This window comes from Salvelinus sp. IW2-2015, linkage group LG19, assembly GCF_002910315.2.
Source record: "Salvelinus sp. IW2-2015 linkage group LG19, ASM291031v2, whole genome shotgun sequence".
Classification (NCBI taxonomy): domain Eukaryota; kingdom Metazoa; phylum Chordata; class Actinopteri; order Salmoniformes; family Salmonidae; genus Salvelinus; species Salvelinus sp. IW2-2015.
In genome coordinates, this window is record NC_036859.1 from 20003299 (window position 1) to 20075387 (window position 72089).

Below are 72089 nucleotides of genomic sequence, written 5' to 3' on the forward strand. Positions count from 1 at the left end.
ATAAAAAAAGAACAAAGACAGAGGGTACCTACAGTTTGATGAATAGGTAGTAGTTATTATTGAACTAAATACATGTCTATAYATGCCAGAGCTTACCATCAGTGCCCTCCTCAAATTAATTGCATAAAGCCTCTGACATAAAGCCTCTGAGTATATTGCACCCACTTTCATTATTGATTTAAGTGAAGTCATCAGGTGTCGTGGCACATTTGTGTATGAGGGTACTGTACTATGGTCATTTTGCTAACTAACCACAACAAATGTTATTGGGTTGTTGCTGTATGTGTTCTGGAATGAAAAAAATGGTTTGGTTAGTATGACCTTACTGTAGTGTATGTGTGTGTTCAGGTTTCTTAGATGGGGTGACCCGTTGAAAATCATGAAAAACCGGCGTACTATGAAACCTTGCACTAGAATGATAAGGCTGTCATTCTGTCAATTATAATTTAACAATCTAGCTTTTGGTACTAGAATGAATAGTTGATAGTGTTTTAAAATATGATAACCATTCATGTAAACAGATTTTATATTTTATGAAATTTAGATTGATAGTACTGTCCCACTTCCCCTGAATGGTGTTAGAATAGTGGGACAGGGACCTTTCAAGCTATAAAAATTCACAAAATAAACTTTTAATCAATTTAAATGTAATTTCCTTCATTAGATATTCTAAAGTACTGTACATTAAATTATGTTGTTTTAATTGTTCATAACATTTCAAAATCGAGTCTAAGTAGCACATAAACCGTATAGGATGACAGTGGAAGGAAATAACAAGGGTAGGAAAGGAAGGACACTGATGTAAGAAACGTAGGATAGAAAAGATGCTCRATTTGTGAAAGGGGACAGCATTTTGGGAATAATAGAGGTGTTTCAGGTCAAGTAAAAGCTGTGCAGACTCCTKTAGTTATATTTTCACCAGGAGCTTGGAATGTCCCCAAATCAATTTCCCAATAGCACGAAGAGGGTCTAGTTATAAGGTCATTGACACAAAATTGTAAAAACACTATGTGTTATCTATAAACCTCTAAAAAATCTCATTGATGCTTTAATGTGCCAGGTGAAGTGGGACACTAATGTATTTCTAATGAGACAATAGTGCCCCACTTCATCTACTTAAGTGTCCCACTACAACTTAGTGTCACTTACTGTCACCCCCTCCAAATGATTATTTGTTTGCTCTCTGCAGTATTGGTGTTTAATCATTAGTCCAAACAGTTGTGTTTTGCAACTAAAACGARAGTTTATATTGGAAAAAYTTTCACGTTTGCTTCCATTTTAAGAAACGTCTTGCAAAAGTATCTGCATAATGAATACGCCCTTTAGCTACTAAACTTTGCTATGATAACCCATCTAAGGGCTCTATTTAATCTGCATCGCTTAAACCTTTCAGATTGTGCTATAGAAATCTATTTGTCATTTCCGATTGAGCCGAGATATGCACCGTTTACTGTGAATTCAGTCTCTGATAACGCGGGAGTATTGCCTTTAAATTTCAATCACGCTGTAATGCTGAACTTCCGCGATATGGATTGAATAAAGCTTTTTATACCAAAAAAGCCTGCACTTGATGCACTTTTATTGATTTAGGGAAACAGTGTTAAAAATGAAGACAATATATTTGAACACATTCTACGCTAATCTATTTCTAGCCACAACAATTGACTGTGACCGACCATCAGAAACATTTCTTTACACAGCACTGGTCACCAACACTTGTCCTGGGGAGCTACAAGGTCATGTGTAGACTTCTGTACCTGCCAAAGAGCAATACTTTAACACTTTCCTTCATTCAACTAATGGTCAAGCCCTTGATGATTGGAATTAAAGCCTGTACACTCCAGGACCAGAGTTGGTGACTACGGCTCTATGGTGTGATTTAATAGGCTAATTGACATTCTTGGTAGTACTGGATATGTTGGTATTTGTAAACACAAATCCTGGGTTAACATCTTGACTTCACCTCTATCATGCCTTGTACCATTGCTGAAGATCTAACAACATGGCAAACTCATTCACAATTCTAGTATTACAAGCCACTTTACTTACAGAAAACTACTTGACTAATTTGGCAAGCATACTAATTCACACCCTCATTACAGTAATTCCAATTAGAAATGCAAATTAGGGAGCCACATCTTTGATTAACTGACAGAAAGTTCCTTGTTGGTTTGTGGATGTCCTCCTAGACTTGTGCTGTTGATGTRGCWCTACCATAAAGCATTGGGAGAGATCATAATTAACCCTATGATGCTAAAATGAGTTATTTTTAATTACCAGCAATCCCTCCCTCTGAGTTGCATCTCACAATCTGGACTCTCTTCAACTTTCCTGTGTTAAATATGATGCAGAATGATGATATGCTAATTACCGTAGATGGGCATTGGGATTCATTATGTCTGGAATTTACATATGAGCTAATTATCATTTAATGAAACTAATTACTAATAATTTACTAATTAAAAGGATGAGATATCTCATTATGTTTCTTTCCCTCTGTGATAAATGTGTTAATGACATTCTCTCACAGATATTTGTAAAGTCTAAATGTGTTTTTATGTCATGTTTATTTCTTTGTCAGAGCAATATCCATGACCTAATCAGAGACCATATTTAAGATCTATTGTTTCAGCTCTTTTAGAATTTCACATATTTATTTTGGACTTGAAGCAAATTATTGCTTCAAAATCTGTTTGAAATCTGTATTACATTTACRTATAGTTATTTTATGTAAATGATTCTGAACATTTGAAAAATACTGTTAAGCAAACTAGAGTTTTGCTGTCTGGCCGCCCTCTTTCCTGTGTAAAATTGCATGTGTACATTGCCCTCTGTTGGGCAATAATAGGAAGTGCAAACATATTTTGCATCAATACCTACGCCAGTAAACATATTTTCATACAATTATACAAATGAATATAAMATGAACAAATAGAAGCATACAGCAAATCACTAACAGAAAGCCCTTTATTAGTTTTTCAACCTCACAAGTATTTCATTCCACAATACATTTTTACAACATGGTTTACAGCTTTACAAAATCAGAGAACACTAAATATGAGTTGTGCAAACACAATAGTTCTCTAATATGTCAAATCTCTAAAATGTACTTGTATGTAAACTTCTGTCACTAAGTATGAATGTAAACACCAGTTACTGATATGAATATAAGAGTATCACAGTAAGCTATTTGGGTAAAATAAGTAGGTGCCATCCCAAAGGAAAACATTACAACATCCACACAGTGCATGTCTTAGATACATGGTCTGTAAAACCAAATACATTGGCATTGTACCACATCTACTGCCATAAAAGTCCTCTAAACATCACTTTGATTGTACAGTAGCTATCTTGTTAGCTCAAAGGATTTGGCAGTGCATAGGAAGCTTAAGAAATCACCAAGCTCTTTTTTTCCTTAAAGTTCCACTCACACTCTACACATCTAAKATCATTGCATAGAAGAGATTCTCTGACAGATGACAAGTGAATGATTGATGCYAGATGAAATATACTATATCTATCCCCAAAATCATTTGATTTCTTTATATAATAAATTGTTATTTTAGATAAAATCTGTATATTAACTGTCACTCAAATTCTTATAAAATATACATTATATTCAACACCATCAATTAAACCAAAGATTTCTCACATCAATAAAAATAAAATCCAGATTTCCAGCACCACTAAACTGCATTAGCATTAACTCTAGAACGTCTGCACCTTTTTGTGTTGATCATTTGTAACGCAAAGTAGTTATCTTGTTAATATGGTTATCATCATACAAAAGCTGAGGCAGAAATAAAAAGGTCCTCTTGGTGAGAAAGTGAGTGTTGAATGAAAACCAGGTCAATGTATTTTCTTTTTCAAACTGTTCATTATCAAAAACGTATGGAAGGGATAGAGAGAAACAAGACTGCCCTGCAATTGTATTATGTTGCCATGAAAACAGCATTTCCCTCCACTGTAATTTATATAGATATAAAAAGATCATGATATGTCCTTGGATAAAGAAGCTGCTGGTGTTTGTGTGGTTTTGCTGCTGTGTCCACATTGCATCTTGTGACCGGTGAAGCTGGGTATATGTGCAATGCGGTGGATACTCCTTGCACCTTGACTCATGGCAGTCGGGGAGAGGAGGGAGGGGAGGATGAGGTGGAGGACGTGGATGTGGGGGACAAAGAGGATGAGTTGGAAGAGGGGGAGTTGGAGGAGGAAGATGAAGATGAGCAGTAAGAGAAATGGCTAGGTCGGCCGTTTTGGGTTTGAGACGAGAGGGAAAGATTTTGACGTCTGTCATTGAGAGACGGGCTAGGAGAGATGAGACGACTCAGATTAAGAGACGGGATGAAAGACTTGTGTGAGGAGGACGGGAAGGATGAAGGTGATTTAATAGGGTTAGGCACAGAGTTAGGATCTGGGGATGACGTGTTTTTTCCAGAGCTATGACAAAAGGCTGGGATYTTAGAAGCAGGTAAAGCAAGGAAAGAATGGTTACTATCCCCACCTGCTTTCTTAGTACTTCTGATGGCCTGCGAAACAAAGATGGCAGGAGACATGGAATGTCAAGAAATGCAAAAGAAGTGTTATTATACAAAGATAAATAAACATAATGTTACAAAGCAAACAGATGGCACTAAAATACACAAACAATAGATGATTAATTGAAAATATAAACAACCAGAGTAAAACAGATGAAGTCAAGAAATTATCTAAAGGGTTAATGATGCCCACTAAATAACCAATTCAATGCACTAACTCATCACGCACATGCAATGTTTATGACATAAATATCATGCTACTCAGGGTGAGATGAAGAGGGTTAAAGAATACTTGGACAGCTGACAGAGGGGGAATTTAGATGAATCATTTGAGTTGTTTAAGTTTAGAGAATCGCATTTGTCTGCAAAAAAGGAAAATGCTTAATTCAAGGAGATCTTCAAAAAGTGAAGTGAATATATCCTTGGCAATCTTCTATCCTTGTCTCCATCTCCAAGGGACTGAAAGTTACATGCTGAGCATGCTCATGGAGCATATAGAGGTGAAGATGGTAGATATGGTAAGTCAAAAGGTCTTGAAGACATAGGAGAACAAGACAGAGAACGCATGGATTCAACAAACATCCTATAATTGTACAGTTTCCAATGCTTTACATGAACGCACTTCTCTACATCATGAAAGTGGTTGCTCCAATACTTCCTGACACAGGCCATCTTATAGTAAAACTACCTGTCGAAACTGCTTCTGATTGCCCTGGAGCTTATGAGCTTTTCCTCCTGGTTTGTCAGCTGACCCGGCTGGTTGCTGCCAGGACTTTGCAGATGCAGAAAGTGACATCTGACTTGAAGAAGGAGAGCCACTGGTATTCTGTAAATATTCCAACAGACAAAAAGAAACACAAAAATGATACTGTATTTTAGGGACGGATTGTGAAAACACCTAAGAGCCGAAGCAACAACAAAGAAAAAGCTGTATCCAGAAATAAGACTCCAGCATGCTTACAGTAGGTTTGTGTTTCCCAAACTGGGGTACAAGCAGGGGTAGCTCTAGGGTGTAGCCTGAGACATTATCTGTAATGGTGGATTTTGTGTTCACCTGTATTTTATTTTGTATTTGTAGGGAGCTGGTGGGTCAAGTTATGGGTACACAACTTTTTTCCAAGTTTGGGAACCACTGACCAACCTGCACAAACTCTGAGAGCAGAGCATGCACAACGGAACCACAAGTACAGTATAAAGCCAGTCATTTTAAAGCCTGTCACTTTGATCCAGACAAAGTTAACTGTTCAAAGTCCACAAAAACACATCATAGCAACCCAGATCCCAAGGGACAACAATCATGTCAGCTGACACCACAAAGACAGCTTATAAGCAGCTTACAATCCAAGTTGTATCCCCAGCAACACCTGAAAAACATGTTAATCTTTATTGGTTAGAGGTTGGGAATCTACCAGGGACACAGCCACCAGCCCAGCCCTCAGAGGGACCCAGCCACCAGTGCAGTTAGAGGGAAGGAATTTTAAGAGAGACCTGTTTCTTGGAGCTGCTCGTAATGGACGGTCTGGGAAGCTGTGGAAGTTGTGGTTTGGACTTCTTACTCTGAGGATTAACGGACTTAGAGACCTGAGGAGGGGCAGACCTCTTGGAGGGACTGCCCTCCCTCTCTCGTTTGAGTTTCACAGTGGATGGAGACTCTTCACAGGAGTCTATCTTAAGTGCAGAGGGGCTTATATTCTCCACGGTGATCTCCCGCTTTTTAATGGTCTCATCTAAACTGTTTCTGGACTCGTAGGTGTTCTTACAGATCGCCTCTGTCCTGCGTTTAGAGTTTGAAAAGGGGAGAGTGCTTGATGACATTACGTTATTCACAGTGGTGAGGTGACTGGAGTCAGTTTGGGGTTTGCTGCTGCTGTTGATCTCAAACCTCTTGGTCTCCTKCATGTGTCCGTCCTCCCCGTCCTCATAGACCACCACCTGGAGCGTCTTCTTGCCTGTTTTGGTCCCAGTGCGAATCGCTTGGCTGATGGCCGCCAGCTTTTTTGTTGGGAACTTGAATTTGAACTTATTTCTGGACTCTGGTTTGCTGCCATTTGAGGACTCTGTTTTAGACTGTTCTGGCGATGAGCACTCTGATGTACTTGTCTGTTGCGCAACCACAGTAGGAGTATTACTGTGACCGCTTGCAGTGTTTTCTGTCACTGCTGTCTTGTTTGCCTGTTGGAGATCAGTGTTAGGCTTTACCTGAGGTACATTCTTCTCTGCTTCCTCGTTCTCCTCTTCGATGCTCTTCTGGTGCAGCATCACATCCAGCTCCTCCTCACACTCAAAGATGGTGGACATACGCTTGTAGGCCGACCGGATGTCCATGGGCTCGTCGAATATGATGATCACAGGCTTCCTGTCGAAGCCACAGTGCTCCTCCTGGCTGACGCTGGTGGTGGTGTCGTTCCCCACYTTGACGGTCTGAACCTCGAACCCGTTGGTACTACTTACTATCTCCTGGTACTGCCTGGTGGATAGAGCCTGCACTCTGTTATTGGTAATCATCATGAAGGAGATGTTCTCAGGGGGAGGAGAGCCCTCCTCGTCGGGGAGGTCAGGGTTCAGGCTGCTGCTCTCCTCTACATACCGTGGTGCTCTGCCTCTGGATGACCTAAATACTACCTGCTGGCTCTGGCTGTCATCCAGGTTCACACTCTCTACTGGTGGAGGAGACACTGGACTACCTGAACCCTCCTGAGCTATAATAGTCATAGGCTGGATTGCTGGTACTGGTGGAGATGATGGTATACTGTTAGCAGGATGAGTGCTCAATTCGGTAGGTGCAGGTAAGTCTTTCTTCTCTGCAGGTATTGTAGAACACACAGGTTCAGCCACCTCCTCTTTCTGACTCTCAACAGGATCCTTCAGGTCATTCTCATCTACGAGGCTCGCCTTCTCACTATCTTCTCCAACTGCTATCTTTTGTGTTTTAGGAGGACAATCCTGGCACTCCACCACTAGAGGTGAATCATCTGCTGTTAGTAACTCTGGCTGCTGGGAGTCAAGCATATTTGTGTTTGCCACCTGTGAGGGGGACACTGTTCCCTCTCTCCCTTCCGATTGGTCTGTTCTTCCCGATGGAGGCTTTTCATTGGATATCTGTCCCATAACATAATACATGACCTGGAAAAAAAGGAGGGAAATATCTATTAACATAAAAAAAATATATACAGGTAACTGCCAAAATATAGGAAACACTGAGTAATTTAGGAATACAACGTATATTGAAAGCAGGTGCTTCCACACATTCTTAGGGTCAGTTGACCATTATTTTGGCTAACATGGCTAGAAGAAGWGATCTCCGTGACTTTAAAAGAGGGGTCTCAAAGGAGCATAGAGGGTTTAAAGAGTGTCTGTGTGTCTCAGTCACCAGATCTCAACCCAATTGAACACTTATGGGAGATTTTGGAGCGGTTCCCGCGGCAATGTTTTCCACAACCACCATAAACAAAACACCAAATTATGGAATTTYTCATGGAAGAATGGTGTCGGATCCCTCCAATATAGTTCCAGACACTTGTAGAAACTATGCCAAGGCGCATTGAAGTTGTTCTGGCCACTCATGGTGGCCCAACGCCCTATTAAGACACTTGATGTTAGTGTTTCCTTTATTTTGGTAGTTACCTGTATATACTGTATTCAGACTGAGGAACATGGTTAATATGGGGATGAAAGACTTACCCTGGGACTCTTTGGTACAGTGTCAAATCTGTTTTCATTGGTGTTGAGCACACTTTTTTCTTTACCCTGGTTCTCCTGACTCTCCTAGGACAGTTTAGGGGATAACATCATCGCACAACAGCTCTTTGAATTCAGATTACACTTTAATTTACAGTGAAGAGACCAGCTATGGCAGCCAAGAGAGCATGCGTAGAACACTAAGGGAAATAGAGTCAAGCACAATGTGATACGAATGTGATAAGAGAACAAAATATCAGATGCAGATTCATTCACAAAGCCAGGCAAGAACACTGCACAGTATGAATGATTAGTYCGTAATCTCAGAGTGGAAGGGAACTGGAAATCAAGAGCAAATATTTTCCAACACCAAGAGACACCATACATMTTTTTTATGAGACATCAGCCAATTCTTTGAAAAGCAGAGATAACATGAAAGAGAGAAGAAAACATGAGAAACACCAAACCTCTGGTCCCCAGGCCATTCTAGCAGCAATAACAAAACACAGCACTGAGTGGCAGTCAGACCAGTATTCAGAAGCACATTCAATCAAAAGCAAGCTCTAGATCCAAGCTTAGACCAGATTCAGAGGCTGATGAAGCTGTAAGCACAGACAGCCAGGCCCCAGATCAAATTTGTGTTAGAGGCCTAGATAAGCAGTGAATTAAAAATACAACCTTATTTACATAAGTAYTCAGACCTTTTGCTATGACAATCGAAATTGAGCTCAGGTGCATCCCGTTTCAATTCAACATCCTTGAGATCTTTCTACAACTTGATTGGAGTCCACCTGTGGTCAATTCAATTGATTGGACATCATTTGGAAAGGCACACACCTGTCTATAAAAGGTCCCACAGTTGACAGTGCATGTCAGAGCAAAAACCAAGCCATGAGGTCGAAGGAATTATCCGTAGAGCTCCGAGACAGGATTGTGTCGAGGCACAGATCTGGGGAAGGGTACCAGAACAATTCTACAGCATTGAAAGTCCCCAATAACCCAGGGGGCTCCATCATTCTTAAATGGAAGAAGTTCGGAACCACCAAGACTCTTCCTAGAGCTGTCTGCCTGGCCAAATTGAGCAATCGGGGGAGAAGAGCCTTGGTCAGGGAGGTGACCAAAAACCCGATGGTCACTCTGATAGAGCTCCAGAATTCTTCTGTGGAGATGGGAGAATCTTCCAGAAGGACAACCATCTCTACATTACACCACCAATCAGGCCTTTATGGTAGAGTGGCCAGACGGAAGCCACTCCTCAGTACCCAAGAAGACTTGAGGTTGTAATCGCTGCCAAAGATGCTTCAACAAAGTGCTGAGTAAAGGGTCTGAATACTTAAGTAAATGTGATATTTCAGTTTATAATTTTTTATACATTTGCTCAAATAAAAAAATACAATGTTTTTGCTTTGTGATTATGGGGAATTGTGTGTAGATTGATGAGGAAAAATAACAATTGAATCAATTTTAGAATAAGGCTGTAGCGTAATCAAGAGCTCTGAATACTTTCCGAATGCACTATATAAGCAATGAGTGCAGGCCTCAGGTCAGACCATAGGCACACCACACACAGGGGGTTAGTAATAGGGCATCTGTTACCTTAGGGACTTTGGGTGAGAGGGGGAGCTCTGGTTCTATCTGTCTGACTTGGGATGCAGTGCTTGTGAGGTCTACAACGCACTTTGTGCCTACATCTCTAAGAGTGCACTTCTGAAACACCTGAGGAGGTCAAAGTGCACTGATTAGATCACAGATTCCAGATTGCATGACAAGGGCTCTGTGGCTGTACAACAAAGGCTGATATCACACAATCTGATGTTTTTGGCTGCACTTATTCTCGTTCACACAAACATTACTCCATTGAACAACAGAAGGCGACATACATGTAAAGTGTTGGTCCCATGTTTCATGAGYTGAAATTAAAGATCCCAGGAATTTTTCATATGCACAAAAAGCTTATTTCTCTCAAATTTTGTGCTCAAATTTGTTTACATCCCTGTTAGTGAGCATTTATCCTTCGCTAAAATAATACATCCACCTGACAGGTGTGGCATATCAAGAAGCTGATTAAACAGCATGATCATTACACAAGTGCACCTTGTGCTGAGGAAAATATAAGGCCACTTTTAAATGTGTAGTTTTGTCACACAACATAATGCCACAGATGTCTCAAGTCTTGAGGGAGCGTGCATTTGGCATGAATTTAGTGTTAATTTCTCTACTATAAGCCGCCTTCAACGTCGTTTTAGAAAATGTGGCTGTACGTCCAATCGGCCTCACAACCGCAGACCACATGTAACGACGCCAGCCCAGGACTTCCACATCCGGCTTCTTCACCTGCGGGATTGTCGCCAACCCAGACAGCTGATGAAACTGTGGGTTTGCACAACAGAATAATTTCTGCACAAACTGTCAGAAACCGGCTCAGGGAAGCTCATCTGTGTGCTCGTCATCCTCACCAGGGTTTTGACCTGACTGCAGTTCGGCGTAGTAACCAACTTCAGTGGGCAAATGCTCACCTTCGATGGCCATTAGCACGCTGGAGAAGTGTGCTCTTCACGGATGAATTGCGATTTCAACTGTACCTGGCAGATGGCAGACAGCATGTATGGCGTTGTGTGGGCGAGCGGTTTGCTGATATCAACATTGTGAACAGTGTCCCATGGTGGCRGTGGGGTTATGGTATGGGCAGTCATAAGCTACGGACCACGAACACAATTGCATTTTATCGATGGCAAATTGAATGCACAGATATACTGTGACGAGATCCTGAGGCCCATTGTCATGCCATTCCGCTGTCATCACCTCATGTTTCAGCATGATAATGCATGGCCCCATGTGGAAAGGATCTGTACACAATTCCAGGAAGCTGAAAATGTCCCAGTTGTTCCATGGCCCGCATACTCACCAGACATGTCACCCATTGAGCATGTTTGGGATGCTCTGGATCGACATGTATGACAGCGTGTTCCAGTTCCCACCAATATCCAGCAACTACGCACAGGGATTGAAGAGCAGTGGGACAATATTCCACAGGCCACAATCAACAGCCTGATCAACTWCATGCAAAGGAGATGTGTYGTTCTGCATGACGTATCTGTGAGCAACAGATACATATCTGTATTCCCAGTCATGTGAAATCCATAGGTCAGGGCCTAATGAATTTATTTCAATTGACTCAGTTCCTTATGTGAAGTGTAACTGGGGCGGCATGTAGCCTTGGGCGTTGGGCCAGTAACCGAAAAGTTGTTGGATCGAATCCCTGAGCTGACAAGAGAAAAATATGTTGTTCTGCCCCTGAACAAGGCAGTTAACCCACTGTTCCTAGGCCGTCATTGTAAATAAGAATTGGATCTGGACTGGCTTGCCTAGTTAAATAAAGGATWAAAAAATATATAAGGAAAGATTGCAACATGCAAATTGTTGCATTTCTATTTTTGTTCAGTGTATTAATGCATGTACACTAGTGTTAATGTTTATGTTAAAAAGGTCCAAAATGGAAAAATGCTTTGTACATTCATTATATAGACAAAAGTATGTGGACAACCCTTCAAATTAGTAGATTCGGCTATTTCAGCCACACCCATATCTGACAAGTGTATGAAATTGAACACACAGGCATGCAATCTCCATAGACAAGCATTGTCAGTAGAATGGCCCGTACTGAAGAGCTCAGTGACTTTCAACATGGAATCGTCATAGGATGCTACATTTCCAACAAGTCAGTTCGTTAAATTTCTGCCCTGCTAGAGCTGCCCCAGTCAACTGTAAGTGCTGTTATTATGACGTGGGAACATCTAGGAGCAACAATGGCTCAGCCCGAAAAGTGGTAGGCCACACAAACTCACAGAACGGGACCGTGCTGAAAAGTGTAGTGTGTAAAAATTGTCTGTCCTCGGTTACAACACTCACTACAGAGTTCCAAACTGCCTCTGGAAGCAACGTCAGAACAATAACTATTTGTCAGGAGGTTCATGAAATGGGTTTCCTTGGCCGGGCAGCCTAAGATCACCATGCGCAATACCAAGCGTCGGCTGGAGTGGTGTAAAGCTTGCCGCCATTGGACTCTGGAGCAGTGGAAACGTGTTCTCTGGAGTGATGAATCACGCTCACCATCTGGCAGTCCGACAGACAAATCTGGGTTTGGCGGATGCCAGGAGAACGCTACCTGTCCAAATGCATAGTGCCAACTGTAAAGTTGGGTGGAAGAGGAATAATGGTCTGGGGCTATTTTACATSGTTCGGGCTAGGCCCCTTAGTTCCAGTGAAGGGAAATCTTAATGCTACAGCATACAATGACATTCTAGACGATGCTGTGCTTCCAAGTTTTTGGCAACAGTTTGAGGAAGGCCCTTTCCTGTTTCAGCATGACAATGCCCCTTTGTTGAGATCAGTGTGGAAGAGCTAGACTGGCTTGCACAGAGCCCTGACCTCAAGCTCATCGAACACCTTTGGGATGAATTGGAACGCTGACTGCGAGCCAGGCCTAAATGCCCAACATCAGTGCCCAACCTCCCCAATGCTCTTGTGGCTGAATGGAAGCAAGTCCCTGCAGCAATGTTCCAACATCTAGTAGAAAGCCTTCCCAGAAGAGTGGAGGCTGTTATAGCAGCAAAGGAGGGACCAACTCCATATTAATGCCCATGATTTTGGAATATTCGACGAGCAGGTGTCCACATACTTTTGGTCATGTAGTGTATTTGTGGTATGTACAGTTGAAGTCGGAAGTTTACATACACTCAGGTTGGAGTCATTAAAACTTGTTTTTCAACCACTCCACACATTTCTTRTTAACAAAATATAGTTTTGGCAAGTCGGGTTAGGACATCTACTTTGTGCATGACACAAGTCATTTTTCCAACAATTGTTTACAGACAGATTATTTCACTTATAACTCACTGTTTCACAATTCCAGTGGGTAAGAAGTTTAATACACTAAGTTGACTGTGCCTTTAAACAGCTTGGAAAATTCCAGAAATTATGTTCATGGCTTTAGAAGCTTCTGATAGGCTAATTGACATCATTTGAGTCAATTGGAGGTGTACCTGTGGATGTATTTCAAAGGCCTACTTCAAACTCAGTGCCTCTTTGCTGACATCATGGGAAAATCAAAAGAAATCAGCCAAGACCTCAGAAACAAATGTGTAGACCTCCACAAGTCTGGTTCATCCTTGGAGCAATTTCCAAACGCCTTAAGGTACCACGTTCATCTGTACAAACAATAGTACGCAAGTATAAACCACATTGGACCACGCAGCCGTCTTACCGCTTAGGAAGAAACAGGGTTCTGTCTCCTAGAGATGAATGTACTTTGGTGCGAAAAGTGCAAATCAATCCCAGAACAACAGCAAAGGACCTTGTGAAGATGCTGGAGGAAACAGGTACAAAAGTATCTATATCCATAGTAAAACGAGTCCTATATCAACATAACCTGAAAGGCCACTCAGCAAGGAAGAAGCCAGTGCTCAAAACCGCCAAAAAAGCCAAACTACGGTTTGCAACTGCACATGGGGCCAAAGATTGTACTTTTGGAGAAATATACTCTGGTCTGATGAAACAAAAATATAACTGTTTGGCCATAATGACCATCGGTATGTTTGGAGGAAAAAGGGGGATGCTTGCAAGCCGAGAACACCATCCCAACTGAAGCACGGGGCGGGGGTGCAGCATCATGTTGTGGGGGTGCTTTGCTGCAGGAGGACTGGTGCACTTCACAAAATAGATGGCATCATGAGGGAGGAAAATTATGTGGATGTATTGAAGCAGCATCTCAAGACATCTGTCAGGAAGTTAAAGCTTGGTCGCAAATGGCTCTTCCAAATGGACAATGACCCCAAGCATACTTCCAAAGTTGTGGCAAAATGGCTTAAGGACAAAAAAGTAAATGTATTGGAGTGGCCATCACAAGCCCTGACCTCAATCTATAGAAAATGTGTGGGCAGAACTGATAAAGCGTGTTTTGAGTAAGGAGGCCTGCAAACCTGACTCAGTTACACCAGCTCTGTCTGGAGGAATGGGCCAAGACTCACCTAACTTATTGTGGCTACCCGAAAAGTTTGACCCAGTAAAAAAAATTTAAAGGCAATGCTACCAAATACTAATTGAGTGTATGTAAACTTCTGACCCACTGGGAATGTGATGAAAGAAATAAAAGCTGAAATAAATAATTCTCTCTACTATTATTCTGACATTTCACATTCTTTAAATAAAGTGGTGATTTTTACTTTAATTTTTACTTGGATTAAATGTCAGGAATTGTGAAAAACTGAGTTTAAATGCATTTGGCTAAGGTGTATGTAAACTTCCGACTTCAACTGTATCTGACAGAGTGTTAACTTACCTGTAGTTCCTTCATGAATGTATCCTCCTCCTCATCCTCTTCTTCATCCTCCTCTTCCTCTGGCTCAGCTGAGGCTGTGATAACAGATGTGGTTTGGGGTTTGGGCTTGACCTCTGGGAGCTGTCTGGTGGGTTTGAGACTGGGTTGAAGGAACACCTCCTCTTCATCGTCCTGAAGGGGATAGTAAAACACTGACTTGGAAACTGGAATACTGTCTTGAATAAATTGACACTCTATCCCCCACTAGGTCATATGTGCATAGTCTGCATACACTACTAAGGATTCCATTTGACTTGCAGTGTTACAAATATTATGTACATGAATGTTGGGTCACATGTTGAATGCTTATTTCTAGATACTGAGGTTATCCTTTCGAAGAAAAATGTCTTGGAATGCTGCTTGACTAGGGAAACTGCCAAACAAATTAGTCACACACCCGTGTGGTGGTAGCTTCCTTCCTGGTAGTAAATACGACTTCTCCAGACCTCCCTGTGGTCAGGCCTGAGCTTGATGGTGACGTGAAGAACCTCCGTGGTGGGGGCGGTGGAGGGGACTTCCCTGCTTTCTCTGGGCTGTTCCTCATCTCTCTCTCCACACTGGGCCTGCGAGGCTTCTCAACCATAGGCCTGTGTGGTCGCTCAGGGCTGCCCTGAACAGTCATCTCAGAAGCCACATTAGCTGGCTGATTGGGTTCTGTCAGACGACGACACACAGACACAGACAATGTACTGGATACTGTATAGAATGTACTGTACTTTACAAAACAGAAAATAATATTGATATATCTTCGCATTTAGTCAAGATACTAATGCTAAACTGAACCCAAATAAAACAGAACACATGTCCTTCCATAGTTTCCAACAATTTAATGGATCCATTAACTTCCAAAGTTTCTTACCTGGAAGAGATGCCTCAGTAGGTTGAGGAACATCCATCTCGTCTAGCAGTGGAGTGTTGAGGGGCATCTTTGGGTCTGGGAGGGTCTGGGGGAGAGATGGCTGGTCTGGAGCTAGGGGTGGATTGGGAAACTGAGACTCACTCCTCCCCGTCTCGGTCAACTCTAGGTCGGGGATGGCCCTCATTAGGCTGGCCTGGGCCTCCTGGAGAATCTGCTCAAACTGATTCCCAGCAGAGGTGGCTGATCTCTGTGGTGGCCTCCCCTCCTCCATGCCCCCCTCTCTCTCTGCAGCCTATGTGGTGGGAGAGAGAGAGGCCCAGACATCTCAATTCATACCAATCTGAAATTTAGACACACTTTGCTGAGATTACTTTCTGAGAGAACTGGCAGAAGCCTATGATTAATCAGTTATACTATGCTCTGTGATTATATTACACAGTAAGTAACAGACCACTGAGGTTTATAGACACTCTCCAGTTCAACCTAAGACACCTTGTCTCATTAAAGTCAATTAGATAATTGCTGAGATTATATATCAGACGGATGACTACCTCGATGTCCATGACTCTGTTTTTGATGCTGCCCCTGTTGGTTTGGTTCTCCGCTGAGCCAGGTGGTTGTGTGGTGGTCTCAGTGCTGCTAGCCATGGGGGCCGGTCCATCTCCGCACCAGGTGATCATTCTCTTCTGCAGGGCYGGGCTGTTCTCCCGGCTGCGGGGACTGACCTTGGCCACGGTGGGGGAGTCTCGGCCATGGGTGGGAGTCAGCGGGGGGCTGGGGTGGTGGTGGTGCGGCAGGGCCACTGAGTGCTGACACGGTTGCATATTGACGGGAGAGCTCTTCACRCGGTGGATGACGACAGGAGACGTGGGGGCCATGTCTGGCCTGACTGCGGGGTTCTGGCCCTGGAGCTGGGGTAGGGGCGGTCTGACAGAGGACCTGGGCTGAGGTTTGGGGGACTCCACGGTGGGGGGATTCCTCAGTGGGGGATCAGACTGGGCAATGGCAGGCTCTACAGCCTCCTCTATGAATGCTTTGGCTGCTCCAGGCTCGGGATCGTGAGGATGATTCTCTGTGACACATCTGAAGGGAACGCAACATGACTTTATTCGACTACTCAGATCATCAATCATCCTCTTACATGTTATGGAGGATATACAGGGGCAGCATGTACCTTCTGAGACCGCTGAGAGCYTCCGTCAAGGCTTTGACCCTCTTAAGCATGCTGTCCATCTTGTGAGGCTCCTCCTTCAGAAAGTGCACTGCCTCTACCTCCCCACGCAGAACTGTCCGCATCTTCCCCTGCAGGCTAGGAAACTCACCTGACRAAGGGAGGGAGGGAGAGGGGGAGGGAGGGAGGAGGAGGTAGTTGGGCCATCAATCCAAATGTTGTCACACATTCAAAGAGGCATCAGCTAACCCTTACCTTAAAACATGACATAACTGGCTGTGAATAACTATTGGATTTGATTAATGCTGCTACTGTGGCTGTGGAATAACTCCTGCTATCGGTAACTCTGAATCGCTTGCACAACATCTTCTACCTGTGGTCAGTGATGTGCTAACCTCTAGCTGCAGCCCCAGACAGTGCTCACCTTTAAGCCCAGCCAAGACCTCTCCCACCCTYCTGAGGTTGACAGCTCCCTCCTCCACATCCCTGAGGGTGACTGACTGCTGACCTGGGCAAGAGGACAAGTCTCTTCTCAGACAGTCTACGTACTCCTCCAGCTCCCTGAGAGACATAGGTTAGGTTACACATCTGGCCATTACATTACAGTAAAAATAATTGTCATGCTTGGAATGACAAGGAAAGACATTGGAGATTGGCCTGGCCCTATGTTATGATTGTGTTCACTGTGCAACGAATAAATTGTTCTGTTTTTCACTTCTTATAGCCACTGTAGTTTTTGCATGGTGATTTCTCCTAATGTAATAGCCAGCAATAGACAAGATGGCGGAAAACGTTGAGTTCATGACATGCAATTGATTTCAAACTTTTGCAGTATAACGTTATAGATAAGATCATGTATAAAAACCTAAGCATCCCATTACCCTTCGATCCAGTTTTAAGCTAGCCCTGATGTTATGCCAGGAGGGAAGTTCAAACATAAAGATACACTGTTGCTGACAGAGTAGAAACCTGTTTGATATGCTCAGTCAGAAGCTGTTTGTTGACAACAGTCTGACAAGCACAGTCTCTGTGTCAGCTGCTGCAATCAAAATACTCAAAACAGGTGTTTAACAACCAGATGCAGAACAATGACCATGACTAATGTAAACTTATTTTAGTCAATTAAATTCCTGCTGAAATGGACGAATGTAAAATGACCATAATGGTTGGATTCTTCTGAAGCAACAATGCTTCATCCAAAGTCACAAAGCAAGTACATGCATGTCTGGACCTAAAAGGGACTCACTATCCAAAATAACTATGGTAAGCGTGAGAAAGTGTGACAAATAGCTGTTTCCCAATATCTGTTTTCCCATCCAAACAGTGCTCTCAAGATTACATAACAGCTATATACAGTATATGATAACAGTTGTTCAACAGGTTTTTTCTAACGCCCCCAGTGAGCCTATTCCCAAGATTAATTTAGTCCAATGAGCTGACATTGACTCCATTATCTATCTCTCCTATCACAGTCTGTAACACAGTCCCCCCAGATCACAAGGGAAACAGCCTCACTAGCATATTTAAACATTGTGCAACATTATTAGAAATTTTTGCCAGAACACTAATGACTCATTCCATAGCTGGGATACTGTATGTACCACATTCCGGTCAGAGGAGGCTGGTGGGAGGAGCTATAGGAGGATGACTCATTTTTGCGTAACATTTGTTATATCACTGGAAACCGATTGCATAAACACAGTTGATTTATTAATCCCACTTTAGCTGAAACTAATTGCGTAATTATATTACTTCACATTTCAACATGAGATAACGCAGTTAGTTCACAATGTTAGTTTCAGCAGCTGCAGTTTTGCCACATAAAAAAACAAATACGGCATCTGGAGCGGATTACAATCGTCTGATTACTGTTTATTGTTCCAATTGTGAATGTTGAAAGGCTACCTTAGCACATCAAATTAGAATTCTAATCCGATGCTTTAAAATCATAATATTTAAGTATGCAAGTAAGCATTTGGTTGGACGGTGTATACCATGTGTATCTTGTACATACGACTAATAACACTTGAAACTCGAACTTGAAACTAAGATCATATTATTTACTATTTTTTGACTAGCACCAATGAGTGTGCAAAAGTAAGATAGGCAAAATAAAGTCAATGCCCTCATTAAATGTCTATCCTGTCAATCAGTTTGTGGGGCTCTACAATACTTCCAAACCCTTACCTGAGCTGGGCTAGTACTCTCTCCTCCATGGCCAGGTACTTGTGTCTCTCCTCATCCACTGTGGTCCTCTGTCTCTGGGCAGGCTCTGTCTCATGCTGCTGTCTCTGTAAGGTCTCAGACATAACCCCAGTCAGCTCCTGCTCCGCTCTCTTCAGCATCACCCTCACACTGTCCTGGTTCTGCATCTGTGGATGGATCATCACACCCACTGGTCTCAGGACTCTCGGTGGTATTACAAACAGTATATCTAATGACTAATATACAGCTATTTGATGGATGAATGTGATGAATGTAATGGCTGAACTCGTTTTTGGAGGACGACATAAAAACCTAATTAAGATATACTGTATATATGCAGATTTGGATGATCGTGATGTGTGGCTTGAGTACCCAAAGCTGTTGATCACATACAATCACACACCTCATAAAAATATGCTGTGTACATGTCCAGGTAACTGACAAAATAATGGAAACACTTGAGTAAACAAGGGATAGAACGTCTATTCAAAGCAGGTTCTTCCAAACAGGTGTGGTTCCTGAGTTAATTAAGCAWTTAATATCCCATCGTGCTCAGGGTCATGTATAAAAATGCTGGGCAGGCCATTATTTTGGTTACCATGGTTATGCCCCCATACAATTACAAGGACTCCATCCACAGGGCACGAGTGGTCACTGAATGGTTTGATGAACATGAAAACTATGTTAAACATATGCCATCGCCGTCTCAGTCACCAGATCTCAACCCAATTGAACACTTATAGGAGATTCTGGACTGGCGCCTGAGACAGCGTTTTCCACCACCATCAACAAAACACCAAATGATGGTGGAATAATGGAGTCACATCCCTCCAATAGAGTTCCAGATACTTGTAGAATCTATGCCGAGATGCATTGAAGCTGTTCTGGCACTTCATCAAGGCACTTTATTTTGGAGTTTCCTTTATTTTGGCAGAGTTACCTGTACATTGTATCTATGCAGATAACGGATTCATGTAATGTGCAGGTGGCTTGACTACCTGTAGCTGTCTGAGTTGGTGCAGCTGCYGTCGCAGATCAGTGACGTTCCTCCTGACAGTGGTCAGTGTGACCTGCAGGGCGGGGTCAGGGGGATGGGCCTGAGAGACTAGAGCACTGGCGGCGTCTGCCAGGATGGCAGGGCTTCTGGCTGCAGGAACTGCTGACACTCCTACATATCAGATCAGTTAGACACAACTCTATGAGTAACTGTAATGTGGGATTAAAATAGGGAAGATACAAAATAACTTTCATTAACCATGTATGGAACAACAGAAAAACAAATACAACACTGACTTTGTAACACTAATATAGTTGTGTAATAACAGTTACCTGCACTGTTGTTTACATGGAAAGGAGAAGCAGTCCTCCCATCTCTCTCAGCTGGCCCAATAAAAAGTGCATGCTGAACAAGGCCAGCAAGACTGGCGATCTGTTGTTCCATGGCCTTCATTCGCTCACTGCCAAAAAACAATACATGTTTGGCCCAAAACAATACTGTGCTATGTAGTTCACAATACTGTGCTATGTAATTTGTATTTATTTTTTATATTTATTTAACCTTTATTCAACTAGGCAAATCAGTTAAGAACAAATTAGTATTTACAATGATGGCCTAGGAACAGTGGGTTAACTGCCTTGTTCAGAGGCAGAACAACAGATTTTTACCATGTCAGCTCTGGGATTAGATCCAGCAACCTTTCGGTTACTGGTCCACCGCTCTAACCACTAGGCTAACTGCCGCCCCAAACAATACATAGTTAACAATACAGGGCTATTTACTTCACAATACAGTGCTATGTAGTTCATAATACTGTGCTATGTAGTTCATAATACTGTACTATGTAGTTCATAATACTGTGCTATGTAGTTCATAATACTGCTGATAGTATATATGTAGTTTCATATACTGTGCTATGTAGTTCATAATACTGTTGCTATGCAGTAATACTTGTGCTAATGTAGTTCATATAATACTGTGCTATGTCGTTCATAATTACTGTGCTATGTAGTTCATAATACTGTGCTACGTAGTTCATAAATACTGCTATTGTAGTTCATAATACTGCAGGAATACTGACTATGTAGTTCATAATACTGTGCTATGTAGTTCATAATACTTACTAGTGTAGTTTCATAATACTGTACTATGTAGCAATATGTCTATGTAGTTCCATAATACTGTGCTATGTAGTTCCTAATACTGTGCTATGTAGTTCTAATAACTGTACTTATGTAGTTCATAATACTGTGCTATGTAGTTCATAATTCTGTGCTATGTAGTTCCTAATACTGTTGCTATGTAGTTCATAATACTGTACTATGTAGTTCATAATACTGGCTTGTAGTTCATTAATACTGTGCTATGTAGTTCATAATACTGTGCTATGTGTACCTAATACTGTGCTATGTAGTCATAATACTGTGCTATGTAGTTCATAATACTGTGCTATGTCAGTTCCTAATACTGTTGCTATGTATTTCATAATACTGTACTATGTAGTTCATAATACTGTGCTATGTAGTTCATAATACTGTGCTATTTAGTTTCATAATATGTGCTGTGTTCATAATACTGTACTATGTAGTTTCATAATACTGTGCTATGTGATTCATAATACTGTGCTATTGTAGTTCATAATACTGTGCTATGTAGTTCATAATACTGTGCTATGTAGTTCCTAATACTGTGCTATGTAGTTCCTAATACTGTGCATGTAGTCATAATACTGTACTATGTAGTTCATAATACTGTGCTATGTCGTCATAATAATGTACTATGTAGTTCATAATTACTGTGCTATGTCGTTCATAATACTGTACTATGTAGTTCATATACTGTGCTATGTTACGTTTCATAATACTGTGCTATGTACGTTCATAATACTGCTATGTAGTTCATAATACTGTGCTATGTCCGTTCATAATACCTGTACTATTGTAGTTCATAATACTGTGCTATGTAGTTCATAATACTGTGCTATTTAGTTCATAATACTGTGMTAGTGTATAACAATATTGTGCTATGTAGTACTGTGCTATGTGCTATGTTCATAAAACCCAAAGTTCAAGTGGTAGTTTGCATCAGACTGCCTAGCCATGCTCTCTGTTATTTGTCTCACCTGGTCTGAGGGTCATTGGGGGTGAGGTGACCCTGGAACAATTTGTCCCCATGGTGCCCTGGGGGGAACTCCAGGAACACAGGAGAGGAGGACACAGAGGACACACTACCCCTGGTCCTGTTCACCACCTCCACAGTATTACCATTACTCTCCCTCCGCAGGGACCGGCRAATAGGAGACCCCCTCTCCGGGGCCACAGGGCCATGGTTGTCAATCATCCTGACCTCATTCACTCTGTGAGGGGAAGATGGTGGGGTTTTGGTGCCGAACGGCGGTAGTCCCTGGTTTTCACCATACCTCCGGCACTTCTGCCTGTAGAGGGAGTGCTGCTGCTCTGGGTTCTCTGAATAGGAGGCTGTGGACTTGCCCGAAGCCCGGAGGAGGCCACCACCCATGTCGACCACGTCCCCCGTGTGGCTGCCCCCCTGTGAGGAGGCGATACTCAGCCGGCCCTCCTGGACACCGTAGGGGTCAGTGACGTTGACATACAGCCCGTCGGCACGCACCAGCGCCATACTCTTACTGCTCAGGTCCTCATCAGGTTTGACGTCTCTTCTCTCCAGGATGGCACTGGGGCAGGGGGTGACGGACCTGCTGGGTGGCCCGCTGGACATGCTGGCCCTGGGGAGGGTGGCACTGCCTGGCACCCCTCCCCCAGCCTGGGGACCATAGGGGATCCTGGAGGGGGAGGAGGGCATGGAGCGGGCCATGGGGGGAGACATGGACCCCTGAATTGCGTGGACAGGAATGCGGGTGGATTGTAAAGTGTGGACAGGGCTATGACTTCCATACAGTATCTCTCTTGGTATCTGTAGACAGGAGGAAATTCAGAGAACATATCATCTTAAAGTCAATGGAAAGAGACTAGAAAAGCCTGCTAATACAAAACTTGATGAGCTATGCAGAGATTCTCAGTCATTAGGTTAGCGGTATGTCTGTGTCCTCAACAATACATCTATAAAAAACATCTTCTGTTGTCCCTGACTGTCATACATGTCAAAATATTACCTTCAAAATGACAAATCGCAGACAGAACRAGGATCTGTTTTGACAAAGGCCATAAACAGAGTGTGAGAGAAACAGAGAGGAAAACCACATCCACAAAGGTTGAATGGTACCATAGCTAAACAACACTGTCATGCCTCGCCATGTACAGAGCAGACACAGAGCGTTTGTTGTGTTCACTATGAGTGCAGGACAAGATAAATATGCAGTATGAGGAACTCCCAACATGACCATTGCATTGACAAAATATTCTCCCTGATCTGCCTCTTTGTCTGTACTCACTTCAGAACCTTTTCACAACAACGATCCAAAAAGATTGTTTACATCATCATACTGTCAAATAAAATGGACTCGTTTCTGTGAAACAGTCAATTAATGTTGATGTTTAAACGTACAGCACGGCTTTACGCTAACCTTTTTTACAAGGAGCAAGTGTGTGCCAAAGTTGAAAAATGTAAGAGCACACAAAGTAATCTTTGTAGTAATGGTGCAAACATGGCAATCATGAATCTGCGCTCAGTGTATTCTCCATGGCACTCACGGGCTGCGGTACAGTGAAGTAATCATTGTAACAATTATCATCTGGGTGATTTTTAAATAGGCGCATATGTGAGTAAAATGGTTGCACCGTAGAGCCCTCTGCAGATCACTGTACTGCAGCTAATCTAAGCAAATGTAGGCTAATAATTGAGGAAGATAATTTATTTTGTACACTCTAAGAAAAAAGGGTTTCAAAAGGGTTCTTCGGTAGATACCTTTTTGGTTCCAGGTAGAACTCTTTTAGGTTGTATGTATATAGAACCCTCTGTGGAAAGGGTTAAACCTGGAACCAAAAGGGTTATACCTGGAACCAAAAATGGTTCTTCAAAGGGTTCTCATATGGGGACAGCTGAAAAACTCTTTTAGGTTCTAGATAGCACCTTTTTTAAAGAGTGTACATACACTTCAGATCATGTACTGTAGCAAATATAAGCAAAAGTACAGTAGCCTGATAGTTGACTGTAGAATCAAGAATATACTTCTTATAGTACTCACACTCTTCCTAGTCCTCGTGCTACATGCTTTACCTTCAGCAGTTCAGCAGATTTGAACAGTGATAAGAGTTCTACAATGGTTGCATGATGCAAGAGGGGTGTGGGCTAACTTGGCTTTCTGCTTTTTCATAGGGATTGTTTATTCCCCCTTCATAAGGCGGCGTGTCATAACAGATACAACTGCAATTTGAATATTCCAGTATTAACCCTAGAGTCAAAGAGGTGACCTCATTTACAACGACCGCAAATAAAGTGAAATGGAGTATTAAACCGATTGTATTTTTATGCAAATAAGAGAGCAGCTCGTTCATACACAACAAGCCATCTGCTATGTTTGCTATAGTTATAGTATTTTGTGCATAATTCTAGCAGAATTATCTTCATGACCTTTTGAACTTAACATTGATACCACAATATTTCCACAACAAAGCACACATACATAGACATTTAACATACACTCTTATAAAAAAAAGGGTTCCAAAAGGGTTCTGTGGTTGTTCCCATAGGAGAACCCTTTTTGGTTCCAGGTAGAACTCTTTTGGGTTCCATGTAGAACCGTCTGTGGAAATGGTTCTACATGGAACTCAAAAGGGTTCTACCTGGAACCAAAAGGGTTCTACCTGGAACTAAAAAAGGGTTCTTCTAAGGGTTCTCCTACGGGGACAGCTGAAAAACCCTGTAGGCCTGCTACAATGGAAATATTTTCAATCTTGTTTCCCCCCATTAACCTTTGCTCATCCTGTGATAAAACAACAAGAGTGCCTCAAACAGGAAATATTTTTAGATCAAGGCATTATTGTCACGTTCTGACCTTAGTTCTTTTGTTATTTCTTTGTTTTAGTATGGTCAGRGCGTGAGTTGGTTGGGTTATCTATGTTCGTTTTTCTATGTTGTTTTTTTTCGTTTGGCCTGGTATGATTCTCAATCAGAGGCAGGTGTCGTTAGTTGTCTCTGATTGAGAATCATACTTAGGCAGCCTTTTTCCACCTGGRTTTTGTGGGTGGTTGTTTTCAGTGTCTGTGTGTTCCACACGGAACTGTTTCGGTTTTCGTTCGTTCATTCACTTTATTGTTTTGTATTTCAGTGTTCAGTTTGATCCATTAAATATTCATCATGAACACTTACCACGCTGCGCTTTGGTCCTCCTCTCTTTCTCCCAACGAAGATCGTTACAATTATTAATGTTATCTGCTCAGAAATACCCCAAAACACATACCTCATCTATGGAACAACATGCTGGGCTGACCACCAGTGGGTACAGTAATAAACTTAAACAAAGCCACATTTTCAAGCTGCGATGCATTCCAGACCAGTGCAAAAGCGAGATCATCTTTCATCCATGGGGCCTAACGGTCTCTGTCTATCTATATCTGAGGTGATCTCTCATAGGAGAGGAAGATCTGCGCTACCACTAAACTCATGTAAATACTCTGATCATACAGTGAGGTGAGCCTGATTTAAGGTGTGAGTTAAATCAAGTAGATCGGAGGATCAATCTGAGGATGATCAGTCAGGCTCTTCCTCTGGTAGAGGTTCGACGCGGTACGTCTATCCGTCAATCTAACAGGACGCTCTGAAAACAACAGAGCAACAGGACATCGGATCCCTCGACATTACTTCTCCTCAGACCACAAAACAACGTGCTGAAAACAACACCCACCGAAGGAATTTGAGCTCTTTCCCAGTAGGATTACATGCCTCCCAATCCCTGTCTTACTATTTATATTTCTGACAACTTTTACTTTTACTTCAATACATTCCTATATAAATGAATGTACATTTTCCTCCATACATTTTCCCTGACACCCAAAAGCACTTGTTATATTTTTTGAATGCTTAGGACAGGAAAATAGTCCAATTAATGCACTTATTAAGAGAACATCCCTGGTCATCCCTACTGCCTCTGCATGTGTTTAAACACACGCTTCGATTGTAAATAATGTCTGAGTGTTGGAGTGTGCCATTGGCTATCCATAATAAAAAATTTAATGGTACCATCTGATTTGCTTAAAATAAGGAATTTGAAATTATTTAGACTTTTATTTTTGATACGTACAGTACGTACACTACCGTTCAAAGTTTGGGGTCACTTACACATTTTTTGTCCATTAAAATAACATCAAACTGATCAGAAATACAGTGTAGACATTGTTAATGTTGTAAATGACTATTATAGCTGGAAACGGCAGATTTTTTTATGGTATATCTACATAGGCGTACAGAGGCCCATTATCAGCAACCATCACTCCTGTGTTCCAATGGCACATTGTGTTAGCTAATCCAAGTTTATCATTTTAAAAGGCTAATTGATCATTAGAAAACCCTTTTGCAATTATATTAGAACAGCTGAAAACTGTTGTGCTAATTAAAGAAGCAATAAAACTGGACTTCTTTAGACTAGTTGAGTATCTGGAGCATCAGAATTTATGGGTTTGATTACAGGCTCAAAATGGCCAGAAACAAAGACCTTTCTTCTGAAACTCATCAGTCTATTCTTGTTCTGAGAAATTAAGGCTATTCCATGCGAGAAATTGCCAAGAAACTGAAGATCTCGTACAACGCTGTGTACTACTCCCTTCACAGAACAGCACAAACTGTCTCTAACCAGAATAGAAAGAGGAGTGGGAGGCCCCGGTGCACAACTGAGCAAGAGGACAAGTACATTAGAGTGTCTAGTTTGAGAAACAGATGCTTCACAAGTCCTCAACTGGCAGCTTCATTAAATAGTACCCGCAAAACACCAGTCTCAACGTCAACAGTGAAGAGGCGACTGCGGGATGCTGGCCTTCAAGGCAGAGTTCCTCTGTCCAGTGTCTGTCCAGTGTCTGTGTTCTTTTGCCCATCTTAATCTTTTCTTTTTATTGGCCAGTCTGAGATATGGCTTTTACTTTGCAACTCTGCCTAGAAGGCCAGCATCCCGGAGTCGCCTCTTCACTGTTGACGTTGAGACTGGTGTTTTGCAGATACTACTTAATGAAGATGCCAGTTGAGGACTTGTGAGGCGTCTGTTTCTCAAACTAGACACTCTAATGTACTTGTCCTCCAATACTTTTAGACTTTTACTCAAGTAGTATTTTACTGGGTGACTTTCACTTTTACTTGAGTCATTTTCTATAAAGGTATCTTTACTTTTACTCTAGTATGACAATTGGGTACTTTTTCCACCACTGTCCCCTGGTTAGGGATTTAGGAGCGGAAGCTTCCTTGATGTCAAAAATATTGCACTAGACAGCTAGATTTAGGCGACTTAGGGGAATTTGTGTGCTTGGCTGTGTTGCCGTGCAAGGTCAGGCTTCACTAACCCTGCCGTCGGCATTGTTGGATCTTGCGTTGCTGCGATTGAAGGCGTGTGCAGGGTCTTTGTGGTATACCTTCAGACAGCAGCCAGGTGTGATATTTCTGGAAAGAAGAAAGACACGTCAAAGTTACACTGGTTGAAGTAAACACAGGTCGTCACCATCTAACAGCCTAACAGTGAACTCCACTGTATAACTGGAAACMTTCCCGGTACTATATTCATCAGTCTACTGTAGAGGAGTGTCTGTGCAGATTAGGGTGTGGTCAAGACAGACACCCTGTTATCAGCAGCACACGCTCAGACATTGGCCTCCTCTCTAGTTTCCTCAACAATACCACATTTATGKCTCCCTGCTTAAACTGAGTGGAGTATTATTCATGCAGCGCTTTGGACGCTGAAATGCCAAAGTAGAGACAAAATGAATTGTAAGCCTCCCCTGTAATTTTAAGATCCATACTAAAAGATGGATTGCTTTAACAGCATAGATGGGACATAATTTACTGTATTACTATATAGTAGTATAYATGGTGCTGTACACAAAGCTTGACAATCCYTTTTTTGCCCAACCTCAACATAGAGTAGCATTAGGTAGTATCATATTACTGTACCCTRTAATCCTTCAAGTGTTGCACTATAGACTAGCATAACATGCTTATTGGAGGGGAAAATTCATTTAAAAAAAAGTAAAGTCATGAATATAGCTAGATGAAATCACCTGACATCAGTTAGCTCGTAGTATATATTTCTTGTGTCATCCTTGATGTAGACGGCCACACTGGGAGACTCCAGCATCTTCATGGTGAGCTGCTGGGGGAAGGCACTCACAAACAGAGCTCTGACGGTGTCTCCACTGGTGATTTCATTGGGCATCCGGATCTGCTTGGTCTCCTCTGCATACTGCAGGTACAGCACACCTGGAAAGGTGCAGGAGGAGGACACTTGTTTGTAACCACACAGAGAGAGAGAGAGAGAGAGAGAGAGAGAGAGAGAGAGAGAGAGAGAGAGAGAGAGAGAAAACATGTGAGTGCTCAAGGAGAGTGATTGTGTGAGAAATTGAGTGATAGAGAAAGCATGTGATCACACACTGAGAGCCTGTGTGACACAGAGCTTGCAAGAAAAGTCCTGACAGCTCCATAGTACCTACCTAGTGATCTGTCCCTGGTCTGGTTGGCAGAGTGGACAACTGGTAGGCTGGCCCGTGCCCGACAGCCCCGGGTGAAGGCAGCAGGACCATCTCCCTCTGACATGGTCTCCAGAGACTCCAGAGAGACCACGGATAGGTGCTCCAGTTGCTCCCCTACACCGGGCGGGGGGCTGACCGAGGGCTGGGGGCTCCTGATCTGGAGAGGCAGAAGGAGGGATGAAAAATTGAGGAACAGTCACCAGCACACACTCACTAAAATCCTGTAGTCAAAGATGTGGTGTATTCAACCTTAAGTAATGTCTACTTCCAGTACATGACTGTGAAACATGCACGCACACCCACAGTAAGTCTTTAAGTCAACTACAAATTTGTAATTCTCGTTAAAAAAMCCCAGATATAATGGACTGGTTCTGTATGTTTCATGTATCCAAAAGAAGGGACATGTTTGAGTTCAAAAGCCACCAACAACCCTTCAAAATAAAAAAAAAACAGATGATTTTGCTATCATTTTGTGCCCAATCAATCATGTGTGATGTGAATGTGTCCCTGATGCATCCTGCATCTGTAGGGGGACTTTTGGGGACATCTGCAACCTGATACAAACACACACACACACACTGAGTCACTCACTGCATTTACATTTTAAGCTTGGCACTGACTGGGCTATGGTGACACACTGGTGAATAACCACCTCAGGCAGCTCTATGGATCAGAGCGCCCTGTCCACTTCACTTTGACTGGCATAATAATCATTACATTATTTTATGCACAGGAAATACGTTTAATTCATGAAATCTACATACAGCGCCATTAAAAAGTATTTGCCCCCTTTCAGGGGATATCAACCAAAACCTAATATTAGATAAAAGGAACCTGAGTTTCCAAATAACCCCAAAAATGTATAGTTATTTTATTTATGTAATTAACAAAGTTAAACACCCAATGCCCCTTACATTCAATAACTGGTTTGTGCCACCTTTAGCAGCAATGACTGCAACCAAACACTTCCTGTAGTTGTTGATCAGAATGTTGGCCCACTCTTCCATGCAGATCTGCTTTCAACTCAGTGACATGTCGAGCATGAACTGCTTGTTTCAGGTCCTGCCACAACATCTCAACCGGGTTTAGGCCTGAAAAGTTTTACATTTGTTGCTTTTCAGCCATGACTCACCTGCGCTTCAGCTTCATCTCATGAACGGGTGGCCTGACATTTTCCTTTAGAATTCTGATACTGAGCAGAAGTTGTCCAGGTCCTGAGGCAGCAAAGCATCCCCAAACCATCCCAATACCACCACCAYGCTTGACTGTTGGTATGAGGTTCTTACTGTGGAGTGCAGTGTTAGGTTTTCGCCAGACTTGACAGGACCCAAAATTCCACTTTTGACTCATCTGTCCATAGAACATACTTCCAGGAGTGTTGACAACCATTCAGGTGCTTCCAGGTGCTTTCTGACAAACTAGAGTCAACTTTTTGGACGCCAAACACTGAATTCCACAGTAAGAACCTCATACCGAATTGCCATCATTGAAGGAACCATGAATTCTGCTCTGTATCAGAGAATTCTAAAGGAGATTGTCAGGCCATCCATCCGTTAGCTGAAGGTGAAGCGCAGCTGGGTCATGCAGCAAGACAATGGTCCAAAACACAAAAGCAAGTCTACATCAGAATGACTTAAAAGCAACTAATGTAACGTTTTTGAATGGCCTAGTCAAAGTCCAGATATAAACCCAATTGAGATGTTGTGGCAGGACCTGAAAGGAGCAGTTCATGCTCGAAAACCACAAACGTCGCTGAGTTAAAGCAGATCTGCATGGAGGAGTGGGCCAAAATTCCTCCACAGCAATTTGAGAGACTGATCAACAACTACAGGAAGCGTTTGGTTGCAGTCATTGCAGCTAAAGGTGGCACAAACCAGTTATTGAGTGTAAGGGGGCAAATATTTTTCGCACATGGGCATTGGGTGTGGCTTAACTTTGTTCATTAAATAAATGAAATAAGTAATTTCTATTTTATTTGTTCACTCAGGTTCCCTTTATCTAATATTAGGTTTTGGTTGAAGATCTGATAACATTCAGGATCAACAATATGCACAAACAGAGAAAATCAGAAAGGGGGAAAATAATTTTTCACAGTACTGTATACAGTATAGCCTAGTATTAGTACACATGCTTTGTTTCAATGTTTACTCAGATTCTGTTCAACTCTGCATCTCATTACAACATAACTATTCTATGTCTTTGTCAACATTAGCCTTGTTTGTACATGTCTTTTTTGACATGGTTTGTTATCTCTATACTCATAAAGATATCCAGTAACGATATCCAAATGACCATAAGAACAATGAACACTGAATAACAATACGTACATTTTGCCTCATGTTTATTCTCTATCAACATAGTATTGCTCTCTCCATTCTGTCCCATAATGGCAAGGTCTTCCCAATAATAGTAAAAACGTGAGGGCAAATTTGAGCTCAGAGCAAAGCATTTGTTTAGTTATTCAAAGATACTCTAAAAGGAGTCTGATAACTTGAAGTGTGGCTACTGGCTAGAAAACATACTGGTTACATATGGTTATTCTTCCCGACAGATTTACTTCATCTTGCAGAAAATATGTTCAGCATTTCCTACCTCAAATAACACACAAGATTTTCAGTTGAAAATGGGCATGATAATTATCGGATTTAACTGTCATGCACATCAGGTTGACCATATGAGTTTCAGATATTTGTGCTTATAATGCATTTGAAGATTAGGCCAGCTAGAGAAGCTACCTGTGCTGGAGTTTAAGGCACCTACAAGTCCAAGACTTTACAGACTCCTCCTACACTGGGGTTTTAACTTGGCTATGGAACAAAAAGGACTGCCCCATTGTTTAGTAAGTGGCTCCAGAGCGGCGCAGCGGTCTAAGGCACTGCATCTCAGTGCAATAGGTGTCACTACAGTCCCTGGTTCAAATCCAGGCTGTATCACATCCGGCCGTGATTGGGGTCCCATAGGGAGGCGCACAATTGGCTCAGCGTTGTCCGGGTTTGGCCGGGGTAGGCCGTCATTGTAAATAAGAATTTGTTCTTAACTGACTTGCCTAGTTAAATAAAGGTTACATTTAAAAATTAAAAATAAATAAAAAAGTGGGAGTAAAACCATGTACCACACATAATAATTACAGACAGGTACAGTGTAACTACAGTGTAATGACAGATTCACATTGTGATAGTGCTTACAGCTTGCACAATAATGCAACAAAGTAAATGTAGCACATTGTAGCTAGTACATGTTTAAGCCAGTGTCACTAAAGTGGGACTCACCGATCTGATTAGCAAAAGCTTGTAAAAGGTCYCCTCTAGAAGGACCTTGCCATTTCTGAGGGGTGAAAACAAAAGTTCCACTTTGTTCAGCTACAAGCCTCTCAGACCAAGATGGACTCAGCCTGTCAAGAGTTCATTAGAACAAAAACACTTCCAACTGTGCCCCCAAAACGTATGGACCCCATCTACAATTGCATACCTTTCCACCATAAGGTAGCACTCAGTTACTATTCAAGATGTTACTAATAGTGAAGTGAGGGGAGAGCGCAGCACAGTGAGCCCACTAGGGATGAAAGCTGGGTCCAAGCATTAGTTTGCTCAAACGGCCCACTTTGATCTCCTCTAATCGCTGGCAGAAGCATGGGCAGAGACCAGAGAGACCAGACCATAATCCATCTGCTTTGGTGAGATGCCAGGTCTTTGAACGCATTTGACAAATGTTTTATCCTCAACCCCTCCCTTTTATTGCAGACCATTAGAATGATCACACTGGGTAACAGGTGGATGGATGAGCATTTTACTCCCACAGCAATGTTGACTTTACCACATAAGAAGAGGGCTATGGTTACACTGCTCAATTTTTGGACTTTATGATATGTACCCATTGACTCTTGAATATAATTTATAAATGCCTTATGAGCTTAGTTCAACTGTCGTACCTGTTTTACTCCAATGTTTGTAAGCAAAGCAAATACAGACAAACAAGACTCAAAACATGGTTAAAACTATAATTAGTATATCACGGATGGCCAGTCCTTGCATCCATAGCTCTGTCTATTAATTTAAGAGCGGTTACATTTGTACAGCCCCATCCCTCAGCTTTTTACCGAAACAATGGCGGTCAGCCAATCAGCAGCTGAAACAATTAATGCAAATATACATTGATGTGCTTGGGGTGTATTTGTATTTATTATGGATCCCCATTCGCTGCTGCTACTCTTCCTGGGGTCCAGCAAAATTAAGGCAATTATACAATACAGGCGCTAGACTATATTGAAATGGGGAAAGAAAAAAATACAAAATAATAGATCTAACGTTACTGGTAGCATAGGCTACACTGACTAGGAAGAGTGTTGGGCAGCCTATTGCGGGTATCTGCTATCCTCATATCGAACAAGTTCATCTGCAAACCACCAACAAGTTCTCACTAGCCTACTGTAAAAACATCTGCACTATATCTACTATAATTGCACAACTGAGGGTAAAGTAGGTAAGGTAGTCTTATGTACTTTCAATGATAAATTACCTGAATGTAAATATCAAAGCCTCAATCGGAAACGATTAACATCCATCTTTAAAATGTAGACTCTGATATGAAATGCGTCAAGGTGAGAGCGCGCTACATGCGATGCGCCCTTCTACTCAATTCCGAACAAAACAGGAGGCTTCTTTCGCAATGACTCCAACAAAACGGCGTTCGTTTGTAAAATGAGCTCTCCTTGAACTTGAAGCGACATCAGGTGTTGCCATGGAAACAAACCCCACCTAGCCCACATGCGGGTCTGGACTTACCCGTCAAACTTGCAGAACAGTCAAAGTTTATTTTTACCACATGGTCGAGTGCATGTCCACACTTCTAGCATAAGCGCGCGCACGGCACCTCCCCCCTGACGCGGCAAAGGCTATATATACACACAGAGCGCCTGCTATTTCAGGTAGGATGCACAATAGGCTAATCCTATGGTCCATTCTTTATGCTGTTTTACTGAGAATGTTTATTCACCTTTCTATTTCCATAATTTACATTAGGCTATTCTCCAGGCCACTATGCAGGGAAATCAGAACCAACAAATTATTTAAAAAATATATTCACTTACATCTCTGAGGCGGTCCTGATGGCCCATGAGGTGGTCCTGATGGCCCATGATGACAGCAGCATGGTGAGGATACCTCTGCTTCAGGTGCTCCAGGAACACCTCTTTCTTCCTCTCTATGTCAGCGTGCTGCATAGTCAGGGGGTCCCTGGTGCTGCGGTGCCCTTGCCCTCCGATGGTGTACCTTCTGGGGACAGTGCTAGGGGAGTGTGGCTCAGAGTGGTGGTTCTGGTTCTCTAGGTTCTGCTGTCTGTGGAGGCGCTTTACATCCTCAGGTGATGACAGTCTTGGGTTGTTGTTTCCTGACTCTATTGGTAAAACAGATATTAAAGATGTATGAAATATTCAGATATCTGGATTCAAACACGCCAAACACATTATGTTGTTGTGAAGTAAAAAACAATATCAACCATTCTTACATGGATTCTGACACATGCTCACTAATATATCTACCCCTGGATTGTTAATTGGACTCATTCTGTTATTTCTTGATTTCCTGTTTAGATTTTTGATTATTTGTGTATTTGCAAGCCATTCTACTGTTGGAGCTAGTAGCATAAGCATTTCACTGCACCTGCTATAACACCTGCAAATCTGTGTAACCAACCAATAAACTTTGATTTGATTTTGATGACCATGCATGATGTGTACAACAGTATTTAACGTGATGAGTAATCATAGCTGTCTGTTCCATGAACCTTCAGAAAGTTGTTTTGTCCTGAACAATTCAATGGGTGACAGTCTATGCTGCACTCATCTCCGGTCATGAGTTCAAAACTCAGCACATTTGTTTATTCATGCAGCGAGCACACGAATACAAAAGCAACATTAACTGTCCCTGTATACTGTATTCAAAGATCCAGTACAGACCACTTCAGCATTGGTATGTATATATGTTACCTAAATTACCTCCATCAGCAAGAAGCCTGAAGATGCACAACACACAACTCTGAACTCAGATTTCTTTTCAATGAAACAGGCATGTGCCTTACTATGTTGTAAATACAGAATCCAGAAATGTGGATAGAAAAATAAAACATTTGACCATGTATGACTTAAGAATGATAAGGCAACCATGGAGTTTGCTTTTATGAAAAGTGGTATCACCTAAACATCTTGAATATGAGGGCTTAGAATCTCAAAGCAGGCAGACCCAATGAGAGAGCAGTTCTAATCTACTTTATTCATTATATCACTCAGTGTTGATTTAGTCTGGAGTCAGACTGTCTGTAGGCAGAGCCCCACCTGTTTTGCAAGTTATTTCGGCATTCATTTGTGTCACATATCAGTTTGCAAACAATGTAAAACAAAACAAAAATCCTTGAGTTAATAAAGCCCCATACAAACGTGGTAAGGTAGCTCCAAAATGCAGGTGTTTCAGCCTAGCTCAGTGCTTTTTGTGGTAAAGGGGCAGCCAGCCAAAATACATAGCAGAGGCGTTGATAATCTTCTCTAGTTGCACCGTGATTGGCTCAGTGTTCTGTCACTCATGGGGACAAAACGTCACCGCAGAAACTACAGGGCAAGCTAGGCAGTTCAAGCACCCTTGGGTGTTGCCATAGATCTACATTAGAAGTGCCCATCCAAGAAGGCTCAAGGTCATTGGCCACAGATAAAATTACCTCAAATCACATTATATCTACCATAGCTTTGATTGGACTGATCATGTCAACATCATACTCTCACAATCTTAGCTAGCAAGCTAAACAAGCAATTATCGTCATGAATCACATCGACAATCTACTGGCGAATCATTTTCAATCCTTGTCAGATGAAGAGAAATTATGAGTAAAATGTATCGGTGCTCATTGTCCATTGGACATAAACATTACACAACAAGTCGGAAATCGCAAATTCAACAATGAAGGGTTTGGAAGGAAACAATGGCTAACTGCAAGGTCACAAAGCAATCACTATCTTGCTTCCCCTGCTTGCTATTTGGTGGAGAGGGTATGTGGTCCAAGCCTGGGTTTAAGGATTTAAAACATCTGTCTGAAAGGGTCTCTTTTCCAAGCTTAAAAGGATAAACATTCACGCGCAGCATTCAAAACAACTGGAAACTCTGAACTGGGAAATCTTAGACTTCAGTGCTTTCATGACAACTGTGAAGAAAAAAATAATAACTTGTACTGGGAAAATTCCGTCTCGGAATTCCAAGTCGGGAACTCTGCTCTCTTTCTAGAGCTCCAATCTGAAGATCACTGACGTCATGGTTCGACCTTGTTTTTTCTGAAGGGGTCCCTTTCCCCCTCAGAATTTAGCCTACAGTTTTGACTTGGTGTACAGGGAGAATACAGTAAGAATAGCATGTGTTATCAATTTTGTTGCTGTACATTTCAAAAGTGCTAAACAAATAGTTATATTGACCGCTTGCTCATTAAAGTTTTAATCTAAATGACGGTTTATTAAATTACGGCCTTATGCCGTGGTTTGTCCATCTCAATTGTTATATTGCTTACAGTGCCTTCGGAAAGTATTCAGACCCATTGACTTTTTCAACATTTTGTGACATTACAGCCTTATTCTAAAATGGATTCATCAATCTACACACAATACCCCATAATGACAAAGTGAAAACACATTTTTAGAAAGAAAAAACAGAAAAAACAGAAATACCTTATTTACATAAGTATTCAGACCCTTTGCTATGAGACTCAAAAATTGATCTTAGGTGCATCCAATTTCCATTGATTATTCTTAAGATGTTTCTACAACTTGATTGGAGTCCACCTGTGGTAAATTCAATTGAATGGGCATGATTTGGAAAGACACACACCTGTCTATATAAGGTCCCACAGTTGACAGTGCATGTCAGAGCAAAAACCAAGCCAAGGAATTGTCCGTAGAGCTCCGAGACAGGATTGTGTTGAGGCACAGATCTGGGGAAGAGTACCAAAACATTTCTGCAGCTTTGAAGATCCCCAAGAGCACAGTGGCCTCCATCATTCTTAAATGGAAGAAGTTTGGAACCACCAAGACTCTTCCTTGAGCTGGCCGCCTAGACAAACTGAGCAATCGGGGGTGAAGGGCCTTGATCAGGGAGGTGACCAAGAACCCGATGGTCACTCTGACAGAGCTCTAGATTTTCTCTGTCGATATTGGAGAACCTTCCAGAAGGACAACCATCTCTGCAGCACTCCACCAATCAGGCCTTCATGGTAGAGTGGCCAGACGGAAGCCACTCCTCAGTAAAAGGCACATGACAGCCCGCATGGAGTTTGCCAAAAGGCACATAAAGACTCTCAGACCATGATAAACAAGATTCTCTGGTCTGATGAAACCAAGATTGAACTCTTTGGCCTGAATGCCAAGCGTCAGGACTGGAGGAAACCTGGCACCATCGCTACGGTGAAGCATGGTGGTCACGTTTTTCAGCTGCAGGGACTGGGAGACTAGTCAAGATCGAGGCAAAGATTAATGGAGCAAAGTACAGAGAGATCCTTGATGAAAACCTGCTCCAGAGCGCTCAGGACCTCAGACTGGGGCGAAGGTTCACCTTTCAACAGGACAACAACCCTAAGCACACAGACAAGACAATGCTGGAGTGGCTTTGGGGCACGTTTCTGAATGTCCTTGAGTGGCCCAGCCAGAGCCCAGACTTGAACTCGATCTAACATCTCTGGAGAGACCTGAAAATAGCTGTGTAGCAACGCACCCCATCCAACTTGACAGAGTTTGAGAGGATCTGCAGAGAAGAATGGGAGAAACTCCCCAAATACAGTTGTGCCAAGCTTGTGGAGTCATACCCAAGAAGACCAAATGCTGTAATCGCTGCCAAAGGTGCTTCAACAAAATACTGAGTGAAGTGTCTGAGTACTTATGTAAATGTTATATTTCAGTTTAAWWWWWWTTATAAATCTGCAAAAATGTTTTAGCAAGGAACATAAGCATTTCGCGACACCCGCAATAACATGTGCTAAATATGTGTATGCGATCAATAACATTTTATAAGCATCTGCCTCTGATTCCAAAGGTTGCATGTTTGAATCCAGCAATAGAACGTTGTTTTTGAGATTTTAGTGTTTTAAGCCTATCCCAACCCTTAACCCTTACCTTGACCATTCAGAATTAATGCCTAACCTTAAGATTTCTGAGTTAATACGAAACTTAACCCTAACCTTAAACATTTGGAGTTAATGCCTAAACTTAACTTTAAACACTTTGAAATTTGACATTTGCACCAACTTCATAATTTGATGGTTGAGAAAGATGGATGAACGTCAATTCTGACGTGAGACTCTGAGAGCTAGTTGCAGCGTGACACACAGATGCCATTCAAATGCCTGCTGACTCATTTCATCTTCAGCTTTTAACCCCAAGGTGATTTCGTCCGTCTGTGACCAATAGAAAGTGCTCTTGTTTCAATTATACGAAAGGATTTTGTATTTTTTCATGTTGAGTGCTCTAAATCCATCTGAGAACCTTACAGCGAGATGAGACAGCGTTTGCTGCAAGCGCTAGTCTCCCGTTTCATAGGCCATATTGTAAGCGGAGCTGCGAGGTTCACAGCCAGGGGAGTTCACTCCTTTGTTTGTCGGAACCGGTCCAGAACCGCTCAAAGTCCCTTAAATAGGGGACTTAACGTTTAAGAGGTTTTAATGTCCAGTATTATGATATGCAATTGTCGATATGCCACATTCATTGGTTGTGAGTTGACAAAATGTGAATGCAATAGGTCTACTTATCAATAGCAAATATTCATCTGATGATTGAGTAAAAACTGAACACTTGCCCTACATCAGGCATTCGGCTTTGGAACCAGGATGAGCATTGTTGAAACGTCTCTAGAGARGTTGTTGTAAGGTAGATAACAATTTATGACATTCTGTTCCGTACAGATGGCAGGCTGTGTAGGYGAGCAGTTTGACAAAATTATAAAGATACTTACAATGCTTTAAATGCTTTACTCAGAACATGCAAAACCTGTGTTTACTTCATCCTGACTAATGACTAATGTCCTGTCCACATTATTGCGTAGCATTTAGCACAACTTCAGGCAAAGAATGCTGTGAAACATTGAAGTTGACATTTTAAGTGGACCTAAAGGTATGCCTTTGATGAAGGCCATTTCGGTTAAGCAGAAATGACTTTTAGAATTCTGCTAGAAGGGCGGAGTGTGTGTGCGCGGGTTGTACGGGAGATGATGTCACAGGAAACAAGTGGCATAGATCTACACAAAGCTACAGTGTCGTAAGAACATACCTGTTGTAGTATACTTGCAAATCTTATATAGGAAAGAATTCAATGATGGGACAAAAGCGTCACCGAGAGAAGACTCTTATAGGTTATGTTCAACATATATTTCCTTCCTGCTCTAAACAATGCCTATCCCACGAGAAAGCCATCCCTCGTTGGTTAAGGGTCTGCTGGAAAACGGACTCCCATCTGAATGTGATGTTTGCTGGGAGATGATTGCTATCTTTCCAATCTAACACAGGCAGGCCTAAAGCAGTAATCAGCCAAAGACTGGAGCAAGTCCGGAAATGGTCCCCTAACCTTTTCAGATTTTAAACAAAGGGGATACAAGCGGCATAGCCCAGAGGATATCCTCAACCCAGCATGGAGGAAAAACACATCAACAAAGGGTGTGACACAGACTAAGTTCAAGGAGGGTCCTTCTTTGATTCCAGAGGAAAGCTGGGCTTGTAACCAGAATATAGCTAATTCAGGTCCTCTCTATCACAGCTTTTCTATTTTCAACCCAGTTAGATATCAACTGTGTGTGAGTTTAAATCAGCAAGACGTCCTATTATACTCAGGTTATAAAGGAAGAAAGAATGAGACAGGAGGCAGAGACAGTGGCAGGTCAGAGACCCATGTACACGTACGAGTCCTGTTGTAGTGAAGCTGGACTATTTACCTTACTGGAATTAGGTAAGAGGAGCCAGGGGCGAGAGGGAACCCATTCTGGCATGTGCAATGTGCTGTGAAGCCTCCTCAGGAGGAGAGCGGGGCAGGCAGGGGTGCACATGTACACAGCTGTTGAGAATTTCAGCCAGGTTTCCCAAGTGCTTCTATCTTGGCTATGAAACCTATTTATTGTTGATTTATCATAACCAGTTAAATAGGCAGGAATAATTTGTTTTCTGTTGTATCATTTGAGTGCACAGTAGCTCCTAAACCCAAAATAGACCCTAGGTCAGTTGGTATCAAGTTATTCACCTGTTATTCACTAGGGGTGTGTGCTGTATCAAATCTCAGCTCACATGATGTTATTACTTCGATGTGCAGCTGCTTGAAGAAACAAAATATGATACAGAAAGTCCACATATAGCCTAATATAATCTGACACTATAGTGTATAGTATGTAATTCTGGATTATAGCTCAGACCTACAGTTCATCATGATGTAGTCATAGTTGTCAGGAAATATGCTTAGTGTTTGTTGTAAGACTTAAACACTTCAGAGTTCAGACATCTTCTCTGCTTATGAAAGTTGCTGACTAATTGATGAGTTTACAAGAAATGGGTTTGTAATCCATTTATGTAATACCGTTTCTATAGTAATACCACTCGAGAGCCTTGTCCTCCCCCTTGTCTTTTATCCTGTTTGAAATATTTAAGCTTAGTGGTCCCCACTTGACAGTGTTTAATTAGGCTAAAACTGGGTGTTAGTCAGCTAATACCGGGAATATTATTACGTATCTCTATAACTATAGCAACCTCTGGCTGCTGCTTTTGTTCAGGTTCAGTTTACTGGTGATTCCTCAATGACACCTTGGATAATTATTCCCTAACATGACAGTGACAGTATCAAAACACATCCACCAGAAGAATACTGCACAGACCACACGCAGCAAGAGTCGAATCAACAGAGAAAGTAAAATCATGAAAATAACATTTAGTCTTCAATGAGATTATATTATGCTATGGCCTTACCTCTTCTCCCTCTCCAGTGATGTTGGATGTCATGATACTCCATTACTTTGTGCACTATTCTCTTAAACAATATGAACTCTACATTGACAGTGCACACGGTGTTCAGGTCTTTCTGTTGTGTAAGTTCATACATGGAAAGTTATGGTTAAAACGTGTCTGTGTGTGTTCCTGAGGAAGCTCCATTGTAAAGCTGTCCTCACTTTTTCCAGACACCTTTTTTCCAGCCCTTGCCTGCGTGTTGGGGAATGCTTGGCTGAACCAATTAATAAACATATAGAGTTGAAGTCGGAAGTTTACATACACTTAGGTTGGAATCATTAAAACTCGTTTTTCAACCACTCCACAAATTTCTTGTTAACAATCTATAGTTTTGGCAAGTCGGTTAGGACATCTACTTTGTGCCTGGCACAAGTAATTTTCCAACAATTGTTTACAGACAGATTTCACTTATAATTCACTGTATCACAATTCCAGTGGGTCAGAAGTTTACATACACTAAGTTGACTGTGCCTTCCAGAAAATGATGTCATGGCTTTAGAAGCTTCTCATAGGCTAATTGACATCATTTGAGTCAATTGGAGGTGTACCTGTGGATGTATTTCAAGGCCTACCTTCAAACTCAGTGCTTCTTTGCTTGACATCATGGGAAAATCAAAAGAAATCAGCCAAGACCTCAGAAAAAAATGGTACCAACCGTGAAGCACGGGGGTGGCAGCATCATGTTGTGGGGGTGCATTGCTGCAGGAGGGACTGGTGCCCTTCACAAAATAGATGGCATCATGAGGAATTTAAAATTATGTGGATATATTGAAGCAACATCTCAAGACATCAGTCAGGTAGTTAAAGCTCGGTCGCAAATGGGTCTTCCAAGTGGACAATGACCCCAAGCATACTTCCAAAGTTGTGGCAAAATGGCTTATGGACAACAAAGTCAAGGTATTGGAGTGACCATCACAAAGCCCTGACCTCAATCCCATAGAAAATTTGTGGGCAGAACTGAAAAAGCGTGTGCGAGCAAGGAGGCCTAGAAACCTGACTCAGTTACACCAACTCTGTCAGGAGGAATGGGCCAAAATTCACCCAACTTATTGTTGGAAGCTTGTGGAAGGCTACCCGAAACGTTTGACCCAAGTGAAACAATTTAAAGGCAATGCTACCAAATACTAATTGAGTGTATGTAAACTCCTAACCCACTGGGAATGTGATGAAAGAAATAAAAGCTGAAATAAATCATTCTCTCTACTATTATTCTGACATTTTACATTCTTTAAATAAAGTGGTGATCCTAACTGACCTAAGACAGGGAATTTTTACTTGGATTAAATGTCAGGAATTGTGAAAAGCTGAGTTTAAATGTATTTGGCTAAGGTGTATGTAAACTTCCGACTTCAACTGTACATATCTTTACAACATAACATGTTCCAGATGGTCAAAGATTTAACAAATATATCTTATAATATTAATTTACCGTCTATTTCTCTTTGTCATGTATATATATATTTTTTACATAATTGTTCTGTACTTTACTTTACTATTTATATTTTTGACAACTTTACTTTTACTTCACTACATTCCTAAAGAAAATAATAAATAATAACTTTTTACACCATACATTTTCCCTGACATCCAAAAGTATTCGTTACATTTTGAGTGCTTAGCAAGACAAGAAAATGGTCTTATTCACACACTTATCAAGAGAACATCCCTAGTCATCCTTACCTCCTCTGATCTGGCGGACTCACTAAACACAAACGCTTTGATTGTAAACTATATCTGAGTGTTGGAGTTTGTCCCTGGCTATCCGTAAATTCAAAAAACAAGAATATCTTGCCATCTGATTTGCTTAATATAGAAGGAATTTTAAATTATTTATACTTTTACTTTTGATACTTAAGTATACAGTGAATTCAGAAAGTATTCAGACCTCTTGACTCTTACTTTTTCATGACAAAGTAAAAACAGGTTATCAGAAAATGTTGCTAATATATATATATATTTAAATATCACATTTACACAAGTACTCAGACACTTAACTCAGTACTTTGTTGAAGCACCTTTGTCAGTGATTACAGCCTCGACTCTTCTTGGGTATGACGCTACAAGCTTGGCACACCTGTATTTGGGGAGTTTCTCCCATTCTTCTCTGCAGATACTCTCAAGCTCTGTCAGGTTGGATGGGGACTGTCGCTGCACAGCTATTTTCAGGTATCTCCAGAGATGTTTGATCGGGTTCAAGTCTGGGCTCTGGCTGGGCCACTCAAGGACATTCAGAGACTTGTCCCGAAGCCACTCCTGCGTTGTCTTGTCTGTGTGCTTAGGGGCATTGTCCTGTTGGAAGGTGAACCGTCACCTCAGTCTGAGAGCTCTGGAACAGGTTTTAATCAAGGATCTCTCTGTACTTTGCTCCGTTCATCTTTCCCTCGATCCTAACTAGTCTCCCAGTCCCTGCCACTGAAAAACATCCCCACAGCATGATGCTGCCACCACCATGTTTCATGTAGGGATGGTGCCAGGTTTCCGCCAGAATTTACGCTTGGCATTCAGGCCAAAGAGTTCAATCTTGGTTTCATCAGACCAGAGAATCTTGCTTCTCATTGTCTAAGAGCCCTTTAGGTGCCTTTTAGCTAACACAATGCACCTGAGCTCAATTACGTGTCACATAGCAAAGGGTCTGAATACTTATTTAAATAAGTTATTTCTGTTTTTTTATCTTAATACATTTGCAAAAATGTCTAAAAACCTGTTTTCGCTTTGTCATTATGAGTTATAGATTGATGCATTTAAAGATTTTTTTTTTTACAATAAGGCTGTAATGTAACAAAATGTGGAAAAAGTCAAGGGATCTGAATACTTCCCGAATACACTGTATTTTAGCAATTGCATTTACGTTTGATACTTAAGTATATTTAAAACCAAATACTTTTCGACTTTTACTCAAGTTGTATTTTACTGGGTGACTTTCACTTTCACTTCACTTTCACTTTTACTGAGCCACACGGTCCCGTGTGGCTCAGTTGGTAGAGCATGGCGCTTGCAACGCCAGGGTTGTGGGTTCATTCCCCACGGGGGGWCCAGGATGAATATGTATGAACTTTCCAATTTGTAAGTCGCTCTGGATAAGAGCGTCTGCTAAATGACTTAAATGTAAATGTACTTGAGTCATTTTCTAGTAAGGTATCTTTACTTTTACTCAAGTATGACAATTGGGTACTTTTTCCACCACTGAGCAACAGGCTATGATATTTGATGTGATTAAGCGGAATATAATGTGTCACATTTAGTATTTTACTGTTCATAAGAACAGAACAAAATTTTACATTATGAAATTATAATTTCATACAGTAATGCTTTTGCATGGTGCACTAGCGTATATAAGCGTATACTGTATTAGGATATTTAAAAAGCTCAAATTAATATAATCACATCATCATGATGATTGGAAATGTAGCCTATATGTTCAGAAATAATATTTAATTCTCCTATAGCAGAACATCTGACATTTCGGCTAACACATTCTGTATATGGTAACTATACGGTTTAGTCTTTCAGTCAACCCCCCCCCCCCCCCAAAAAAAAAAAAAACTGACACATTTTGTTCAGCAGTTGAATTGATTCAACATGAAAAGCCTGCCAAGTGAATGTGTCACTTAAGGTCCACTGTGTGACAGTCCGCACAAGTGGAGATAGGCAGAGACAGAGCGAGAGAGAGAGAGAGAGAGAGAGAGAGAGAGAGAGAGAGAGAGAGAGAGAGAGAGAGAGAGAGAGAGAGAGATGTAAGGGAAGCAGCAGATAGTGCTGCGAAGAAGAGAGGAAGCCTAGTCTTTCGCTCTCCTTTTGACAAAGCTGAGCTGATTGATCTAGTTCACTTCAGCCCCGAAGGTGGATCTCTGGTCTGCCATGCTGCATTGGTTCACTGACTGCACTCTACACAGCCAGCAAGCGAATGCTTCAGCTTCAACTACATATCGCTTTGTACAATGCTGGAAAATGCCACTATGGTTATAAGGAGGATTTTTTTCTGGATGGGTTTTTGTATCCTTATCTTAGGGTCGTGTGGCACAACCATGAACATTCTGAGAATTGCATCTCAATGCCAGTGGCGTACTGCAGTTTTTTTTGTGGGGCCCCTACTAGGCTTTAACATACTAGAGGGGCTATGTCATAAACCCTCGAAGCAGAGGCGTCATGCCCATAGGGGGCACAGAGACACATCATGTTTAACAAATATTTGTATTTATTTTATTTTATTTTGTTATTGTTGTTTCTCTGTAATACTACTAGCCACCTAGCAATGTTATGAMGTTAGCTTTAGCTAGCCCAGATATGTTCACAATCTCCAAATCTCATAACTAGCTACCAAGAAGCCTGTAATATGTGTTTTGGATGGGACGTTAAATGGGTGTCCTGACTCTCTGTGGTSACTAAAGATCCCATGGTACTTACCGTATGAGTAGAGGTGTTTACTCCGCTGTCCTGGCTAAATTCCCAATCTGGCCCTCATACCATCATGGCCACCTAATCATCCTCAGTTTCCAATTGGCTCATTTATCACCTCTCCTCCCCCCTGTAACTTCCCCAGGTTGTTGCTGTAAATGAGAATATGTTCTCAGTTAACTAGGCTGGTTAAATAAGGGTCAAATAAAAAATGTAATACATAAATAAAATAAGTCATTTCAGGCTATCCATCAAGTTAGAGCAGCTAGCTGGCATGCCTGCTGGCAAGGTTAATAGACCATAGAAAAGCAAGCAATAACTAGATATACTGAATAAGACTCACAGTCCTTTCAATCTTTTACCCAGATTTTAGCAGAGATGCAGAGAAGCATATTTCGTTTCTTTAAAAAAAGAACCACCAGTCAAGAGGATACAGACAGCTCAAGAGGTATGCTTAGATACGCAGAAAAATATACTGTACATTTTTTTAAACGTATAATTAATTAAACATAGTGATTATGGCTCTAGATTGCATTTAAAAGGCTGTTTCAGGGGTTAGAAGTCTAGCCCCCCTGCAGACCGTCCTCATGTACTTTGTGCCCCCTCAGATTTTTTCCTCTAAGTTCCAGAATGGGGTGAAAATGGGAGCCATATTGGTCAGGGAGAAATCCAAATCAGTCTAATTGGAATGAATGGCAGTAGAGGCATAACCCTGATTCTACTCATGCAGGAAAACACAACAAAGGCATGTGATATATCAGAACCGATGAAATACATTTATTGTAACCTAAAATATTGTCATATAATCATAAATACAGTTTATACGGGTTTTATACACATTTTCTCTATAGCCTCTAAAATATATGCAAACAGACCATAAATGTCAACATTTTTGTTTTCTTGGAAATCTGAGAATGCTATTATACGATACAATATCAGTATTCGTTGCTTTTACAACTTGTCTAAGTCCTGATTTCAGCCAGTGTATGGCTGTGGATTGACAGCATTGTTTGAATAGAATGTTGGCACATTGGCAGTTAATTAGAAAAAGGTATGGAATTTTTCCTCTAAAACTGTCTGGCTAGCTAGCTAACAAACATACATTACAGATAAATTATTCAAATTCATTATTTTAACGCAATATTTTATCACAGCACTGGCTAACCATTGGGTGGGGGCCCCCAGAGCCTGTGGCCGCCCCTGCACAATATGAGATGGTTTGCTCTGGCAAAAGACCCCTATTGGTGGACCAGAAGTACACTGATTTTGGCAAAGTAACTCTCAATGTGTTTATCATTGAGTAGCATGTCATATTCCAAGACAATAACAAATGGACACTTCACTCACAAATGTGGACTTCCAAACTAAATAATTCCAAGGTAAAAATGTAAAAGCACTCTAAACATTAGAGGGTATAACGACAATCAGAGTTGGAGGTGGTGATAAAAGTGTCCGGTCTAGAGGAGGAAGACTACATATTGTTGATGTTGTGAGACAGTTTTTTTTTATATGATGCACTTCACGGAGTCTGAAGGCTGAGAAAGTCAGCCTTGAAAATATGCTATKAAGTGGTATGTGACAAGGTTCATATGACCTCATGAGCTAGAAAAAACAACACATGTGAGATGATTGTGAAGGAGTCCTGGGAGAGCAAAGCAATACTCTACTAATGTTTTACTCTCCACTTCTGTCTGCTCCMAAGGCTACAATGCCATCCTATTCAGACCACTCATTTACTAGTCAAAGTAGTGCACTATGTAGGGRATAGGGTGCCATTTGGGACACTRCCTAGCTCTATCAAGAATACAGCCCTCCTGATCACTGACTCAATAACAGAAGTTATGTCGTCCCCCCCGCCTTTTGAAACTCCTGGAGGACGTTGGCGTGTCTGTTAAGAGCTGACACTGAAAATTCACTTATCCTTTAATTATCTAGATTGMCCAACAACTTAATCAAAAACCTATCCCTGTATCCATCTCATGTAAAGATATGGGGAGGTACGCCTCACCCACTTGAAATCAAAACCTGTGTTCAAAGTCATTAACTTGACCCTTCAGTCAGTTTTMAAAGATGTTGCGTTGGTGGTATTTATGTGCTGCCTGATATAGCCTATAGCCTACTAGGCCTATATATAACACTGATGGCATACTGTAGCAATAAAACACCTAATATCACAGACAGACTTTCACAATAATAGCTGCCTCACATGACAACAACCTGTTGCTTGGTTCAGGGTACTATAAATATAATGAAAGTCTAAACTGATTATGTACTGTTTAATAATAAGACATGCCCTACTATGCTCAATATCAGCTTTTATTAACTTCGCCAACCACAGTTTCAAAATGAATGTTCTTCTTTTGCTGTGCTTTTGTTGCATATAAGGTAATTTGGCATGCTATCAAGAAGGATTAGGTTAATTACAATAGTTTCAGTAACCTTGTGTGAACTTGCCCCAACATGGCTTTAGGGTACACTAATCTAATGGGTTATTAGCATCAGCTCATACAGAATGTGCTTACGTCTTCTCCCCCTAGCTTAGTCACCCTTGTTGCATGATTTACATCTCATATTATGCTACTAGCACTAATGTGCGGGGGAGTGTTTTCAATAACTGGCTTGRTGGGGGCTGTCAAGCATGTGGCRTGCAACAGAACTTTACAACAACAATGAAAGCACAGAACAATAATTTCCTTATATACTGTAAGAGGTTATGGACACCAAGAGARGGGGGGCAGGGGATTTTGTATTTTCTTTGCCTCTATGGCACGATTAGCCATAACATATAGCTACAGATAATGAAAGGCTGTGTCTATGCTCCTCTATTGGACTGTCAATCTACCAGAGGAAAGATAAACAAACGCCAAAGAAAWGTTTCATTCAAAAGGGTTAATTTCAAGTTAAATAGGTACATATCTGCAGGTTAGATGGGTAGCTACTGTAAATCAATCTGAGTCAACCATCAACTTGGAAGAGAGGAGACATAGTTCCAGTTATAAGTGAGTCGTTTGGAGAATTGAGGATGGTTTTCCAAATGGGAGAGCAGGAATTATTTATATTGTTTACGGGGACACTGGCGTCCATGATGCCAACTGTATGCATCTCATCCCAAGACTACACCAAAGCCACAGGAATAGCCAGTATCACCTAAATCATTCTCAACAAGGGATCAACATGAAGTCTAAATGGACTGAGCAGCTGTTTCAGATTTTGTGTTGTGTTCATTGAAGCACGCGTCACAGTTTGTGACTATATAAAAAGACAAATGTCATTGGACCTGTAGTGTAGAGGCTGTAGCAGTGGGAGGTGGGGGTTGGGACTGACGGGATAGGATGGGGCGGACTTCCGTCTGATCTGAAATCACGCAGCTGTCAGAGCAAATCAGGGTCTGCTAGCTAGGCTGCTGCCTGCAATGCTAATTTTTTACAATTTTGGAAGCACACTCACAAGGGTTACATAACTGAAAATGAAGTGACTTAGTCCAAATGAAAAAAGTCTGTTATGTCTAATTAGGCACAGATAAGTATTTTTKGGGGCAATAAGGTATACAATGTAATGACTTGCAGAAAATATTATTCACATCCTGAATCCATGTCTACCCCACATCATAAAAAACGGTCTTCATGTTTCCATTGACAGAGAGCATTTGGGTACAATTTCACAAGGTTTGCACATTATGTGGATCATTAATCTGATAGTCATACCATCAGATTTGGCCATCAATTTAATCTAGCCTACTGAATGTTGCTGTTTAGAAGCATAAACTTTCAACACATGTCAATACTTAAAAATAGATCTATATCTTTGGAAACAAGGTGTTGATAAGGACACATTATCTTTATCTAAAAAATAGGCATCACTTTGAAGCTGAAACCTGTGAAAGCGTGTTGAGATCTGTTTTTGCTTTAATACTACAGTTTTGGGTGATCTTGTGGTTTAGAGATTCATTTAAACCCCCCTTTCTGACATCAGAAACATATGCTTGAACTGCAGGAATGATTTCCACCAGACGGTGTCCACTGYAAGTCTTTGTGAGGCACAAAAAAAAGTAGATTAAAAGTGAAAACGATAGCTATGATTATATACACCATTCACAGATTACTGGGAGTGTTGAGGCCGAACAAACAATTAGAAATGGGCAGGTACGAGCCTCAAGCCACCGTTTAGAGATACAATTACACTCTATGCTAACTCTAATAACTGTGAAACATCAAAAATATGTGACAATTAATCATACACACACGAAACGCAACAGGTTATTTACTCCAAACTAAATTGCAAAATTACTATCACTCACAATAGAAGACCAGTAAATTCTATTTTATCCTATTTTAACTCTAMTGTATGTCATTTGCATTTCACAGCAAGTGTGAGAAGATGTGTGAGAATATTTAAGCCGAGGGCTCAGTGTGAGAAAGATAGTTCATCACAAAGTAAGGAGAAAGGGAAGACATTTAAAAAAAGGATGGTTTAAGGCAGTGGTCGCTACCCCTAGCGGTGGAACTGCATTGGGGTTGCCAAAATGTAAAAATAATACAATATAGAAGTACATRTAGATTATTGTATGAGTCAATATACAAACGTTTTGAGAAATATAATTGGAAAGATACAATTTTACTGAGTAAAAATGATTGATGTAAAAATGAAAAAGTACAGATTTTAAGGTTGTGTCATTAGATTTGCGGCGGGGTGAAATTATTGGGGAAAAAATGGGGTCCCCAGAAATTCTGGCGGAAAAAATTGAGCCCCCACTGAAAAAGTTTGAATAGCAATGGTTTAAGGGTGGTTTAGGGCAACAGTCTTGTATCATGTCCCGAGAGGAGAGCAGAGGATTAGTGTTCAGATCTTTCTCCGAATACATGGAGCCGCTGGTGTTAAGTCTGCCMCTGGCAGCAGCTGACGATAGATAGACAGCCACAACAAACGTAATCTGTTAGTTATAGGACATGTATTGCAGCCATTATTCATCAGCTCAAACGACCTAGGGAACCTGGGGAGTAGCCTCTCCGTGCATGAAGCCAGAATGAAATCTAGGCTTGGAAATCTAGCAATATTTTCAGAACTCCAAGAGGAAGTTCCTTAAATGCTGAATTATGACATTGAGCGAATTTTCCTATGACTTTGTTAAAATGTTTCTGGAACATCGCACTTGACTAAAAACATCCCAATAAAAAGCTGCAAAGAAAAGGAAAATAAAAAATGAAAGTGGAAAGCAAAAATACTTTTATACTTCTACTAGTGTGAATAGGCCACATGCACCTGTGAGTTGAATTCTCTCACACCCTCATTTGTACCCTGGATAGTGTGAGAAATGTTTTTTCTCTTTGTGACTGATTCCAGCTGCAGAGTTGGCAAAGTCAAATTCAATTTGCAATCAGACGGTCTGCTGCAGCAGTTGCTTTTGAACAGGGGCAGGAGATTAACTCAACTCTACTGAAAGGGAATGTGATGATAAGAGGGCAAATGTAACTAATCAGCACAATGAGAGCTACAAGGATTGACCCGAGGGCTTAATCCACTGGCAGATGAGAGGGCCTAGGCAGAACAATGTGGTCAGACTCATGTGCTTCGCCCAGGAATGCATGACAATACAAAATGACCCTCTGACATGGTGATCTAAGCTCTCTGCATACTGTACAGTAATTGTGTGTGTGTGTGTGTGTGTGTGTGTGTGTGTGTGTGTGTGTGTGTGTGTGTGTGTGTGTGTGTGTGTGTGTGTGTGTGTGTGTGTGTGTGTGTGTGTGTGTGTGTGTGTGTGTGTGTGTGGGTGTGTGATTGAAACGGGGGAGGGGGGGTGTATGACTGCTACGGCACAGAATCATGTACAGTCGTGGCCAAAAGTTTTGAGAATGACACAAATATTCATTTTCACAAAGTCTGCTGCTTCAGTGTCTTTAGATATTTTTGTCAGATGTTACTATGGAATACAGAAGTATAATTACAAGCATTTCATAAGTGTCAAAGGCTTTTATTGACAATTACATGAAGTTGATTTAAAGAATCAATATTTGCAGTGTTGACCCTTCCTTTTCAAGACCTCTGCAATCCACCCTGGCATGCTGTCAATTAACTTCTGGGCCACATCCTGACTGATGGCAGCCCATTCTTGCATAATCAATGCTTGGAGTTTGTCAGAATATGTGGGTTTTTGTTTGTCCACCCGCCTCTTGAGGATTGACCACAAGTTCTCAATGGGATTAAGGTCTGGGGAGTTTCCTGGCCATGGACCCAAAATATCGATGTTTTGTTCCCCGAGCCACTTAGTTATCACTTTTGCCTTATGGCAAGGTGCTCCATCATGCTGGAAAAGGCATTGTTCGTCACCAAACTGTTCCTGGTTGGTTGGGAGAAGTTGTTATCGTAGGATGTGTTGGTACCATTCTTTATTCATGGTTGTGTTCTTAGGCAAAATTGTGAGTGAGCCGACACATGAATGGTCTCAGGATGCTTTACTGGTGGCATGACACAGGACTGATGGTAGCGCCTGTCTCTTATACACATCTAGATGTGTATAAGAGACAGGTGTGTGTGTGTGTGTGTGTGTGTGTGTGTGTGTGTGGCTGTGTGTGTGTGTGGGTGTGTGATTGAAACGGGGGAGGGGGGGTGTATGACTGCTACGGCACAGAATCATGTACCTGTCTCTTATACACATCTAGATGTGTATAAGAGACAGACACCAGGCCATCCTCCAAAAGTCTTCGCCTCACTGTGCGTGAAGATGCACTCACACCTGCCTGCTGCCATTCCTGAGCAAGCTCTGTACTGGTGGTGCCCCGATCCCGCAGCTGAATCAACTTTAGGAAACGGTCCTGGCGCTTGCTGGACTTTCTTGGGCGCCCTGAAGCCTTCTTCACAACAATTGAACCGCTCTCCTTGAAGTTTTTGATGATCCGATAAATGGTTGATTTAGGTGCAATCTTACTGGCAGCAATATCCTTGCCTTGAAGCCCTTTTTGTGCAAAGCAATGATGACAGCATGTGTTTCCTTGCAGGTAACCATGGTTGACAGAGGAAGAACAATGATTCCAAGCACCACCCTCCTTTTGAAGCTTCCAGTCTGTTATTCGAACTCAATCAGCATAACAGAGTGATCTCCAACCTTGTCCTCGTCAACACTCACACCTGTGTTAACGASAGAATCACTGACATGATGTCAGCTGGTCCTTTTGTGGCAGGGCTGAAATGCAGTGGAAATGTTTTTGGGGGATTCAGTTCATTTGCATGGCAAAGAGGTACTTTGCAAATCATTGCAATTCATCTGATCACTCTTCATAACATTCTGGAGTATATGCAAATTGCCATCATACAAACTGAGGCAGCAGTCTTTGTGAAAATGAATATTTGTGTCATTCTCAAAAGACTGTACTGTCGGCTACCGTAGCACTGGCTGTACATCGTCAGATCTATTATTCATTTGTGGTGCAGAGAAACTTCTACAGAACTTCGATACAGCATCCTATGACTGATACAGTACATCAACAGAAAACAAAGAGTTAGTAAATTGCCACTAAAGGCTTGCAGTACAGCAGTGAGCGCCTTAGACTACATGCTGAGTATTACAAAACATAAAGAACACCTGCTTTTTCCATGACATAGACTGACCAGGTGAATCCAATTGAAAGTTATGATCCCTCATTGATGTCACTTGTTAAATCCACTACAATCAACGTAGATGAAGAGGAGGAGACAGGTTAAATATGTTTTTTAAGCCTTGAGACAATTGAGACATGGATTGTGTATGTGTGCCATTCAGAGGGTRAATGGGCAAGACAAAACATGTAAGTGCCTTTGAACAGAGTATGGCAGTAGATGCCAGGTGCACTAGTTTGTGTCAAGAACCAGAAAGCTGTTGGGTTTTTCATGCTCAACAGTTTCCTGTGTGTATCAAGAATGGTCCACCACCCAAAGACATTCAGCCAACCTGACACAACTGTGGGAAGTATTGGAGTCAACATGGGCCAGCATTCCTGTGGAACGCTTTCGACACCATGTAGAGTCCTTGCCCCGACGAATATAGGGTGACGGCAAAAAGGGGTGTTTGTATATGTTTGGTATATTCAGTGTATTCAGTGTAAGTTTGGTATACTCAGTTTAAGTCTATAGACATTAAAGGACCAGTGCAGTTTTATATACAGTATATACAATACCATTCAAAAGTTTGGGGTCACTTAGAAATGTCCTTGTTTTTGAAAGAAAAGCAATTTTTTTGTCCATTAAAATAACATCAAATTGATCAGAAATACAGTGTAGACATTGTTAATGTTGTAAATGACTATTATAGCTGGAAACGTCAGATTTTTAATGGAATATCTACATAGGTGTATAGAGGCCCATTGTCAGCAACCRTCACTCCTGTGTTCCAATGGCACGTTGTGTTAGCTAATCCAAGTGTATCATTTTAAAAGGCTAACTGATCATTASATAACCCGTATGMAATTATGTTAGCACAGCTGAAMACTCTGGAGCTGATTAAAGAAGCTGTCACGTCCTGACCATAGAGAGCCCTTATTTTCTATGGTAGAATAGGTCAGGGCGTGACTGGGTTTTTTTCTAGTTATTATTTTCTATGTGGGGTTCTAGTTTAGTTTTTCTATGTTGGTGTTAGGTATGATTCCAAATTAGAGGCAGCTGGCTATCGTTGTCTCTAATTGGGGATCATATTTAAGTAGCATTTTTTCCACCTGTGTTTTATGGGATATTGTTTTGAGTTAGTGTATCTTACACGTCTTTGTTACGGTTTGTTGTTTGTTTCGTTCTTTCTTTGTTGTTTTGTGCGTTTCTAAGAAATTATATGTGGAAACCATATCGCGCTGCAGCTTGGTCCGATAATTATTCCGACGACCGTGACAGAAGCAATAAAACTGGCCTTCTTAANTGTGTTTTATGGGATATTGTTTTGAGTTAGTGTATCTTACACGTCTTTGTTACGGTTTGTTGTTTGTTTCGTTCTTTCTTTGTTGTTTTGTGCGTTTCTAAGAAATTATATGTGGAAACCATATCGCGCTGCAGCTTGGTCCGATAATTATTCCGACGACCGTGACAGAAGCAATAAAACTGGCCTTCTTAARACTAGTTTAGTATCTGGAGCATCAGCATTTGTSGGTTTGATTACAGGCTCAAAATGGCCAGAAACAAGAACTTTCTTCTGAAACTCTATTCTTGTTCTGAGAAATKAAGGCTATTCCATGCGAGAAATTGCCAAGAAACGGAAGATTTTGTACAATACTGTGTACTACTCCCTTCACAGAACAGCACAAATTGGCTCTAACCAGAATAGAAAGAGGAGAGGGAGGCCCCGGTGCACAACTGAGCAAGAGGACAAGTACATTAGAGTGTCTAGWTTGAGAAACAGACGCCTTACAAGTCCTCAACTGGCAGCTTCAATAAATAGTACCCGCAAAACACCAGTCTCAACGTCAACAGTGAAGAGGTGACTCCGGGATGCTGGCCTTCTAGGCAGAGTTGCAAAGAAAAAGCCATATCTCAGACTGGCCAATAAAAAGATTAAGATTGGCAAAAGAACACAGACACTGGACAGAGGAACTCTGCCTTGAAGGCCAGCAGCCTCTTCACTGTTGACGTTGAGACTGGTGGCCTCCCACTCCTCCTTCTATTCTGGTTAGAGCCAGTTTGCGAACCCACAAATGCTGATGCACCAGATACTCAACTAGTCTAAAGAAGGCCAGTTTTATTGTTTCTTTAATAAGCACAGCAGTTTTCAGCTGTGCTAACATAATTGGAAAAGGGTTTTCTAATGATCAATTAGCCTTTTAAAATGATACATTTGGATTAGCTAACACAACGTGCCATTGGAACACAGGAGTGATGGTTGTTGATAATGGGCCTCTGTACGCCCATGTAGATATTCCATTAAAAAATCTGCAGTTTCCAGCTACAATAGTCATTTACAACATTAACAATGTCTACATTGTATTTCTGATCAATTTGATGGATTTTTAATGGACAACATTTTTGCTTTTCTTTGAAAAACAAGGACATTTCTAAGTGACTCCAAACTTTTGAACGGTAGTGTATGTGTAATAGCTTTTTTTTCTCCATTTTTGGTGGGATGGAGTTTTAACCTCCATGGTGACATCACCAGGTGGTAAATGAGTTAATAGACCAATAAGTAAGAGAGTTCCAAACCTTTTCTGCAATAAGTGTTCCCCCACCCTACACAGACCGCTCCCAGACAGTTGAACAAAATTCTTGCTTGAGAAAATGCTTTTAACTAAGAAGATATTTTTGTTTAAATTGAAATTTTAATTGAAAATAATCACAGTAAGGAATTTAATTGTTAGCCAAAAATGTTTTGTTGTTGAAATAAAATCAGCTGCATTGGACCTTTAAGACTTCCTACCTTTGGCTGTGATGGAGCCGGACTTTTGGTGTCCCCCCTCCAGTGGTGTCTGCTGGGCAGGTTTGGGTCTCACAGCATGTAGGTTCCCCTCACTCCCAGCCCTCATAAGCCTCTCCCCGACCCGCAGCATACAGGAGCGATTACCTGCTGGGCACTCCTTCCTCTGAGAAGGCTGCTTGGACCCTGCCGAGGAGGGTCTGCCCTGCCTGGATGACTTGGATGTCATCTTTCCACCGGTCAGATACTCCAGGGCGTCTTGTATATCCCTCCGGCTTGCTCCTCTCTCTCTCACACACTTCTGTCAGTCAGTCAATCCAGTTGGTAATCAAACTCTCTGGGTGATCTCTGTAGGCTGAGTGTCAAGTATTGACTGGACACGAAAGCTGAGCTGTCTGTCGCCTACAAGAAAAAGGTATTTTAAGACAAAGCCCAGCTCCTTAGTTAGATAGACTGTAGTTCATCAGCTGAGAGTCGATTCCACGTGTGCACTCTGCCGCGCTGTGCCTTGCAGTACGGTCTGCATTGGGAGAGTCACGAGCCCTCTCTCTCTCTCTCTCTCTCTCTCTCTCTCTCTCTCTCTCTCTCTCTCTCTCTCTCTCTCTCTCTCTCTCTCTCTGTTAATCTCTTCACATGCTTATAGTAAACAATCCTTAAATGATCCCACACTGTTGACAAATGACCCCTAATCTAGTCAAACGGCTGCCAGGGGTAAAAGTTAAACCCATCCTTATTATGAAGGTAATCTCAGAGCAGAATGTTTAGCCTACACCATATTAATTCATAAGGCTGCAAACAGCACAGATGATTACAGTTTGACAGTTGTAATGCGTCTGCTGGGAAGGCATGGATTCCAGCGCATGCAGGCAGCTACAGCCTCACTAACAGAGGCAGATATATTCTGTAGAGTAGTGAGCTCTGCTCTCTGATAGGCTGCCTCTTGGAAATCTGCATGCCCTCCCGAGCTGCTGGTTAGTGGAGCTGCTGGTTAGTGAAGCGGTGTATTAAAGAGATTGAGAGGAAAATGTTTGTTCTGCTGAGTGTGACTCTCTATAGAAGCTTTCATGTCATGATATTCAGATGGATTTTGAGATTTGCACAATTTTTGGGGAGCTGTTTTGGTTCGTGAGCACTACTTTCAAAACAACTGGCCGAAATTATACAAAACCTTTATGACACATCCAAGTCCACATCATCAGATATTACAGATATACAGGTGTACTGACAGACAAACTAACAGATAGGCCTAGTTGTAATTTAAGATAATGGTAGGCTACATAGATACAACAGGGATTTGGTTCATTGTTAGAATATCTCTGAATAATTAATGAATTCTTTGGACAAAATCCAAACAGTTGATGTGTGTTTCGATGACAGGAGAGATTGAATGTGTTAGAAAATGCCATGACAGAAAACAGTAACAACTAAAATATAGGTGGATACAAATAAATRTAATATATTACAACTACAGAAACAGTGTAAATAAAATAGCTGGGTATGGATAAAATAAAACACCATACTGTAGCGTAGCATGTGCATGTGAAAATCCATTTGAATAACATGACATGAAAGCTTCTATAGAGAGTCACACCCAGCAGAACACACTTACCCAGACACTGAAACGTGCTGGGCATTGTCCTGGTTCAGACGGGTTGGGTTAAATGCGTAAGACGMATTTCAGTTGAATGCATTCAGTTGTACAACTGACTAGGTATCCCTCTTTCCCTTTCCTTTCCCCTCCCTAGTTTTGAAGAGTCGGAAGAATTCAGGAAGTATAACTGCCCCAGTGATGCTCCCAGTATCTGACGCTCTCAGACTCCAACGCTCATAGCCTCCATTGCCTCAAGAGGATTAGGATGTGAGATGTGTCAGTCAGATAAACAGAGCCAGGAAATCACAAATGAAAGCCACCATGTCAACTAAACACCCTCTCCCTAAGCATTTCTTTGTGGGCACATTTAGAAACTTACGTATGTAACGATTTATCCTAAAAGGCTGGCTGGGGTTGGTTTTTACATTACAATAGATTATGTTTGTATATAATCCCCTCTATTAAAAGAGTACACATAGGGTATTGTGGTGAAATTCATCTGTCTGTGTTGCTGGTTGGAACTAACCTCATTCTTATAGCCATAGAAACCCACAGTACAGGTTCTCCAACAGTTAAATGTGGGGTAATGGAATGTGGTTCAGCTTCTCACTAAACCACTGATCTCCACTCTCCCTATCCTACTAGACCTCCAGGAGTTAAACTAAATGATCTGTATTACAATCCTCTATTAAGTCCTGGCCGCCTCACAGTTAAATGACCCAGTTCAATCATATAGTATAAGGGACCGATTCTCTCTGTAGTGATGGAGGACGAAGACTCTTCCATTGGACTGTTCCCTCACCATGATACTGACACAGGATGGTAAAACTTCATCATCATGGGAACAGCCCTGAGGGGTTCCATGGTATTTGTTAATGAGGAGTTTCTGCATTGGTCACAGAAGTTCCTGAATATTGGTGACTTAACATTTGTATGGCACTGAAACATTGAGAACAAGTCCTGCCATAATAATTTCTGTAGGGTGAAGCTTTGGCTTGCTGAAATTCTTACCTTGAAGTTGTAGGCTTAGACTGTTCTTGTCTTCAATAGAGTAGACCCCCAAACTATCTAAAACACAGCCAAATAATTAAATAAATGTTTATCCACAAAAGGACATTCACAATCCAATAAGACAACTAAGTATATTATTTACTTACAGAACATTTCAAATGGAGAACATGTTTATTGTTCAAATCAATGCCCCCAAAAAGAGCTGTCATGCAAATTTCCGGAGACCAATTTAAATGTAGCTCAGTCGGTAGAGCATGGCTCTTAGTGGATTCGATTCCCAGGGCCATCTATACATGAAACATTAATGCACGCATGACTGTAAGTCGCTTTGGATAAAAGCGTCTGCTAAAAAGCGTCGGTATACATTACATTATAGGCCACTACGTGCTAAAACACTATGTTCTAAACTGTACAGACAGTATATGCATACAAAGGCATAGGAGTGTGTAGATTAGATGCATCATTAACTGTCATCATCCTCATGGCCGGAGAACCGCATCCATTTTGGGGGATACATTTTTTATTTTGGGGGAAATCAGCTAACTTACTGCATTCCAGGCTAAGATACGTTCTTTGCAGTTTTAAAGCTAATTTCCTGGAATTCTACACTTTTTGCCATGAGGCAGGGATTTTCTTCTTCTGTTTTATAGCTCATCTCATGTTTTTGTTCACATTATTCACATTGTGCTATCATATGCTATCTGGGGGCCCCAACCCTCCCAAAATATACAGTATATATTATTTTTGCTTTGGGGGCCCCCTGGAGGTTGGGGGCCTGGGGCACATGCCCTGCGTGCCCGTTTGGTAACCCGGCCCTGGTCATCATAATGATTAAGATCACTGTCCTGGCTCTCTGTATCATATATGGGTGTGTGGTCTATTTGCAGGCTAATGTCCAAAAATATCTCCCCACCACATGTTCCAGGGGGAGACAGTTCTGCTGTCATGATTCTCTGAAGCATAAAAAATGGCTTTAATAGGGGTTTATTTTAAGAAGCTCTGCTCTGCTCTGTCCCTTCATGTCCTGAGAAAGGGCCTGGCCAAGGGGGTTTCCCTAGCCCTGAGAAATAGCACACAGACACAGGCAAGGAAGCACACAGAGGTCCCTAGCTATGCTTTCAGGGTTATGGGAATATGACCTGGCACAAGCAGTATGACCAGTATTTAGTGGGCACTTGAGAGGGCACTGTTTTACAATGGGGTAAGTTGATCAATTCCAGATTAAAGCCTTGCAGAGAAACACCAGTAACTTAGAGGAAATGCTTGAAGATATACACCACTGATTAACGGGGGCTGAGCTAGAGCAGTGTTTGTGAGACAAGGGCGGATCCCAAAGGTGTTCGGGGCCGGGTCTTTTCTACAAAAACGTCTGTAGATTCCGAATTGTTTGAGCTACAAGATTGTTTTCCTCTACGACTCTCACAAGCTACAAAGAGTCGTTAGAAGATAAGGGGTTCTTCAACATAGAAGATCATTGGAAATCCTAGGATATACAGTAGTGTCTATAATACTATAATAAGCTCACGTAGTTTCTGTGACAAACTCCACACAGTTGTCACTGACTAGTTGRATATTCAWTTCCCAGTGAGCAAACAATTCCTGTACTTACATCATTCTTATAAATTCATTTTTATCAGATTTTTCTTTGGTGGACCTTATTTTTTTTATTGACATTTGGCAACTGTTTATGTCAAATTGTTTTGTGTTCTACTTGTATCCCTGGATGTCCTGAAAAGAAAATGGTAAAACACTTCATTGTGAGGCGAAATATGCAGTGCTTTCAGAAAGTATTCACACACCTTGACTTTTTCCAAATTTTGTTGTGTTACAAGGTGGGATCAAAACTTTTAACTTTTGTCAGCGATTTACAGAAAATACTCTGTATTGTCAAAGTGGAACAAAAATTCTAACATTTGTAAACAAATCCAAAAAATAAAACACTTATATATCTTGATTACATAGGTAGAGTCCATACATGTTAGAATCACATTTGGCAGAGATTACAGCTGGGTAAGTGTAAAAGCTYTGCACTCCTGGATTGTACAATATTTTCAAGATATTCTTTTAAAAATTCTTCAAGCTCTCTCAAGTTGATTGTTGATCATTGCTAGACAGCCATTTTCAAGTCTTGCCATAGATTTTCAAGACAATTTAAGTCAAAACTGTAACTAGGCCACTCAGGAATATCCAATGTCGTCTTGGTAAGCAACTCCAGTGTAGATTTGCCCTTGTGTTTTAGGTTATYGTCCTGCTGAAAGGTGAATTGGTCTCCCCGTSTCTGTTGGAAAGCAGACTGAACCAGGTTTTCCTCTAGGATTTTGCCTGTGCTTAGCTATATTCCATTTATTTYTACCCTAAACAATCCCTAGTCCTTGCCAATGACAAGCATACTCATAAAATGATACATCCACCACAATGCTTGAAATATGAAGGGTGGTTCTCTGTGATGTGGATTTGTGCCAAACATAATGATGTTTATTCAAGATAGGAAGTACATTTCTTCATCCATTTTTTTGCAGTTTTACTTTAGTGCTTTATTGCAAACAGGATGCATGTTTTAGAATGTTAGTATTCTGTACAGGYGTCCTTCTTTTCACTCTGTCATTTAGGTTATTGTTGTGGAGTAACTAGAATGTTGTTGATCCATCCTCAGTTTTCTCCTATCACAGTCATTAAACTCTGTAACTGTTTTAAAGTCACCATTGGCTGGGTGTATTGATACACCATCTAAAGTGTAATTAATAACTGCACCATGCTCAAAGGGATATTCAATGTCAGCTTTTTTGTATTTTTACCCATCTACCAATATGTGCCCTTCTGTGCGAGGCATCTGTGCGAGGCAAAAACAAATACCTCCCTGGTCTTTGTTTYGAATCTGTGTTTGAAATGTACTCCTCGACTGAGGAACCTTACAGATAATTGTATGTATGGGGTACAGCGACGAGGTAGACATAACTGATAGGGTTGAACATCACATTTATGTAGCTAATAGCCAATGACAGGTGCTTTTCACAGCACAGGCTATAGTGTGAATTTTTCGATGTATTGAATGTCAATACTGTAGTCTTCTTTAATATCCAAAATTTATTGTGTATAACCAGTTGTAGCTGTACTTTGGTGTTGTTATTGATACTGAATGATGACTTATTTTAATGTTTGGAACAAGGTGAAGGAACAAGTGTCTTCTCAGCGCTCTCTCTGACGCCCTCGTGTGGCCATACATGGACATCATATTTGGGAACATTTTCAGACCCTGATTCGTTAAACTTTYTTYTTTTTTTTTACTGCAGAGTAAGTCATATACTATGCTTCATCAGTCAATGTAACATAACATTTTAAGTACCAAAACATCACATGACATTCAACATGAAAAAACACAWGCAATGTCTGTTTCATGTTTCTGAATGAAACCAACCTTGCAGCTCTTTTCAGCAGTGCTCAGAGAGGGCCCTTGATTCCTGCTTCTCTGAGTGAGTCATCAGGAAATGTGATTTTGTCATGTTAATTTAGTTGTGCTTCCCTGAAAGCAGCAGAAGAGGCATGTGAAAGGACAATCTTGTGTACTTTGGCAGTGTGACTGAACTGATATAGAACATCCAATGAGAGGTGAATAAGAGAGGCTTGCCAAGTGATTTATGGTTTATTGATTTTATTGCCACTCTTGGCCACAGAAACTGATGGAGAGTTTACTATCACAGAGAAATGACAGAGAACACGGAGGAAAATGACTAAAATATCATTGTAGGCCTTGAAGTGTTTCCTCTCCATTAGGCCCTGATATAAAAGTGTTGCCAATTCACACACGGTTGGCATGAAATATGACAGTCATTATCTCCACAGACTGGGCATAAAGTGGTTGTGTGTCATAATCATAAAGGAGCCATTCTAGTTTTTACTGTTATTGAAGCACTTTGTAATGGTCTCAACTAGGACGGGATATAATATGGCTGAGGCTCCTCTCCTCAAAAGGCTTGTGACCATTAGAGATTMTATTTCTATCCGTGTGATGTCATCGCATAAGAGATCAGAGATGATGTTGGCGGGAACAGATGATAATATTATGGAAGTAAAATATCTGTAATCTGAATAATATACAATTAGTGTTCTGGCCCCTAAAATCGGTTTAAAACCTTTTGTATTACAACACTTCTCTGCTCCCACAAACAAACCATATGTCTRATTAAACCTCAAAGTGTCAGATGTTACTAAACCTCTGACTAATTAATTACTTTATTTATTTGCATATGTAGGCGTCGCAGTACGGATTATTTCAGTACGGGATGCCATTTGTTCCAAATATTCAAGTTTCCTCTGAGTGATGTTATTGTTGTTGGCTGTCCTGGGTGGGTTGGCCTATAAGAGCTTTGTTTAGATKTTTTTCCTGTCCAATCTGGCTCTCTCTGTGTGTGGACCATGTTGTGATCCCATGGGGTTAATTTGCTGACTCTGTCTGTCCCCTTAACAAGTCGCCTGCTGTGGGCTCTGGCTGCCTCTGAATGATTGTGTCATGTGCTGCCAGGCTTAATCTATTTTGTGGCCAGGGTATTTAGTGATTTCATCAGGCCTTGGCTTCCCCCACATGAGCTATAACTTTTACTCTCTATTCTATTTTAGAAGCTACAGCAATGTGAGGTGATATTTTGGACGTTCCAGATTTTGTGGGCTGAAAGCAAGATGATGCTTGATTCTGATTAAATCCTTTAGCAATAAATGAAAAATATTATAATATAACTTTACATTTCTTAGAATGTTGTCTTTTTTGTGAATCAAAATTCAATACGCATGCTATGTGTATGCTGCTTGCAGATTATATGGAGTCTACATTATGGCAACAGCCTGTTGAATAATTGGCTGAGTGCCCAACTCTGCCTTGGTTTGTTGATTAAAAAACAACAGCTTTGTTGACCTGATTACCACAAAGTACTAATAATATTAATTACTGCGGTACTGCATGACAAATGCCATTTGAGCTAATGTGGTTATTACCAGTGCCGTCATTCAGGGCAGGTGTTTCAGCCTAGTTCAGTGCTTTCTGTGGCAGAGGGGCAGCCAGTGGAAAATCCAGAGCGTAGGGGTTAGGTAATGTTCTCTAGTTGTGCTGTGATTGGCTCAGTGTTCTGTCACTCATGGGGACACTACAYCACCGCCAAATCTAAGGGTAGAGCTCGAAAATTCAAGCCCCTTGGTTGCTGCCAAACAAAGAGTTACATTAGAAGTGCCCATCCAAGAAGGCTCAAGGTCATTGGCCAAAGATAAAATTATGTCAAATCACGTTATATCTGCAGTAGCTTTGATTGGACTGATCATCATACTTTCAAAATCTTAGCTAGCAGTCATCATCATGAATGAAGTTGACAATCTACTGGCAAATCCTTTTTAATCCTTGTCATATGAAGAGAAATAATGAAGATTAATCATTGATAAAATGTATCAGTGCTCATTGGCCATTGGACATAAACATTACATAACAAGTTGTAGATCACAAATTCAGCAATGAGTTGTTTGGAAGGAATCAGTGGCTAACTGCAAGCATTGCAAAGGATTCACTAACCTGATATTCAGTGGAGTGGGTGTGTGGTCCCAAGTCTGGGTTTAAGGTTTCTCTTTTCCAAGCTTAAAATTATTAACATTCAACATTGGCCATGCTGTCAATCCAGCAAGATTTATACCGTTCTCAAAACAACTGYTAACTCGGAACTGGGAAATCTGACTTCAGTGAGTTCAAGACAACTGGGAACTCGAGGAAAAAACGAGCTCCGACTGGGAAAATTTGTCTTGAACGGTCATCCAACTCAGAATTATAAGTCGGGACTTCAGGCCTCTTTCTCGAGCTACGACCTGAAGATTACTGACGTCATCATGATTCAACCTCATTTTTTTTTAGAGTTCCCAGTTGTCTTGAACGCACCATAAATCCAGAGAATGCCAGACTTTGATGAAAAAGTTTGATGACACATTCTTTCCCACGAAGGACCTTCCTGTTCAAGTGAGTACATTACAACAAGGTGTGTCAAAAAATGTATTGTATGCTGCTGCATAAATTATGTAATATGCCAGGGAGATATGTATACTGTAGCTAAGAAAGTAATACTAAGTGTATGTTGTGTAGTAAGCTGTTAGTAGCCCATTAGCCTCACCCTAGTCATTTGGTCTATTTTCCCCTCTTAATTTAGCCTACTCTTCAGACTTTGTGGTGCACATGTAGTCTATATTCTGTTTTAGAGAAATGTAATCATCGAATATTGTAAGAGCTTTCATTGCTAAGTTGCTTATATGCCCCCTTCATTTATCCTATGGTTCTGACTTGGTGCACAGGGAGAATATTGTAACAACGGCCCATGTTCTKAATTCTGTCACTGTACATTTCAAAAGTGCTGAACAAATAGTTATTATGAATACATCTGTCCTAGCTCACTCATGAATGTCTTAATCGAAATTACGGATTGACTCTTATCCGCTTGTCGTCCCCTTAATGCTAAGTTGTAATTATTTCGCCTCTATGACCTATTTATTGCCTACCTCCCTACTCTTCTACATTTGCACACACTGTACATAGATTTTTCTATTGTGTTATTGACTGTACGTTTGTTTATGTGTAACTCTGTGGTTTTTTTTTGTCGCACTGCTTTACTTTATCTTGGCCAGGTCGCAGTTGTAAATGAGAACTTGTTCTCAACTGGCCTACCTGGTTAAATAAAGGTAAAAAAAATAWWWWAAAAATTAAATWAAAAAAATGCCATAGTTTGCACATCTCAATTGTCAGTAGGAACCACATTTATTTAAGCAAATCAGCCATGTAAGTTATGTTTTTTAAGGCAGTAAATTAGTCTGAATGAACTGTTTCGCTGCGAGACAATGTTCTCTGATAGCCAGGTGTAGCASTGGTAAGGTGTTGGGACTGCTGTTGGGATTCTGCTGTTGGGGCTCTGCTGTTGGGACAGCTTTAGGCCCTAACAGTTTGTGGGCACCGTTTGTCACCGTTATAGTGCAATTAATGTATTGTTTAGTGTTGTGTTGTGCAGTGCAGTGGCTTTGCTGGCATACCTCCCCCCAAAATAGGGTTTGCCCTATCAAGATTTATACACTAAAATAGCCTCTGATTATTACCATTACAAATGTGTTACATAGGCCTCCAGCTCAGGGTTGTAAAATTAGATACAAAATGTAACTTTACCGCAATTAGCCTGCATCAACAGATTGACTCATGTGGCCTTTCCCTAAAATATGAATGTGATAGATGGGCAGTTTATCACTGCATGATCTAATTCCCCAATGAGGCACTATCCTATTACCACCAGAGGGCAATGTGTATCCKACAACTCTGCACCATGACATCATTGTGGGAAATTGTCCTCAATTCCTTGCGTCCTCAGGTTCGTCCTCTTTCATTTCATACAAGCACATTAGTTTCCTCTCCTCGCTTCCGATTACCCTTGACCTTTTTCAAAACGAGGCGAGGATATACCCGAGCATCCTCCGCCGGAGGAGAGGAGCAAACTCCTCTGTTCAAATTGACACTCTCCTACATATGGCGAACACTAATCTCGATTAACCAGAAGTAAAAGTGAGTCTGTCCACGAGGGTTTAGGTGACCACTTCTCCGCTTTTTCCGGGTCTCGGAGAGGAGGATGTAGGAGTCGAGGAGAGGACCAACTTTTCCAATTGAGAATCTCACAAAATATCAGTCATTCGTGACATAGTGTCATGTTTTGTCTTTGATCATCATGCCTTGTCCCTGTGCTTCCCTCTGCTGGTCTTATTAGGTTCTTTCCCTCTTTCTCTCTCTCTCTTTCCTCCTCCCTCTCTCCCTCTCCCGCTCTCTCTCTCTATCGTTCCGTTCCTGCTCCCAGCTGTTTCTCATTCTCCTAACGACCTCATTTACTCTTTCACACCTGTCCCCTATTTTGCCCTCTGATTAGAGTCCCTATTTCTCCCTCTGTTTTCCGCTTCTGTCCTTGTCGGATTCTTGTTTGATGTTTGCTGTCCTGTGTCCTTGTTCCGCCCTGTCGTGTTCTTTGCCTTCTTCAGATGCTGCGTGTGAGCAGGTGTCTATGTCAGCTACGGCCAGTGCCTTCCTGAAGCGACCTGCAGTCTGTGGTCGCGTCTCCAGTCGTTCCTCTCTATTGACGAGAGGATTTCAGTTTCCTGTTTTGGATTTACCATTGATAATATCCAGGAGAATCATTATTTGTTTAATACTGGAATAAAGACTCTGTTACTATTACGTCGCTTTTGGGTCCTCATTCACCAGCATAACACATAGGCCTAACCGATTTAAATTCCATGAAAATGGAAAGGTAAATAACAACACAATGGAAAGACCACAGTACAATCTTTCTCCTATGCATAATCAACCAATACAACTGAAATGTAAGCCTACTGACAATGTTGTTTATTTTGTGTATAATGTGTTAAGTTGCTGACACTTCTGGCCTATGAATAAACTTGACTATAACACATAGTCTATTAATAGCATTGCAAGAGGGCCTATGCAAAGGCCAAACATCATCTTTACGTCTTTAAACTTTCAATTGCAATTAAAGCATTTAAACTGCAGTGAACATGCTTTTCTTACATGCCTCAGAATGACATTAGAAACAATTATATCAATTGGAGACAAAGTGTTCACAATGTCTTGCGTTTTCTCTATTGAAGAAACACACTTCCAAAATACTCCACAAGGGTCCTTCAGCTCCAGCCCTGTTCCACTGGTGTACTAATTCGTGACAATCAACAAATCAAATGACTGGTACAGCTCTCTCCACTAAATGCACTATGGGTAACCTATGTGCTTCATCRATAGAAATGGCCAGCATTACTGAAGGAGCTGATGGGATGAAGGCTGTTCAACATGTATTTGATAGTGCATGCATCAATACATCTCATTGCTCTATCTAACCTGTGAGGTTTAAATCACATTTTTTACATCCATTATTTTCAAACATTGGCAAATGTGTTCCAAAATTCATAATTTGATCATAACAAATGTCAAAWACASAAAAAAAAATGTTTTATCACAAAGTATTGCTTGAAATAATTATTACTTTTTTAATCTCCAATGTATGGTGACAAATGTTAGAATGAGACACTCATATTACCAGTAGGAGTCGTTAACAAGTGTTACCCTCTGAACCCTTGTGTTTCTCTTCCTTAAAAATGTGACATTGTTCTTGGCTGCAGATGTCCTATTGTTCTCACCCAGTATGGTCAGGACAAATGGACTCTGACAAGTTGCCCCTCAAAACCAACTGTCTGAAAAAACAATGGTTTCAATTCTGTTAAAGTTAGTTAAACTTCCAAATACGCAAACAACCATGAATGAACAAGATGATTTCTGTAATACACACACTCCTCTGAATCTCCACGGCATTTAGGATAGATCCCTATTGATGTGTGTGGTATTCTTCAGCGTGTCTCCATTCCGAAACCACACAACTGTGAGTGAGGCACTGCATACAGAATATCTCACACAAATAGGATTATATTCACTAGTGAAGACAGAAAAAAGAATAATAATAACATCACCTTCCATTTATTGAACTAAACTGTTTTTTATTAATTAAAGTGATATATTGCCTTGGCCCTCAGGGCAGACTCAGAAGTACAGAAAGCAACGCTGTGCCAAAGGGGGAGGGGAGGGAACATACCTAGAGTCTGCTGCCTCCGTGACTGGCTATGGATGGGGCTTTACCAAGGGAATACATTTCAGATTTAGGGATTATGTTGCTCAATCAGACTCTAAGAGATTATGCTATTTAGACAGACTCTTTGAGATGAAAACTATTTTAATGGTTTTCACATTGCGGGAAAACAATCAGCTTTGTGATTAGAGGATTCAAAGAACACCACAGATGTAAAGCGATCCCTTTTGAGATAAACCTTTTTCACTAATCTTAGGTCCATTAAATGTCAAATGTGTACAATGTAATTGGACGAATTTGGCCCGATTTCAATCATCCAAATACAATATGACAAGCTCAAATCCCTAACAGTGAAGCCTGTCTGAATCAATGCAGTCATCATACATTTGCACATCATCTGAAAGTCAATGCCACGCTGTTAAGAGCAGTTGGTTGATATGAAAAAAATATGTATAGAGCGTTGGGCCAGTAACCGAAAGGTTGCTAAATCTGTCGTTCTGCCCCTGAACAAGGCAGTTAACCCACTGTTCCTAGGCCGTCATTGTAAATAAGAATTTGTTCTTAACTGACTTGCCTAGTTACATAAAGGTTACATTTTTTTTTTAAAGAACAAATTCTTATTTACAATGACGGCCTACCCCGGCGACGCTGGCCTATGGAACTCCCAATCACGGCCAGATGTGATACAGCCTGGAATCAAACCAGGGACTATAGTGACACCTATTGCACTGAGATGCAGTGCCTTAGACCGCTGCGCCACTCGGGAGCCCTCTGTAAAGGTAAGTTACTTTGTACATTGCTTGCATAATAACATAACTTTTTTGTTTCTTCATACAATAGCCACATTCACATGTTATATTACAAAATAGACTTATAGAATTGAAAAGTTTCTCTTTTCAAACAACTCCAATTATTAGTCTTGTGCTTTTTGTTTGAAATGCAAAACACTACAATCAGACCAGCAACAAATATTGTGAAATGACTGACTCACAGTGTGCATTCCTCTACATTTGCTCAGTGATTAAATTCACTCAGTATCCCCTTTCATCTCATTAGTTAAAAACTCCTATAACTTTAGGCCTAAATGCATGGCTCTTATATCTGGCCCAGTCCCCGCAGAGGGCATATGGAGGCTTTGTTGTGGGGAAGAGAGTGTTAGCAAGGGAGCAGCAATGACTACCCTTGCCTGCAGAGTTAAGCAAATTGATTGGCACACTAGGAACTTCGTGGAGTATTCACCCTTCAAAATTTGAAAGTGATACCAATTCAACAAAGTAGGAACCAAAACGAAGTAGTTACTTCAGCAGCTAGCCTGGTATCATAGACTAGACGTAACATAGTCAATGTAAATCTGGGACACTCAAATTAGTTGATATGTTACATTTGGTATGGTTACATCAGACAGAACATTATTTAAAGCAAAAACGAAGAGGGTGGTTGGTCGTGGTGGATGGGTGGGCATATATCACAGAATCTAGCAAGGTTGCGTTTTTGAATCTCATCACGGACAACTTTATCTAATTAGTAACTTTGCACCTCCTAACTACTTTTTTAGTACCTTGCAACTACTTAGCATGTTAGTTAACCCTTACCCTTTCCCCTAGCACTTTTAGCTAACCCTTCCCCTAACCTTAACCCTTTAACCTAACTCCTAACCTTAACCCTAAGCGCCAACCCTAACCCCAGCCTAGCTAATGGGTTTCACATGACTGGGCAGGGTATAGGCCCACCTACTTGGGAGTCAGGCCCACCCACTGGGAGCCAGGCCCAGCCAATCAAAATGAGTTTTACAGAGAGAAATAGTCATCAGATTCATCAGCTGTCCGGGTGGCTGGTCTCAGACGATCGCGCAGGTGAAGAAGCCGGATGTGAAGGTCCTGGGCTGGCATGGTTACACGTGGTCTACAGATGTGAGGCCGGTTGGATGTACAGTACTGCCAAATTCTTTAATCAGCTTCTTGAAATGCCGCACCTGTCAGGTGGATGGATTATCTGGGCAAATGAGAAATGCAAGGATGTAAACAAACGTGTGCATACCATTTGAGAGAAATAAGCTTTTTGTGCATATGGAAAATGTATGGAATATTTTATTTCAGCTCATGGGACCAACACTTTACATGTTGCATTTATATTTTTGTTCAGTGCATTCGGAAAGTAATTCGACCCCTTGACTTTTTTCACATTTTGTTATGTTACAGCCTTATTCTAAAAAGGATTAAAACATTTTTTTCCCTCATCAATCTACTCACAATACCCCATAATGACAAAGCTAAAAACTGAAATATCATATTTACGAACATATACAGACCCTTTACTCAGTACTTTGTTGAAGCACCTTTGGCAGAGATTACATCCTCGACTGTTCTTGGGTGTGAGTTTCTCCCATTCTTCTCTGCAGATCCTCTCAAGCTCTGTCAGGCTGGATGGGGAGTGTCGCTGCACAGCTATTTACAGATCTCTCCAGAGATGTTCGATTAGGTTCTCATCCAGGCTCTGGCAGGGCCACTCAATGACATTCAGAGACATCTCCCGAAGCCACTCCTGCGTTGTCTTGGCTGTGTGCTTAGGGTCGTTGTCTTGTTGGAAGGTGAACCTTCGCCCCAGTCTGAGGTCCTGATCGCTCTGGTGCAGGTTTTCATCAAGGATCTCTCTGTACTTTGCTCCATACATCTTTCCCTCGATCCCGACTAGTCTCCCAGTCCCTGCTGCGAAATACATCCCCACAGCATGATGCTGCCACCACCATGCTTCACCGTAGGGATGGTGCCAGGTTTCCTCCAGACGTGGCGCTTGGCATTCAGGCCAAAGAGTTCAATCTTGGTTTCATCAGACCAGAGAATCTTGCTTCTCATTGTCTGAGAGTCCTTTAGGTGCCTTGTAGCAAACTCCATGCGGGCTGTGCCTTTTACTGAGGAGTGGCTTCCGTCTGGCCACTCTACCATAAAGGCCTGATTGGTGGACTGCTGCATAGATGGTTGTCCTTCTGGAAGGTTCTCCCATCTCCACAGAGGAACACTGGAGCTCTGTCAGAGTGACCATCGGGTTCTTGGTCACCTCCCTGACCAAGGCCCTTGTCCCCTGATTGCTCAGTTTGACCGGTTGGCCAGCTCTAGGAAGAGTCTTGGTGGTACCTAACTTCTTTAGTTTAAAAATGATATAGGCCAGTGTGTTCTTGAGGACCTTCAATGCTTCAGAAGTGTTTTGGTACCCTTCCCCAGATCTTTGCTTTGACACAATCCTGTCTCGGAGCTCTACGGACAATTCTTTCAACCTCATGGCTTGATTTTTGCTCTGACATGCATTGTCAACTGTGGGACCTTATATAGACAGGTGTGTGCCTTTCCAAATCATGTCCAATCAATAGAATTTACTGCAGGTGGACTCCAATGAAGTTGTAGAAACACCCCAAGGATGACTATTGGAAACAGGATGCACCTAAGCTCAGTTTCCAGTCTCATAGCAAAGTGTCTGAATACTGATTTAAATAAGGTATTTCTGTCTTTTATTTTTAATTAAAATKCAAAAATGTCTAAAAACCTCTTTTCGCTTTGCCATTATGGGGTATTGTGCGTAGATTGATGAGGGTAAAAAAATATGTAATCAAATTTAGAATAAGTCTGTAACGTAACAAAATGTAGAAAAAGTAAAGGGGTCTCAATACTTTCCGAATTTACTTTTTCCTACCAGTAGTGTGTCCACCAATGATTGTCTATATTATATATGTTTTTAATAACCTGCCCAGGGACTGAGGTTGAAAATTAGCCGGCTGGGTAAAACCGGCACTTTTACTGAAACGTTGATTAATGTGCACTGTTCCTGTAAAAATAAAATAAACTCAACTCAATCTAGCTTGTTGCGGATAAAAATCAGTACGCGATCACATAGTGCACACAAAATGTACATTTTTGCTTAAGTTTTCATGTGTCTAATTAAAAAAGTGTTTCCATCGCATTTTCAACTCCACCGATAGTTTTGTCACAAAAACAGTTGGGTTAAATAGAAAATGTGCTACTCTGGTCTTGGCACGTACGCTYATTATGGATAAGAGCGAGAATGCTTTTATTTGTCAAACAGCAGTCAAGCATCAATCATCATGTCACTAGAATTGTTTTTACAGACACAAAAACATCCCCCCTTTTGCTTGTCTGGTGTATTTAGTTTTGTCGACATTTGTAAAATTAACGACAAATGTTTTGTTCCCATCAGGCCTGTCGTGACATTTTTTAGCCAACATGTACTTTACTTGCATAAAAACGTTGGATGGAGACCTGGTTATAAATGCAATCCATGTAGTCAGAGCCATCTACAAGGTGGACACAGTCTGTGTGTCCCTAGTCTGTGTTACAACCTTTCACTGTGCATTCATTCCCAGCCATCACCATGTCTTGAGACATATAAATGAAGACGTCTTGAGACATCTCAAGACATGTCTTAGAAAATGGAGATGTCTTTAAGACCGTTTATATACACGTCTCGAAAATACCAATGTCTTGAGACATCCGTCTTGAGACATTTTATAATTTATGGTTGTTTTCATTTTTTATTAGTTATGAATATAATAATCATTCACTCTACAATCGTTCACTCTTGGAAGAAATGAATGTCAATGTCAGTTGACTGAAGAA

General features: G+C 41.3%; 1 protein-coding gene across 2 annotated transcripts; it reads right to left on the reverse strand.

Annotated features, from left to right (window-relative positions):
- Nucleotides 1-2949: 2949 nt before the first annotated feature.
- LOC111979622 (sickle tail protein homolog) lies at nucleotides 2950-55743 on the reverse strand. 2 transcript variants are annotated; one of them, XM_070448871.1, is made up of 20 exons: nucleotides 55225-55743; nucleotides 33556-33860; nucleotides 28431-28626; nucleotides 28002-28200; nucleotides 27291-27387; nucleotides 21950-22758; nucleotides 20160-20287; nucleotides 19829-19998; nucleotides 18813-18997; nucleotides 17050-17186; nucleotides 16629-16776; nucleotides 16006-16537; nucleotides 15455-15746; nucleotides 14993-15249; nucleotides 14557-14727; nucleotides 9816-9935; nucleotides 8223-8306; nucleotides 6030-7664; nucleotides 5230-5367; nucleotides 2950-4532 (listed from the first exon to the last, which is right to left on the reverse strand). In XM_070448871.1, the coding sequence occupies exons 1-20, from the start codon at nucleotides 55448-55450 to the stop codon at nucleotides 4119-4121; spliced, it is 6243 nt and encodes a 2080-aa protein (XP_070304972.1). In that variant the 5' UTR covers nucleotides 55451-55743; the 3' UTR covers nucleotides 2950-4118. The 2 variants fall into 2 exon arrangements, with proteins under 2 accessions (XP_070304972.1, XP_070304973.1); XM_070448872.1 differs by lacking the exons at nucleotides 33556-33860; nucleotides 55225-55743 and adding an exon at nucleotides 32985-33114.
- Between the last annotated feature and the right edge of the window lie 16346 nt (nucleotides 55744-72089).